The 72,089-nt window shown below is 38.3% G+C and overlaps 2 protein-coding genes and 4 non-coding genes across 6 annotated transcripts; all 6 read right to left on the bottom strand.

The window, feature by feature from the left end:
• Positions 1-30,404: 30,404 nt before the first annotated feature.
• Positions 30,405-47,441, bottom strand: ahcy (adenosylhomocysteinase). Its single transcript, XM_053316029.1, has 11 exons — positions 47,288-47,441; positions 41,772-41,962; positions 38,848-38,923; positions 37,220-37,372; positions 35,837-35,949; positions 35,256-35,463; positions 34,469-34,556; positions 34,216-34,333; positions 33,518-33,640; positions 32,979-33,050; positions 30,405-31,875 (listed from the first exon to the last, which is right to left on the bottom strand). The coding sequence occupies exons 1-11, from the start codon at positions 47,313-47,315 to the stop codon at positions 31,744-31,746; spliced, it is 1,302 nt and encodes a 433-aa protein (XP_053172004.1). The 5' UTR covers positions 47,316-47,441; the 3' UTR covers positions 30,405-31,743.
• LOC128356327 (small nucleolar RNA SNORA17) lies at positions 36,225-36,360 on the bottom strand. Its single transcript, XR_008321176.1, has one exon. It is a non-coding gene; the product is annotated as a small nucleolar RNA SNORA17 (small nucleolar RNA).
• Positions 37,468-37,603, bottom strand: LOC128356329 (small nucleolar RNA SNORA17). Its single transcript, XR_008321178.1, has one exon. It is a non-coding gene; the product is annotated as a small nucleolar RNA SNORA17 (small nucleolar RNA).
• LOC128356328 (small nucleolar RNA SNORA17) lies at positions 39,340-39,475 on the bottom strand. The gene has a single exon (XR_008321177.1). It is a non-coding gene; the product is annotated as a small nucleolar RNA SNORA17 (small nucleolar RNA).
• LOC128356330 (small nucleolar RNA SNORA17) lies at positions 42,788-42,921 on the bottom strand. Its single transcript, XR_008321179.1, has one exon. It is a non-coding gene; the product is annotated as a small nucleolar RNA SNORA17 (small nucleolar RNA).
• Positions 47,442-57,485: 10,044 nt separating the features above from the next.
• LOC128355709 (charged multivesicular body protein 4b-like) lies at positions 57,486-72,068 on the bottom strand. The gene is made up of 5 exons (XM_053316037.1): positions 71,742-72,068; positions 60,432-60,609; positions 58,794-58,908; positions 57,717-57,843; positions 57,486-57,624 (listed from the first exon to the last, which is right to left on the bottom strand). The coding sequence occupies exons 1-5, from the start codon at positions 71,923-71,925 to the stop codon at positions 57,560-57,562; spliced, it is 669 nt and encodes a 222-aa protein (XP_053172012.1). The 5' UTR covers positions 71,926-72,068; the 3' UTR covers positions 57,486-57,559.
• Between the last annotated feature and the right edge of the window lie 21 nt (positions 72,069-72,089).

Genomic DNA, 72,089 nt, shown 5'->3' with positions numbered 1-72,089 from the left:
TTGAGATAATATTGCAGTCTGGACCCAAGAGGTGGACTCATCTAGAGAGCCAAATCACGAGCATACTGTAGCTAAAATGTTTATGAGTATTAGTCGGTTTTACTACTGTTATTATTATTATTTCCTCTTTGTAGTAGTAGCAGTAATAGCAGTGGTGGAAATTGTACTTTTTAAAGCTTCATCTCGCAGCCAGAATAAACAGACACAAGAGATGACCACATATGTTGAGACACTCTGGTTACCTTAAAGCACCCAGCAGGGCTGTAATGTGAGGGGTAAGTGGGGTTGTCCTCTGCTGTGAGGGCACAGTGGGGAATGTGAACCATTACGGCACACAGCATCGGCCTCTAAATGTGCGTTATACTGCGGCGGTGGAAAGAGGACACGGCAGAGCTGACATATGGGTCTGTTTATTTAAACAGCAGGTCAGACTGTGAGTTTTCATGGGGATACTCTTCAGCTCGTTTACTACGTATTCCTTCAAATGTTGCGAACCCATTTTTTTTTTTTTTTTTCAAAATAAAGCGCTTTAGATTTTTTGTTTTCTTCCCTCCAAAAGCAGATGTTGGCTTTTATCTATTTCATCACAGTGTATAAATTTGTCTGCAGGGACTTTGACTTTAAACTGATAAATGATGTGAAAAGAGACAAAACTGTCCAGTCATGTTCTCAGCACTGTTTTCTGATGCTTTCCACACCAGCAGATCCACGTCATACTACCGTCCCCTGTCGCTCATATACAGTATTTCATATTGGGAGACGAAGGCCAACATTAAATGTACATAAAAATCATTTCTAGGTAACAGAAGCTGCACCTAAAAACACACAAGCCCTCCAAATTAAACAACTAAAATACAGTTTCTCCAGAATGACACACACGAGCATTTTCTGAACTGTGCTTTCCAAAAATATTACAAATCATTGTTGGAAAATAAATCAGTTTTACGATGTGACATATACGGTTCAAGTTTGGTTATGTTTGGAGGAAATTCATGGTTTGGCTTAAAAATAAGTACTCTACTGGCAGTTTTTCTATATTTTTCTTACTGTCAGCGAAGCATCCGCAGAGCCAAACCAACAATGAACTGATCTACTAACAAGTGTATGTATCCAAAACTTGATATGTCTTATTCTTGTGTGCCGTAGACCTCCGTAGTTGTCCAAACACTATTTAAAAACATCTCAGTGGACCGCACCGCTGCACTGGGTCACATGTTCTTTCTCCCTGAAGGCAACGGCTGCAGTAGTTTGTTTGGAAACGGCTGCTAAGACTAATAATTAATAGAAAATTGCCGGGCCAAATCCTTTAAGCTTTTTCAAACATCATAGTTTGTGTTAAAGTAATTGTTCCGTTAAGGTTAAGCGACCTTTGTGATGTGTTAAAATAACAACCATGTTAGAAAGGATTGTGGGTCATGGTTTAAAAAATAAAAATAAAACAATGTTGAGTCGCAGTTGGAAAGAGGAAATGAACAGTGATGTGTTGTTGATCCATCCACCCAGACCTCCCTCCGCACACTTTGATGCCCTATAATAACCTCACTTGACTTCCTGCTTTGTACCAGTGACAAATAAGGGTTGGCAAAATGAGCAAGTCAAAAATATCTTTAAAAATAGTTTTAAAAGCAGCATCGGGTTTGTTAAAATATACATTTTGTATTTTTGTTGGTTTTACGCATAGACTGTATAAAAGAAATGGACGTAACATCCGTGACGTCACCCATTGGTTTGTGGACTGCTGCTCGGTATTCAATAGTTTTGGATCTGAGCAGCGTCATCTTGAAAATTTCAGGTGCATGCTGGGAAAAATAAAAACACGGATCCTACTTATATGGGCATGAGGAGGGGCCATGAGGTGGAGCGGGGAGGTTGCTATGGTTGCGAGGGCTGGATCTCGAGGACATTGGTCAATCAACCTGTCAATCAGGACGTAGCCACGCCCTAATGCATACCCTGCTTTATCGTCAAATATAAAATCAGGGAGGCCAAAATGTCCCAAATGAACATCATACTGCATTGAAGAAGGCTTTAAACTAGCGATTGAGACCATAAACACATTTTGAAAACGTTTACTGAGGTTAGAAACCAAGTGAGAAGTTGGTGAATTCTCCATTGACTTGTATAGAGACGGTCGCCCCCTGGTGGCCTTTTGATAGAATGCAGTTCTAAGTTACTTCCGCATTGGCCTCATTTCAGAGGACCGGAAATCCCCGCCTGGTTTTATGTCATTTGAAATGACATTTGCACCATTGTTTTTAACCACAAGTGAGACTGAATGCTCCTGAAAATGTCAAATGGTGTAACCACAAAAGAATGATAAATATTACATATTTTATCCACTTAGTGTATTTAAGTGTACGTAAATAAATAATTACCATTACCTTTATTTAATATAAAAGTTATAATGTAAGATCATGCCAAACTAGTTGATATGGTGTTTTATTGCGAATGTAGTGTTTTTAAGCAAGTTGAATTATTTGGTAGAAAGTTTTTATGGTTACACCACTTAGACATTTTTGCCATAATCCTCTAATTTATAATTTTATGCTGGGTCCACACAAAAAAAAAGAAAGTGTACAAGGCATTTATACGCTTATTTTCCCATTTTAACTCCTTTAAATTTGACTAAACCACATGGACACATAAAAAACATCGTTGACCTATTTACCAAATAGCCGGTGGAAGGCTTCTGTCACTCGAGCGTAAAGCACGTCATTTTGGGGGAATTCGCTAAAAACAATTGATTCTGTTGTTGTTGTTGTTCTTTGGAGAGCAGTCTCTGACGCCATCACTACAAAACAGCCGTGTGTGTGTGTGTGTGTGTGTATGTGTGTGTTTAACGGGTAATTAAGTGGTGAGAGCGTGTGTGTGTGTGTGTGTGTGTGTGTGTGTGTGTGTGTTTAACAGAGCACATGAGAGTTATGTTGCTCCATTCTCCAACCAGCAGCTTTCCAATAAAAACAAACTCAATTCACACTAAAACAGTTTTACAGTGTTTTGAGGTTTAAACAAAGATTTAGAGCAATTTACTTATGAAAAACAACACAGTGAGTAAAAAGATCCAACTCTGGTCATTCTCCTCTGATTACAATGAGCAGATGGATAGAAACAAGTCTGATTGACTCCACACACACACACACACACACACACACACACACACACACACACACACACACACACACACACACACACACAGAAAGATTTCAGATGAGAATAGATTAGATACTGGTGTAGTTTCAATTTCACTGTGTGTGTGTGTGTGTGTGTGTGTGTGTGTGTGTGTGTGTGTGTGTGTGTGTGTGTCTTACCTTTAGAGCATGAAGAACCTTTCCAACCTTTATAGCACACACACTTGCCACTTCCTGCCAGTCCGTCCTCACACTTCCCATGGTCACACGCACACTCTACAACACACACACACACACACACACACACACACACACACACACAGGTTAAACCATGAAAAGACTTTTCTAGTTGCAATAGTTTTGAGTTTTTTTGGCATGGTAAGTTTATTTGCCTTGCAGATTTTGCTGGTTAGTTTAGAGTCAGGATTTTAAGTCTGATTGACTCCACACACACACACACACACACACACACACTCCTTTTATAAATATTTTTATTTTTTTTATATAGTAATTAAAGGTTTAGTTTGTAGTTGTTTATCTTTAATAGAAAACAATAACAGCTCGTAGGCCCCATAACAAATTGATTATGATGACACAGCTAGTTTCCACAGTTAATTTTGTTGTCCTTTAGGGGGAAATGATCTGGCTTATTTTTTTTTGGGGGGGGGGGGTTGTAAATGTTTATTTAAAATGACAAAACACAGATTTCACACACTGATAAAAAACAAAAAAACAATTGAAGTACGAATAAAAGAAACAAAGGATTGAACTTTTTTTCTCTATACAGCTGGTGATGGTTCTGCTGAGTGTGTTCAAATGAAACACTCACACGCACACTGTTCGTTATTTATGTGTCAAGTATTGATCGCGTCCATCTGCTCGGTACACTGTCATGACTGCAGGTAAGCTGCCTTTCACCTGGTCTGCATTACTCTCACTGGTACGCTGCTTTTATAGAGTAGCAGCAGCAGCAGCAGCAGCAGCACAGTGACATAAAACCAAATGCAAATGTTCTGTCTTTAGTTTTAATGACAATATGAATGAATGATAGTTATTTGGTCAAAATTCAAATGAGCAGCATCAATCTGATTTACTGTAGAGCCAAAGAGCTTCCTGAGCATCTTTTTTTTTTAATTATTATTATCATTATTATTATTATCACACAAGATAGAGGAACACAACATAATACCAGATTAGAAAAGAGAGGAAAAAAAAGGAAAAAATAAGAGTTGCTATTTTAACAGTGCAGTGTAAGACCAAAGGTAGGTTTATATCCATATGCATACAACTGAACCCATACACATACACATTAGGGCTGCTCGATTATGGAAAAAATCACGATATTTGGGTCAAAATTGAAATCACGATTATTAAAAAGATTTTTTTAAACTTTAGAAACATGCTGCATTTCTTGTCCATTCGGTTTAATTAATTGTCTCTCCCAGCAGCAGCCTTTTATCTGCCGCTTAACACAACACGCAGCAGAAAATGTGCAGCGATATTAGAGCTGAGCGAGCGGGTTACCATGACGATAGTTCACACATCACTTCCTGGTTTTTAATGATAAGTCAGTAAACTCACCATTGTCTGATGCAGGCTGGAAACTCTACGGCGGCTTCCTGTCTGAGCTTTCAAAATAAAACCTTTGTTATTGTGCGCTTCTCATTATTATTAACAAACAAAGTTGGGGCTGTAAATTCCGGGAGATTGCGGGGAGAAAATAGAAAACGGGAGAGCAGAGGTAGATGGGTCTAAAAATACGTGAGAAACCCGGGGAAAACGAGAGTGAGTTGTAAACTGAGATCTTGTTTTTAACTTGAATCCAATTAATAATCATTTAATTAATAATGCAACTTCCATTTAATACCAAAATAAATTCAAATCTGAGTCTTTCTCCTCATAAGTCACCTTGTTGCATGCCCCATTTTTTTTGTTTTTTCCTTCTTTTTTTGGCATTTTCTTTGTAGCAAAGTATCTGTATATTGCTTCTAGTTGACTCTAATGGAGACATCAGAAGTAATTGTATAAATGCATGTGGAAACTTTGCCCCAGGGAATACATTTGTTTAATAAATCCTCCCGTTTTGACTGGTGCAGCAGATATTATTGATATAATTCCTTGTTTATTTTGCTGTAGTTCATTAATGTTTCATCCTTAATGTAGCAGCAACATGTCATATGGTTTATACATATTGATAGTTTCCATTTCCAGGTCTGCAGTGCAGCTGCCCAGAGTTGATTATATGTAAGAAAAGGTCATAAACATTAGCGTATAACTATTATAAGATCATCATAAGACTTTAATCCCACTGTTCAAATCCATATTTCCTTTCAAACACTGATTCCATAAACAAAAGCTGATCCTTAATCAAAATATTTCTATTGGCTTTGGGTTTCATAACAGGAGTCTGGTTGATGTTCGTATTGAAACCAGCTGACTGCGAAGTATGGAAACGACTTACTCTTCAATATAATGAACTGAGACGTGGTTAACTGAAGGTAAGGATGGAAGAGGATGAACAGATATTAATAACTTTGCTGATTTTAAGTAAATTTAAGTAAAAGGGAAACTTTTCATGCAAAGATAAAGCAATCAAATCATGCCAATCAGAGTCACACAGGTCATCGCTTCCCCCATTGACTCCTTTTCAATTATTTTAGGCCTTATGTTCCAATTCTGCTCATCAAAGTTATGTCATTTGAAATAAATGCAATACACATTTAGATCCTCTTGCATGGCGGCACAACGTTCAGATACCTGCTTCTGTGTGCAGCTGAGTGAGTTCAGTGTTAATATGTTGGTTCTTCTTAAGAGGAATAGAAAATCACAAAAGGGACAAGTCACTTCAGAGGCCTGTCAGTAGAGCGGGACAGACAGAAGACAAAAGGCCTTTTATTATTTAGCTATTGTCTTTTTATTCAGGCAGTTGCTGCATCGAACGTGCAAAAAAAAAAAAACTTTCTTAACTTTGCAATGTGAAGAAGTGACTAAACTCAGTTAAAAGCTGTTTATTCCATGTATATAGCAGCTAAAAGTGAGCGCTAATTAAATTCATTACACCTTTAATTATTTCATCATTGTTTTTTTTTAAACAAGTGGCCTTTATTCAAGAAAGTGCAACAAGTGTGGATTTTAATTTATTTCTTAACTTTGCAGTGTAAAGCTTTAATAAATGTGTAATTGCCTATCGACTGTTCCTGTTGTTATTTGCATGTTTAGTTTCAACAATTTGTTCCTTTTTCTTACAAGCGTGTTACTATTGTTTGTGTTTAACGAATGCATGCCTGCTGAATGCCGACAAATAGTCCTGCTGCAGAGTCACTGCACTGATAATAGACATTTAGACTTCTAGAGGAATAAACGCATTGGAAAAGTTTATTCAGGAAACTGTTAGATAACATCTGAGGTTTCATTTATTTTTATTTTTTAAATAGCGGTTGCTGTGACAGTTTGAATGGCTTCACTAATTTGTGCAGTAAGGGGGAAAAATCAATACCACAGCAGCAGCTCTAAAGCTGAGTGCAACAATTTAAGTCCACCATGTTTGTGATCGTTATATAAAGAAGCTCATTTAATCGTATCCATAAAAAACTCAACACATTTAGTTCAGACTTTTTCCTTTAGTTTCTGAGTCTTACAGAGAGACATCGATGGTAACAGAAAGACTGAGAAAATTAGAAAGTTAGAAAATCAACAAGGGAATTAGTTTTTGTGTCTTATTAGCAAAAAAAATCACAGAAGTAATGAATGAAAAATGTTTCTTATGTTGAGAAGGAAACCTGACATTAACCCTCCTGTCGTCCTCCTGTCGTCAAACTGATCCCATCTGTTCTGACTGTTCCTTCTTTCCTCCCCCCTACCTTCCTTATTTCCTTGTTTCCTTTCCTCCTTCCTTCTTCCCTCCTTCCATCATTCCTTCCTTCCATCTTTCCTTCCTTCCTTCTTTCCATCCTTCCATCTTTCCGTCTTTCTGTCCTCCTTTCCTTCTTTCTTCCTCCCTTTATCATTCCATCCTTCCATCTTTCCGTCTTTCTGTCCTCCTTTCCTTCTTTCTTCCTCCCTTTATCATTCCTTCCTTCCTTCCTTCTTTCCTTCCTTCCTTCCTTCTTTCCTTCTTCCCTTCCTTCCATCCTTCCTTCCGTCGTTCCTTCCTTCTTCCTTTCCTTCTTTTGTCCTCCCTTCCATCATTCCTTCCCTCCTTCCTTCTTCCTCCCTTCCATCCTTGACTCGAGGACAACAGGAGGGTTAAGGAAAGATAGCTCACACTGTCACTCTGTGTTTAAGGCTGTTAAACAAAGACTCAGACCAACTATACATCAGAGACCCATCTAACTTTGTATTTTATTACAGGGCTCTATTGATGCTAATACTGATCTTTTAGTTGGTCTACCAAGAGACTGAAATATATCTCAACAACTATTAACCCTCACATACTGTTCATATTCAAATCACAACAAATCATTCATGAATACATCATCAGTCACAGATGATAAGTGAGATTATTCCTTAATGAAGCTTTCAGAGAGCTGAGAGAGTTTAATATTCAGTTTTGACATGTCTTGATTATGGAGTAAAAACATGAATTGTATTAAAGGTGAAGAATGAAACTGTTTTTTTTTTAAATTTTTGAATAAATATCAAAAACTCTATCAGTTGCACTCAGTCGTCAAATTTCAGGCTCAAAGTAAGAAGTATTTAGAGTTTATTTATTGCTTTGTAAAAATAACTATGTGAGGGTTAAATTTGATTTTGTACAGATATTAATGTTGCCTTTTCACCATGCAACTCAAAGTTTTCACCTTTGCTATGAAATCTCTCAACATGTACTACAGGAATGTGCCATATGGTATAATGTTTTAATATGAAAGGTTTGACATCATGATAACGGCAATATACTGACTTCTTGATATAATGACGTCATTCTGTTACGCACAGCAGCAACAAGCATGGCTGAAAGCGAAAGTAACATTGCTGCCGGCTCCACGGTGGTGTGTGGAAGTGGTTTGATTACAGAAAGATCAGATGTATAACAAACCACGGTAAAAAAAAAAAAAAAGGGTAAGAACCCCAGTACAACCAAACGGAGGGCAGAAAACGTACAGGGGTCATTTGATGTAAAGTTCAACACTCAGCTCATCATATAGAAAGTTCTGAGTTTCTCACTTTTTTTTTTTTTTTTTTTTAAACACAACTCACTGGATTTGAACCCGTATCATAATTACACCCATGCGCCTGAGCTTGTTCCAAAGTCTGCCTTCAATTTTCATTTAGAAAGACTGTTTTTGTGTGTGTGTGTGTGTGTGTGTGTGTGTGTGCCGATAACCAGATATAAGACATGGACTCTGCTCACTGACAGTTGTACTTGGGCGGGGAGGGAAGTAGGACAGCCAAGACGTGAGGAAGAGCGCCAGTTTGGCTGCAGATGTAGATCTGGTAGGAAGCCAGACACAGAGGAGAGAATAATGAGCTGTCTAAGAACACTGTCCAGACCTGAAGGGCTCGTTAAAGCTCCGTCTGAGGCCGGCGGTGGCATTGCGTGACACTTTACAGGCGAGATTTTTTTCCACCCTCTTGCTGTGTCCCCCGATACGAGAGCCGGATGCATTGAGGGACTTGGACCGTGAAGGTGTGTCCAGGTCAGACTGAACCTCCTCCACCTTTCCAAAGAGGCCGATGTTAATTGCTCACTCAGGCACGACGGGGTTACAGAGCTGTAAACTTGTAAATGAAACGTTTCTGGCTTTACTCTCAGGATGTGCCATTTCATTTCACATCACATGATGGACGGCTGGCAAACAGAGCGGCAAGTTAAAGAGGAAATCCGTCCGTTAACCCTTTACATGCTGTTCATGTTCTGACTCGTAATTAACCTCCGCACCTATTCACATTCATAAATAACCCACCAGTTATTAATTAATGCTTTATTAATCCTTAACCCTCCTGTCGTCCTCCCGGGTCAAATTGACCCCCATCTCTCTTTTTGACTGTTCCTTCCTTCCTTCCTTCCTTCCTTCGTCCCTCTTTCTTTAATTTTTCTTTCGTTATTCCCATCATTCTATACTTCTTTCCCCACTTCCTTCCATCCTTCCTTCCTTCCTCCCTCCTTTCCTATCCTTCCTTCCATCCTTCCTTCCTTCCTCCCTCCTTTCCTTCCTTCCTTCCTCCTCCCTTCTTCCTCCTTTCCTTCCTTCCTCCTTTCCTCCCTCCCTCCCTCCTTTCCTCCCTCCCTCCTTACTCCTATCCTTCCTTCCTTCCTACTCCTATCTTTCCTTCCTTCCTCCCTCCCTCCCTCCCTCCCTCCTTACTCCTTTCCTTCCTTACTCCCTCCCTCCCTCCTTACTCTTTTCCTTCCTTCCTTCCTTCCTTCCTTCCTTCCTCCCTCGACCTGAGGACAACAGGAGTGTATTCTGTTCATTCATGGGAAAAGACATTCACAATCACTATTTTATGGTCCAAGAGAACATTTATAGAATCTAAATAATACAGTAAAATGTTTTGAATGGTGATTTTTTAATTCTTTATAAATACAGGTCAGATTTGGACATGTGCTTATATAAAAATGCTGCATTTTATTTAAGTTTTTGTATATTCGGGGTCAAATTAGACAAAGTCCACCTAGCAGAAATGTGTATAAAGAGTCTTTGCAGCTCAAATTTGACCCTGAACACTATGTAAGGGTTAAAAGTTGAATTTATGTGTAAACCCCATTGTGAACATGTCAGAGCTGTAAGTGCTTTTAATCGTTTACATCTTTTTTCATTGTTTTTCGCTCACCTGAACACAAACATCTGGTCAATAAAATGTGGTTAGATGCTGCTTCCTGAGTTTATGTGTTAATTAGAGTCATCTGAATGCTCTATTAGGCACAAAGCTAGCGCACAGTGAATTATAGGATGCTGAAGGCAACAAATAGTTTCTTTAGCCTCATCTAAAAAAAAAAAAAAAAAAAAAAAGAAAAGAGTCCTTGAATTTAGACAGACCTCCTGCCTGTTGTGTCCTCATTGTCTTCTGTGGAGGTTTTTCTGGGAAATGTAGAAACCAATATGGACTAATCCAACACAGTCACACCAGTTGCCTTTCAACTATATGACTTTAGTCCTTGTGATTTTGATTATGTTGACAAATCCCATTTTCAGAAACGGGACCAGGCGCCTCGGTTTTTTCGGGCTTCGTTTAGTGCCCTTTCCTTGGTGTCGAAATGAGTGAAGCTAGCCAAATTCCAACATCCGCAGACCGCTGAATGTGAAGTACATTGTGCAGATTATTTTCCATCCTGACGGGCTTTACTCTTTCATTCATGGTACACATGTTGGGTTTGTGCAGCCACTCAGAGAACATTTCGCTGCGATCGGCTGGTTAGGTTTATTAATTTGGCGTTCACAAAGTCGACCCTCCATTATAGTCATCGTCACATCTTCCATATAATATCCTCCTGATGCTCTAATATCCAGCACTGATGAAACCACCTCACATCTCAAAACTCAAAAGAAAATGACTCATAAAACAATATGTTATCAGTATAATTCATATACAGCCTTCAAACTCCAAATTACTATAACTATTAGTTATCCCTAAGAGCCAGATTAGCCAAATATCAGTTAATGTGTATTTAAAGTAGAGATAACAGTCATTTGCAGCTACTTTAAAATGCATGATTCAGTTTTCACCTGCAACTTAAAACCGGTTTCTAAACTAACATGAATACAACAGTAACACACAGTTTGTTCTGCATCTGCAGCCACTCAGAGAACATTTCACATTGATCGCTTGGTTAGGTTTGTAAATTTGCCGTTCACAGACTCGACCCTCCATTATAGTCATCCTCACATCTTCCATATAATATCCTCCTGATGCTCTAATATCCAGCTCTGATGAAACCACCTCACATCTCGAAACTCTGTAACTCAGAAAATGACTCATCAAACAATATGTTATCAGTATAATTCATATACAGTCTTCAAACTCCATATTAATATAACTGATATTTGGCTGGTGTGGCTCTTATGGATAATTAATTCATCAGTCATTTGCAGCTACTTTAAAATGCATGATTCAGTTTTCACCTGTAACTTAAAACCAGTTTATAAACTAACATGAAGACAACAGTAACACACAGTTTGTTCTGCATCATGGAGCTTCCATAGGTAAGTATGGGCTGTGTGTTTGTTCCTAAACTCAGCATCTGGTATTTTATTACTAAAAGCTGAAAGACAAGGATTGGTGAAATGCTGAAAAAAAAGAGTCCATTTTCCAATCAAACTCATACTAGTGCATGACGGAAAGGGTTGAAATGCATTGCAAAACATTATTGGTAAATTATTTCTGCTAAAGCAATTCTTTATTTAAGGGAAGATAAATTAAATTAAACTGTTGCTGATGTTTCCAACAAGGAACCGCACAAATGTTGCACAAATCTATAAAAAAATTAAGTTATTAATTTTGCAAAAAGTAATCTCGCCACAACAAAGACAAGAACGCTCATCTCCTTTCTCATCCACAGATACTGCCAGCTGGTTTTGGATCGCTCTGTTCCTTCTTTCTTTCTAATATTGCAATCTCGTCGATTTTTCACCGACTCTATAAAACACAATGTCAGATATAAGAAAATGAGTCCAAAGCTTTTATTGATGCCAGTCTGCGGAGTGATGTACCAAACAGACAGCTGATTGTTCTTTTTTAATCAGTGTAAACATATTAAAAAATGTATTTGGCTCTCTCTCTCAGGTGGACAGTGTGCATCCAAACCTTGTTGGGTGCAGGTGGAGGTCAAAAAGCAACAACAGAAGAAAAGGAGAAGCTGTCTGCACAATGAAATTTGCAAGTTCCCATCTATTTATTGCAATGTTTCAAACTCAAAGCTCCTATAATATAATCAGACCAAAAGAACAAACAAATAACAGGTTGAAACATTGCATTAACCCTCATATCGTCCTCCCGGGTCATATTGATCCTTTCTTCCTTCCTTCTGTCCTTCCTTCCTCCCTCTTTTCCTTCCTTCCCTCCCTCCTTCCTTTGCTTCTTCCTTTCCTTCCTTCCTTCTTCCTTCCTTCCCCCTTTCTTTCCTTCCTCCCTCCCTCCTTTCCTTCCTTCTTTCTTTCCTTCCTCCCTTCTTTCCTTCCTTCATTCCTTAATTCCCCCCTCCTTTCCTTCCTTCTTCCTCCCTTCCTTTCCTTTCTTCCTCCCCCCTTTCTTCCTTCCTCCCTCCTTTCCTTCCTTCCTTGACTCTAGGACAACAGGAGGGTTAAATACACATTTCAGTGTGCAGACAGTGTTTCCTTTTTTTCCCCCTTTCACTCTTAATTGCTGTATTGGTTTGTTTTAAATACACAGTACCAGTCAAAAGTTTGGACACACCTTCCCCTTCCCATTCACATCAATGAGAAAGTGTGTCGAAACGGAGCTAAAGTTAAAACCCTGTACTGATAATGAAGCACATAACATACAGTAGGCTAATTAGTGTGAACATGTTTTATTTAATGGGAAATGGTAACTTAAAGGTAAGATAAGCAGGCTTGTGAGCAGGAAGTGGTCATCAGGTCAGACTGTGCTTGTATACTAGGCAGCTTCCATGTGTGTAAGTGTGAATGTGGCTGTTCATCTTTTTTTACTCATAATTAGTCTTTATACTAAAACTTCTGAAGCACAAATCGAACAAATCATTCATAAATCCCTCATCAGTCACAGATAAACATGATTTATCCTTAATGATGCTTTCAGAGAGCAGAGATTTAGTTTTTATGGTAAAATGCATTTTTTAAAAACACTATAAAGTTGAAATATTCTGGGTCATAGTAGGGGAATCATCAAATTTCAGGCTAAAAGAAAAAGTATTTTTTATATCTCTCATATGCAAAAATGGGTCAAATTTGACCCTGAACGGTAAATAAGGGCTAAAAAATCTCTCATGAATACATGCTAAACCTGCCCTAATAATAAAATATATTTGTCTCACTCTGCATATTAGTACATTTATTGGTCTTAAATCATAGACTCTATATAAAGATGGATGTAGAAAAGGTGTGATTCAACTACTGGTTTGCATCGGAGCCAGTTTGAAGCTCAGAGTTGCTGCTACCTGCACTTTAAGATCATTGCACTAAGCTTTAGTCTCATGCTGGTAGTTACCTCTTGCCTTGAATATGGGGTCGGACTCGGACTGCCTGATTTAAGGTGGACTCCTCTCTAATCATGTGATGCTGCTGTTGTGACAGTCACTGTAAAAGATGAGCATACTATAAGTGGAAGTGTGAGTTCATTGATGCCATGTGGAGCATTTATAGTCTGCAGGTAGATGCAGCAGAGGGTCTTATGTGTGAGAAATATTAGATTATATTATCATGTATACACAGATCCATACAGAAGACCTTATTTGTGTCTGGTGAAGATAACGAGATAAATCAGTTTCAATCTATAGACTACACAAAAATAAAAGCTTTCACTAACATGGTATGTAGAGAGGAGGTCTCATCAGAATAAGTGAAAACACCTGTGTTTGTGAGAAGCGTAAAGCCTTTACGTAATGGATTTCAGTGCTTCTTCCAGCTCTGGTCCTGTGTAGCACATACCATCCAGTTTAACCACCTGTCCTGCAGATGTTTTTAGGGCTTTTTCTCTCAACCTTAAACACCAATTTCAGAGTTGAGATGTACAGAGAAACTATGGCTGGAATGATAATTTATGAAACTACTGTGTGTATGAGGGGGGAGGGGAGGGGAGGGGGGGGTAATTGAAATCTTATGTCATCATCAGTTGGTTGCAGCCTGAAATGTGTGTGTGGACTATATGATGAAGACTTATATGGAAAGATTCAGAAGAAACAGCAGCATGAGGACAGAAGTTTGATCTAGTGGAAAAGCTAATTAAAATGTAATGCATCCTTATTATGTTGGGCAACTTCCTTCACTATTTTAATGTTTGTGTGTGTGGTAATGTTAAGTTGGTGGGGGAGAGGGGGGGGTTGATTTGACATCTCATTTCATTTTCTAGCTGTCAGAGCTTCAATTATAGTCGACACACTCACCCCTGTGTCCTTCAGGTTAACTAACATTTACACATGAACGTCTCACTTTTCTTGCTTTTTAAACTTTAAACTGTCCCTCTGCGGGGGAGGGGAGGTGAGGTGAGGGGAGGGGAGGAGGGGGGGAGGGAGGGAAGGGAAGGGAAGGGAAGGGGCAAGAAACTGCAGCCATAAATTAAATACTTTGAGCCCCAGAGGCTTCTGTCAGCGAGCTTGAGCCAGAATTTCTTGGCGCATGGGATTTCAAAGCAAACACGCCTGAGATATTGACTGTGGTTAACACACGACTCCGAGGCAGAACAGATTTACAAAAAAAAAGCTCTGGAAGAAGCCGTATTTATACAAAGGCCGTAGTTTATTGACCAACTGTTTAATGTCTTGTGTTTTATTGGTCTTGATGCGCTTGCAGCACTCCATTATAGAGAGAATCCTTTTTGTTAAAGCTGTTTAACAAAAGAAGCTTTTCTTTTGTTTAGCTCCTAAATTCAACCCAGAACTCAATATCAACAAACATGGTTTAAACCCAATTGGAAACTGATCTCTTAGCTTTAGATTTTAGCTTTAGAAGAAATCAAATCACCTCATTTCTAAACAAAACACATTGGTTTTAGGCCTTATAATCTGTTTTTCCTGTTTTTATTTTACACTTTATTTCACTCTTCTTCTCTCTTTTATCAAATATGAAAAAGACCAGACTCAAACCTGAAATGTTTCTATTCGATGCTCACCAGTTATTACATTAAAGATTTCTAATCATCTAATTTATTTAAAGTTCTCTAGTCTTGCAAATAAAAGAAGGGCTGAGGCATCAAACCATATTAGCAATCATAAAAGAAATTATTTTGAGCACTTAATCAACTTCTGCTTCATTATTTAGTTTCAGGCCTGCAGCCATATGCAGACTAAACGGATAAAAAGATTTGTTTTCTTTTTTAAAAACATTTATCTTAAGAAATACAGAATGCACACAAATCTGAGTTTTTTTAAGAGTCAAAAAATAAGATAACGCCTAATGGTTTTGGGAAGTTTTGTGCATTTATACACATATGATATGCACTTAAAAACTATTCCAATCAGACTTTAAAACCCACTACATGTTATCATCAAAACTCCTCATACCCAGAAACCAAAACTGAGGACATGATCAGTGTCCCATGGCTCTAGATTTGTCATTCATAAAAAATGAAGACGCCTTGTTTTTGAAAGCTGTGGCTTCAGAAGTTAAATGTCAAGCATTTTGATGAATATCACTATTTTTTTAATCCACATCTGTGTGTCATTTCTGCTTTCAAATCCATTGTGATGACTGTATTTCTCGTCATGACTTTTGCACGTCGTTGACCTGGCAGCAGCCTTTCTCTCGCTTGCTGCTCTACAGACTGTTTTTCAATGTTTTGACTCATCCATTCCTGTGTGTGGAGAAGATTTCACCACCAGCGGTTGTACGGACGCTGGAATTCAATTTTGGACAAACAGGCAGAATCCACATCCTTCTCAGCGGGGCCGGGACCCGCTCACACTTCCTGATGAGGGCTGATAGAAAACTGGACGGCGGTTCAGCTGCTGGTCCCGTCTGTGTAAAGGACTTGTTGAAAGTTCAGGATGCCTTGCGGTTGCATAAGTGTAGCTCCGGGAGGTAACGGAAGATCAGAACCAAAGACGAGCCTCCAGAGAGTGTCACACCATCAAAAAGTGTTGATATAATACTCACACTCACACGTCCAAATTTAAAACTAGCTGCTAAATGAAAACAATGTGTGAGGCGGCCGGTTTGACTGGTGCGACGGTTGAAAACTGGTCCAGTTAATGAGCTGCCAGCGCCTTCCTCGAGCTGCTCATCACGCGATATATAAAGTGCCTGTTTTGTTAGGGATTTTGCTGTGTGTTCAAATCTGAAGTTGGACCAACTCGGTGTTATTTCTGGACGGCCTCGAGTAAATCTGAAACTCAGCATGTCAAACAAAGCATCAGATGTTATGTCTTTGTTTAACCTTGAAGTGAAATCAAACCAGATTGTTGGGCTGTGGACTTCATTCACACTGCAGCCGACCAGTTTAGCTTTGCTGATCTATCTTTTCGCCTCTCTCATGTGCAGACCTGATCGTTTCTTTTCAGAATGAAGAACAGAAGCCTGCACGGAGGCACGACTTTTACCACCTTGACTGCAATGTGCTGCATTTGTGGTACAAATGAAGGAAGCAGAAGAAGACCTACATGTGACTTGTACTCAAATGCAACACAACAAGTCAATTAATCAATATCTTATCATTCTTTTTTTTTAAATGTTATGTACATTTTTACGTCATTAGACAAAATTAGATATTTGAAGTCTTCCCAGTATGATCTCAGTAGGGTTTTCTGAGTAAATGATTAATCTATTCATCAAAATAATTGACAAATTAATTGATTTTTAAAACTACCTGCAGATGGACTTTTTCCAACACTAGTAACACTATGGAAAAATGCTTTTTTTTGTTGTTGTCTTATACCCTTCTATATCAGGTCTGTCTTCATCAAACCACATACTTCCTCATGATGCTGAGGAGAATCAACTTCTCAAAAATATCTAGAGTCTTTCTACCACTGCACTGTAAGAGTGTATTGACATACTGAATCACAGTCTGGTATGGGAACCGTGCAGAGGACGGTCAACAGAGCACAAATAATAATTGGACTCCTCCTGCCCCTCCCTGGAAAACACCCACATGTCCCACTGCCACACTAGAGCCTGCAGAATTGTTAAAGACAGTGTTAACACCTTTTCACCATATGTTTACACCACTGCCTTCTGAAATTTACCTGCCACTCTGGTAAATTTCCATTCATCCTACCTCTGCTCCACTCCTGCCAGTCAGCCACACCCACCTCATTAATTAACCCCCGTTCACCTGGACTCTCAGCTGCACCTCATCAATAATCAAACCATGTATGGACAGGTTTTGACTCCACTTGCCTCTGACCGCCTCTCCTCATCTCTGCCACGGTAAACGCAAAAACCTATCTCTGACCATGAGTATCGCGAGTATGTGGCTGTATGGCGTTCTCTGGCTTTGGCTTTATCAGGAGAGCCCAGACACTCCTGCCTGGTGAAACACCTCATCTCCATGAGTGCTACTGGCTTCACTTTACTTGTTGGTTTCCACGACCTTTGGTCTGTCTGCTCCGATGTTGCCGACTCAGCTTCATCTTCAACCCTGAGCCCAGCCTGCACCCCAATGAAATCTACCAAGTACCTGCTCAGTAACCTTGCTGAGATTATCAATAAAGATCATTATGAACTGCTTCCCTGATGTTATTTGTGCTGTAATTGGGTCCGACCACCTCCACCCGTTACAACATGGCCCTGAACTGCTACACCTCCATACTGAGTGAGGAAGAGTTTTTATCCTTCAGCCATGAACTGAACTTTCACCCCCCTGCACACCCCCCTCCAGTCCCAACTACCTAAGCAAGAAGCTTAATTGCATCACCATGGACTGATGTGCTATTACTGCATATGCACTTTAATCCATGCTTTTCTTTATAGCACTTATCATATTTTACCCTATTTAACAGTTATTCTATTTTATGTGAGTTTGAGCAGAGTGAATGGAAACTGTTGTCTTTTATGAGAGACAACAAATGTCATTGTGTGTGAACATGCAATGACAATAAAAGCATTCATTCATTTAGTTTGGTACCATGCATGTGCAGGAGCATGCAGGTAAAGCAATTCACATTCACATTATTCCACTAATCTACTGCTGGCATTAAGTCAGTGAGAACTAACAGCTTTTTTTTGGCCAGCTGGCAACAGTAGCACTCCACAACAAGCTCAGTAACACATCTTTTGACACATTATCACCTTATAAATGTGTTAGAGCTAACATATTGGAAAAGTGTTACCTATTTATACACTGAGCAACATCGCCATTGTGTTTGAGTCCAGCTGATGAATTAAAGTCCAACATTTTCTCTCCTTTCACATCTGTTTTGGTCTGCAAACCTAAAGTAATCAGAAGGAGTGTGTGGCGTCGGTGAGTCCCCCAGAATGAGTCTACAAAACTGTTCCCCAATTATTTAGCTCATTATTTTTTTGACAGTCAGGAAACGAGAGAGTGGTGGTGTGGTTTCATGGCATTCACATTAATCATTATGCTTTGTTTAGACTCTGCAGACGGTAGCAGACAAACTTCATGCTTGCACAGAGACATTTATGTTCAGCGCATTGTTCGTTGCAATTTTCTCCAGTAACAACACAGTGCATACGAACTAATTATTATGTGAATAATCAGGAAGTCATCTAATGTCACCAGAGGAACAATCTCTCAGGTTTTTGTACACTTTCCATTAAAAGCTCATCTTTTTCCAGTTTGGTGGTGATCTCTCTCCTCGAATTGAGTCATTTGGCTGTCCCTCCCTGTGGTCTCTTATGAAAAAAAAAATCACGATTAATTGAACTTTTAACCCCGATTACGATTAATGAACGATTATCTCCAGCCTTGATGAACAATGATGTATTTTCACAGTTTCTTTAGTTTAGTATTTTCCACTGCTGCCCTCACACATGAGGATCTTTAGGGAGTGAAGATAAAGATGTTTTAAGGTGTGACGCTGTGGTTAATGTCTAGTTGACTTGATTAGAACTATGTAAAGATCATGGTTTGGGTTAAAATGATCACTGGAGACAAGTTTTCAAATCCCTTAAAGATATGCAACCTTTGCTGTCATGGCAACAGTGAACACCACGATTAATCTAAATGTCGGTTTCGATTATTTTTCTATTAATTGCCCAGCCCTAAGATACAGGCTATTCTGTTAAAGTCAATAAAGCATTGAAAGAATTGGCGTAAGATATGAGGTGTGACAGAAGAAAGATAAACAAAGTGGACGATCATAGAAGAAATATTTATTTTTATAGGCCGCGCTGATAGACAGGAGGCAGGATGAGATGATATCTTGGATCTTAAAAAAACCAGACTGCACTGCAGTGGTAGGCGCCAACCGGGAACTAGCAGGACAAAAAAAAAAAAGTCCAGTAGAAGAAATTCATCCAACACCACAGCAGAGATCAAATGGTAGCGTGTGGAATATGATTTTAGGATGAGCAGTGTGAACTGCTGTTTTGTGTCAGGACAATTGTCACCATTGATAAAGTGAAATAAACCCATGACAACACATAAAAGCCAGTCAAAAAAATATTGTTTAAATGAAGGTTACCGCAAAGACTTTAGTTAACAGGAATCAGCCCTCCTCTTTTGTATTTCTCTCTAAGTGTGGGAGTCTATTGTCTAATACAGTAAAATGAGAAAAAGCCCCTCACACTGAACAAACGGAGGTCAGTGTAAACTAGATTTCAGGTCAAACTTGCTTTAGTCTGTTTACCCCGTTGTTCACTAAATGTGAGATGAACATATGTGCAGCGTCTACGTAATGTATCCTCACACCCCTTTATTCAGGAGGCGGCAGAGCAGGATGATTAATATATCAACTTCTTCATTAGCTCTGTTCACTCAGCACATTCAAGACAGTTTACAATGAGCCAAAAATTGGTCCTTGCTTGTCAAAAATCACCAAATTTGAAGTTGACGTCATTCAGGAATTACTTACTTACTGATTGATGTGGTTTTATGTTATTCGTCTTTTGCGTTGGAGTCCACCTAATCCAAACTTCACTCTCCTTTTTGCTCAGATTTAGCCTCCACCAACTCCAGAGATAAATGTCTATTTGCTCGATGTTTCATCTGCTTTACCTGCTAGTCTCTAACTTGTACGGCAGGTTTTTCAGAGCTTCTTTAATGAAATAAGCTGCAGAAACAAGATTAGATCAGATCACTAAGGCTGTACTAAAACGTGAATGTGTCATGAAACCAAAACTATGAGCTAAAAGAGGCTAAAAACTGCTTTTATTTTGATAGTATGATGACTTTTTTCACATTATATAGTGGTTTGTTTCAGCCTCGACATCAAAAATATTGATTAATATCTATTAATGCATTTTTTTGGTTTGTTTTTTGTCTTGTTGAGAAGTATTTACATGAACAGTTACTTATTTCCTTTTTTTTCCTGACACACAGACCACCAAAATGTCTGTTTTGTTCATAAATATTTCTGCAGCTCTTCAGCTTTTGGTTTTCTTCCTTTTCTTTTCTCTTTTTTTTTGTAATGTTGTGTTGTGTTGTCTCTGGGGAGGAAAGATGATGATTTTATTAAAGCCAGCGGTGAACACAAACAGATCATCCAGTTGTTGGTTCTGGCAAAAGAAACCAGAACCTCAAACCAAGTCATGCCATATTTTTTTTTTCTTGCATCAGGTTCTGAGTAACTGTGTTTGTGTGTGCTTTTAGAGGAAATATTTCTTTCTGACTGCAGCTCTTTTAAACTTAGAATAATATTTTCTGGGAAGGAAAAAAAACAGACTGAATGAGTAAAGCTACAAACTGTACAAGTCAGGAAACTGTTTTTTTAATCATCTTGTTACACAACATTTGCAATCCCTTAGCAGCTTTTTATTTGTTAAATAAAATCTGCGGTATCATGACAGTATTTCTTAAATATGTGTTGTGTTGTGGCGTAGTGTCTCTGCCGTGTTAACACTACATCGTCTGGTTAAAACTTTTATTTCTTCTCTGAAAGGTGTCTCTAAGTTAAAAACTGGGACGGTTACAACAACAGTAATGTCAAGATGATGAACGACCCTGAAGAGTGTCATCACATCTCCAGCTTTGTACTTTATGGTGAGAGCCAGAGACGTTGACTTTATTGCACTTTGTATTTAGGGCTGATACAAGCCAAACAGGGCTTGTAAAATAAAGTCACAAGTTCATTCACTTGACAGGCTTTTGATAAAATATTGGGTTGAAGAATGAGGCAGTAGGGTCGTCTCTCCCACATCGCACTTCTCCTGCCAGGGTTATGGTTTGACATTGGGTTTTGGGTCTTTTTGTTCTTGTGATGACCAATTAGCTGCCGGTTTTTCAGCGAGGGGCACACAAGGCTACTATCGAAGGTGGATAATGGGGGATGACGTGGCAGTTCCAGGTAAAAACAAATTAAGCCCACAGACTAGAGAACAAACTCAAGTCCAAACAGATGGGAGCAGCAGATAAAGATGATGACACTTTTGCTGCAACTCAACTCAAAATCACGTCTGTCTTCATCAAACCACTGCAGCATTAAAGTGAGACTGTCACTTTTTAAAGAGGCAATAACACTTCAAGCTCCAAATAAAACATTGAATACTTTAGCAATAAAAAAAAGGTATTCCTGCTCAGTTTTATACATGAAGGGGTTTTTCTGTTGCAGTGTTATTTAGTCCAGTTTGAACACAAGCTTATGGTGGCTAATGTTAGTTAATGTTATCATAGGTGCTGATTCTGTGAACCGCTGCCATCCCTGTATACATAACGTTGCACAATAACTTTCAAACCAGGGTCGTTGCAGCTAGTAATATAAATCCAATCCATGACCATCTAGACCTTTTTTAAAAAAAAGATAAAGTGGGGTAATATATAAGTATTATATTGATAATGTGTTATGAGACTAGATATTGTCACAAGTGTTGTCTTTTCCTGTTTTAAAGGCTGCATTACAGTAAAATTATATAATTTTCTGAACCTACTAAACTGTTCAACCTTTTCTATTATTTGCCTTTACCCATTTAATCATAAAATCCACTTTACTGATGATCACTTATCAAAAATATCATTGTGGAAATAATTTGTGGAAGCACCAATAGTCATTTTCACAATATCTATAGAGCTATTTGAGGTCAAAATTGTGGTAATATTTGATTGTGTCGATATTGTCCTGCCCTTACTACAAGGCAGAGTTCCCCTATGGCTCCTAAAGCTGGCAGACAATGACTGGACACCCGCCTGTCTTTATACCCAACCACGATCAATCAGTAACGATATTGCTTCATTTTAATTTAACTGTTGCCATCAGTGCAAGGTTTACCAGTTATTTCCTGTTATGTGTTGTGCAAGAAATTTGAGAAAGATCTTAATACTAAATAAACACATTCAAATTCAGTTTTCAAAGTCTGTTTTGACTGTTCCTTCTTTCCTCCCTTCCTTCTTCTATCCCCCTTTTCATCCTCCCTTCTGTCCTCCTTTCCTCTGTCCTTCCTTCCTTCCTTCCCTCCTTTCCTTCTTTCCTTCCTCCCTCCTACCTACCTTCCGTCTTTCCTCCATCCTTCCTTCCTTTCCTCCCTCCCTTCCTTCCTTGACTCGAGGACAACGGGAGGTTTAATGTCATATTGTGTTATTTTTTCCTTATGTTGTGTGTGTGTGTGTGTGTGTGTGTGTGTGTGTGTGTGTGTGTGTGTGTTCAACCCGTAGTTTAGTGTTTGATTAACGTAATTTTCTGTCATCTGCGTCGTCAAAAGTTGATAGTGGAACTGACACATTTACCTTACTAAGACTTAGCTTACAACATTTCTAGTCGAGTGTTAAAGCGTCTGTTCAAACCAGGAACGTCACACCGGATGTTTTTGCCATCTGTTATAAAACATTTCACATACAAATCAACACTAAATTGCACTATGAGTATCGGGATATGACTCTCCTTCGACCAGAGGAAGCAACTGGCTGAAGGAGGATGTTGCTAATACTGTAGCTAATGAAAATATCTGTTGCCATCTGTTTTGATAAATGACTCAAACTTAGCTGACTGCAACTGTTGTGTAAAGCTTTCTGTTTGCTGTGCGGTCGTTATCACGCTTAGCTGTGATTAGCACAGCTGTTTCATGGCTATGAGAACAGTGATGTGACTGGCTGAGAAGGTATTCATTAATCACCACACCTGCTGATCTATATCATCCACCTTCACTCAGCAGCAATGCAAAGTTATGTGCAGAGGAATGGCAGTGGTTCACAATGTGGTGCAAATTGATGCACTTTTTTTGTGGTGAAAAACTCCCCAGGACCCCGAGAATCATTGCCAATGACAACATAAACTAACATAAGCTTGTGATCACGCTGGACCAAATAACACTGTAGCAGTAAAACAAGAGAATTGAGACGCCTCCGCAGTATGTTCACCCAAGACCAACCGCACTGCGATCATCTTGCTCAAAATAGGCTCCAAAGACAATTTCATTTCAATGGATCCCCCACCTGTGGACTCTGCACCTTTTTATATTGCATATTGCTCTCTATTGCCCTTATAGATTACAGATTTATTTATTTATAAAATAGTTTTTAATTGTCTGAGTGCTATCTAAATTCTGACTCTCAATAAAATGGACAATAAAGCTGCTGCTACTAATAAAAGGTCTAAATACCAACTTTTTGGCACATGCTACTGTGTATTGATATTGCCAGTATTTAATTGATTGAACTTATTACTTTAAAATAAATGATTTTACTTACTTTTGCTATTATATTGTTTTAATTCACTATATTTTATTCACTTCTTCTTTTTTAAAGTGTTTTAATTCATGATGGTTCAACGCTGGGGTATTTTACTATTCACTGTATTTGTTCAAGTTCCCATTAGTTACAGTGTGGTGGATGATTGCAGGAAATTTTGCAATAATAATAGAAAAGAATGGATAATTAAGATAATTGAAGTATCTGCTTTCCTAAATCGCAAAAATACAGATTTTCCTCTGTCTGCATACCACTGGCACTGAGAATTAGTTTTATTTGCCCAGTTTTTGAGATAACTCTCAGCGCGGCCGGCTGGAATTTTGTTCAGAGGGGACGAAAAGCATTTTAAAACAATTACAATTGAAACTTAACACCGACATGTTTTCTTTAGAAACAACCTCCTGCTTACTTTGGATAATCCACAGACCGCACCGTGAGCAGCTTTCTTTGGAATTAACTGCAGGAAACTGCTCGTATGAAAACTCTTGTGTGAACAAAGTCATATTCAATTCGCTTCATTGGGAGCAGCTGCAGGACGTCTTGAGTCTGTTAACTAACTGTAATCCCTGCACTGGCACACGCTGTCCGACACCTGTCTCCGACGCTTCTGCTGCAACATTTTTATTCCATGTTTTTATATTTCAGGCAGTCTTATGTCTAAAGTAGATAAACCAGACTGTGAAACGAGGTTATATAAAAATCAGATGGTGCTATAATATGACAGCTTTCTCCATTTTGGACACTTTGGCTCCCTTTTCCCTCAAAGACAAAATATTTAGCCTCTGTGTCAAAGTTCAAAGTTAAATTTGACGTCAAAATCTCCACGTGGATTAAAAGACAGGGTTCGAATTTTTCCAGCCTGTGTCAGGTGCCCAAATAAACACTGCAATGTTTTTCTTTCTCTAATCATTCCTCCTGTTCATACAGACCATCAGTAAATCTCGTCATAATATGCTTACAATTTAAAATGATGGGAGCCAAAACCCACAGTCCTCCTCCTGTGCAAAAATGTATTTAAAGGTTAATCTGAAGCTAATATGAAGCTTCAACCATCCAAATGAGTCAAATCAAGAAGATATCTTTTGACATTACAGTCTTTTTAGTGCCAAAGTTCCTCTTTTTGTTACTATATTTCCACCACAGCTCAACAAGGAAAAACAAAGAGGGAATTTGATGCTAAATGAGAGTAAATGTGGCATTGATATGACTAACTCAGATTGCCAAAGCCTCATATACGCTCCGGATAAACTTTCAAATGTATATTTGTATAAAATGACTGACACCTACACTGTGGATTTTGGCCCCCATCACTTCCACTGAGACAGTATGAACAGGAGGAATAATTACAGTGAGGAAAAATCTCTTTTAGTGTTCATATGGACACCTGACTGTCGTTTTCAGACAGGCATGAAAAGTAGTGAACTTGTCCTTTAATTCACCTCTGCAATTCAATCCACTGATCACAATGTTGCCGTCAAAAATGACAGATCTGAGACCATCATGTCAGCACCTAATGGTAAATGGACTGTACTTATGTTGCGCTTTTCTAGTCATTTTGACCACTCAGAGCACTTTTACACTACATGTCACATTCTCACACACACACACACACACACGGCTCATCAAGGGGGAGCTAACAGTCACTCACACATTCATACATCATTGACAGAGCCATCGAGAGCAATTTGGGGGTTAAGTATGTTGCCCAAGGACACATCGACATGTGGACTGGAGGAGCAGGGAATCAAACCTCCGATCTTCCTCCTAAGCCAAAGCTGCCCAAATAATGTTTACTCCTATGGACGTTTCTAACAGTACATTCCTCCAAACACAAGTTTGATTCTCATACAACCTGTCATATAATCATCTTAAATTGGTTTCTTTTATAATAATTTATAAGTATTAACATATTAAAACCCAGCCTACAGTGGAGAAAAGACAGAACAACACAGGAAGTTCTTTTGAAGCCTAAATGAAGGTTTTTGACTGTAAGAACACCCAAACCTCATAGGTGGACTTTTCCTAATATGACCCTGAATATACAAATATGGAGATAAAATGCATCATTTTTTAATTTTTTGTGCTGCTGATACACATTATCGTGTATGAAAATGTCCAAATTTGACTTGTTTTTAATGCAAAATTTAAAAAATCACCATTCACACATGTTGCTGTATTCTATATATTCTATGAAACATTCTTCTGCATCATAAAATTGTGATTTCAAATGTATTTTTTTCCCAATAAATAAATAAATAGAATACACTCTTTATTAATGACTGATGGGTAATTTAATGTAGAGACTGATTGAGTCAGAATATGAACAGTATATAAGGTCATGAGTCATATTTGAAAACACACTGCCATCTGCTGGTGAAATGAAAGCATTGCAATAAAGCTGGTGATTAAGATACACACACACACACACACACACACACACACACACACACACACACACACACACTATGTTCATGATTTCAGTCTGAAACCTTGAGCGTGTTGTGATGACGAGCATGACAACCATTGGTCAACTTTTGTCCGACTTTTAACGCTTTTTATGCGAGTCAAGTCAAGATCAAACATCAACTGTGGACCAAATCCATCGTACAAATGAATTCTGAGCAGGTTCTGGGTATATAGTGTGTTCTCATTGGAAACGTGACAAAATACAGTGCTGTGCAAAAGTTTTAGACTCTAAAGGTAAAGCAAGGATGCTTCTAAAATACTGCCATTAACAGTATTTGTCAATTAACTTCATACAAAGCTCAGTCAACAGAAGAAAAAGCAGCTTTGCCTTTAAACAAATCCATTAAATATAAGCAGGCTCTTTGAGTATATATTGTGTTCTCATTGTGACAAAATACAGCAGCAGTGTGCAAAACTTTTAGGCACTAAAAGTAGACCGAGGATGCTTCAGAAATACTGGCATGAATAGTTTTTATTTATCAACTAACTTCTAAAATCTAAATTAAATCACTATTTTCTGTGAGCAGCTTTGCCTTTAAACAAGCAGCAGCTCTCCTCTGTACACCTGCACACAGTTTTTCAAGGTACTTGGCAGTTAGCTCTTTCCAAACATCTTTGAGAGCATGCCACAGCTCTTCTTCTATGGATTTAGTCATCTCAGCTGCTTGTGTGTCTTTATGTAATCCCAGACTGACTCCATGATGTTTAGATCAGGGCTATGTGGAGGCCAAACCATCTGTTTCGGGCCTCTTCGTTCTTCTTGTCACTGAGGATAGTTGTTTACGACTCCGGCTGGATATTTGGGGTCATTATCATGCTGCAGAATAAATTTGGGACGTATCAGACGCCCTGATGGTGCTGCATTATGGAAAAAAATATGAACATGTGACACGCCCTTAAACTTTTGCACAGTACTGTATTTAAAAAGAAAAGGTCAGTAAGCATAGTAAAAAAAGGGTGTTGACGAACACTGTTCTCCCAGCTGCAGGAACATCTCAGAAAACAAAATACCGTTATTTAACTTTGCTGTTGTGTAATTGGCCGTGGCATTTTTCTAAGTCTGCAAGTATTTTATCATTCCCTGATAGGATCAAATGTTAGGAAGATGATAGGAAGGTTCCACATGTTTTCATTTTATGTTGTTGTGGAAATAACTACAATGCTTAATGGTGTGTTGTAGGAAAGGATCTTTTGGCAGGAATTAAATATATTTATAGCTGTGTTTTCATTAGTGTGTAACTTCATCACCTGAAGCTAAGGTTGTGTTAGCTTGAGCTCAGTTCTGCTTACCAAACTGTGGGCCTCAGACTATTCTTCCAAGCAACAACAGAAATAATAAATTAAGATATATCAACATATGTCTAATAAATATTATGCGTAAAATGTTCAAACATGTCTATAAAGAAGTTTGATAGAGTTGGACAATGTCTTTATACACTGGTTCAAACATATTATAAACTGGTTCGAATTGGATAATATTGTTATTCACATCCTAAAGTAATTGGGGTTTTATTTGTGAGCAGAAATCAGAGCTCCAGGATTATTTTGACATCATATATTGGCATTACATTGTCACTTGCAAACGAATACTTGAACACTTGCAGGGTACTGTATGTCAAAATCTCATTAGGAGCTGAGCCTCCCTGAAGGTCTGATCCTAGAATCACCCCTGGTTCATCCATAAATTCTTCTTTATTACAAACAATCTGCATGTATAAACCTGAGTCTGTGTGTATGAGCTGATCTGTGTAGATGTGCAGCAGGACACAGAGCATTAATTACTGTCAGATCCTGATGATCCACGGTTAATGAAGTTACTGTTGCTGTACTGCATGTGTAAATGCACACAGCCCTTTTCTATGTTTGGAGACTTACTTATCGTTTCAGCTGCTGTATGACGCTGCAGCTAGCTGTAACATAAAGCCAGCTGTGTGATGCTCTCAGCTGCAAATTAGCGCAAAATCTTTAGTGTGTTGGCCCATAAAACAGTGCTGATACTGCCTATCAGTTTTGTTGTATGATGTGGTCTGAGGCACTTCACTTCAGCTGTTCATTTTATCTCAATGACATTTTAAAAAAAGGTTCCCTCTTACCCCACCTCTGACTTTTAGTCCAATTATCAGACTGTTAGAGTGCCTCTGAAAGTGATTTAATGTGCTTAAATCTGTATCAGATCTGCTGCTCTGACATCTGGTTTGCGTTTTGTCCGCTAACTTGATTTTTATAATGAAATTGAAGGTCTGATTGATGCCTGAGAGGATTTGTCCATAGACAATCTTATCACTGTGTCTAGCTGGTGGAGGATCTTGTCCGGTTCACAGACCAGGAGCCCTACATCACAAAGCAAGTTCAAGTAAGTCTGGCTTCATCGGAGTCAGACTAACACTGGTCATATTGGTAAAGAAGCAGGTTGTTAATTACAAGCAATTGACCATGAGTAAAGAGTTTAAGGTAATATGAGATTAAATAGTGACACCTGCTGGGTAGAAAATAAAACACTAATATTCAAATATTAAAAGTAAAGTAAAGCTATAAATGCCCATTCTCTCTTTATCTGTTTAGAGTAATAAAGTTATATTCAGGACACAGACAGAAGACCCTGAAGTCTGTTTCTGTCCACTCTCAACGTGGCTGAGAGCCATGATGTAAGCAAACACACAACATGCAGGTTTTCCAAAATTATGTTTTAGTATTGAGCTATTGTTTTCTTTAGACATACTTTTCTACATTTTAGTGTTGATTTACTGTATATTTTCTTTCCTTATGCAATGCCTGATGCTATAAGTCAAGATTTTCCAAGTGTTTATAGGTCTTCATGTTTGTAAACACTTGAAAGCAGTGAACAAACACCAGATACACAGAGCATCTGCATAGCACAGCAATAATGTCGTTGTGCTTGTTCAATGACAATAAAGTCTTCTATGTTATGCAGCTAACATCGGCTAATGTTTGGTTGTACGTTAACACGGCAGCTAACGTTAGCACACTGCTAACGTTAGCTGCCGTGTTAACGTACAGAGTCAGACAGCTGTAGTAACAACTCTGCTGCTACATTACAGCTAACATCACAATAACAGCATATCTTAATAAACTAGACAGTGAGCTGAATGTCCAGACAGGTAACATTACTGTTTATGTGAAGCACAGCAGAGCTCATGTTACTCACCTGTCCGATTTCACTGTCCGGTCTGTCTGTCCCTCCGCCGGTTAGAAAACCACCGATGTGTCCGCAGGTCCTTGTCTGGTCGAAGTTCTTATATTTCATTTTTTCTCCTCTCTGGAAGTTTCTCGGTCACTTAATCTTCCTTCTCCACTTTAAATGTCCGTACCACATTCGTCGTTTCCCGCTCTGGCCTCCTCCTAACGACCAGTGCACGCACATGAACGCTACCTGTCTGACTGGTTACCTGGATACCTGGACACAGCTGAGAAGTCACGTGATATTGTTACGGAAGACCCGCCTTGATGAGAGAACTGACAGATTGCATTGAATTTTGTTGCAGATAACGCGTGTGGAAATGCAACCCAGTAAACGGGGGCGCTGTTGTATTTCATTGTGTTGTTTAACCTAAGAAAATACAAAGTGATGCGAGGATTGAATTGTCAAATATATTTTCAAATTGCATCACAAAATTGAAGATTGAATTGCCAATTTGCAAATTGAATTTCCATTTCGAATAAAGGTGCAAGAATACCATGTTGATATGTAATTCACATAATTTAATTTTAATTCCTAAATTTCATTGAGAGAATTAAAACTGTATTGAAGATTGCATTATCACTTAGCATATTGAATTGTGAATTGCCAAATGCATTTTCAAATTGCATTACAAAATTGAACATTGAATTGCCAATTTGCAAAATGCATTGCCATTTGAATAACGGTGCAGATACGCTTCCATACATTTTTGTTGTAACACACCATAAAACCTCTCTACCTCCCAAAGAAAGAAAGGTTGAATCTCACTAAATTGTCCCTCCTGATTCACTTTAGTCAAAATGGCAGCAAAGCTAAAAGCAGGGATTTATTGATCTTGTATTGGCATAAATGTAGTGGATTATAATCTATCAGGGTTGGAATTATTCTGCAAAATGAAATTAAACTTCTCAATGATTAAAATGTGGCATACAAGATTAAATAAGAATTGTTTTTAGCCTGAATGATTGCCAGAAATGACTTTTCCTGCCGTTGTTGATCATTTGTGTCTCCTACTGGCAGGTTAGGAGTCAATGACGGTATGAAACACATTATAAAATAATTATAAAATCACTACAACCACACCTTCAGTATATAACGTGCATAAAAATGATTAGCCTGATGGGTTCATGAGAGACAGACACCTGGAGGAGACAGAAACCCCAATTATCCTTTCAGAGTGCTGGTGTGCTTTTCTAAAAAAGAAACAATCATAAAAATCACAACCATATGAGAAACAAACACAGAGCCAACATGTTTATTTTTTCATCGTCACACTTGACAGCTTCATCAATCCATCGTTTACAGTCAGCTGAACTTTTTTTGTACTTGGAGCTGTAACCGTTGACAACTGTGGCTTCAACTTTTAAACATCACCTTAAATCCTGTAACAGAAACATCTGATTGGCTTTAAATGGAGAGAAGGCAGGTACTGGGGGAGGAAGGAGAGGGGCAGGGGGCACTGGACTTTGTTTTTGGCCCTTCAAGTCAAATTAAATAATTACAATAAAAAGGAAGAAAATGAGGCAACAGAGAGTAAGACTTTTGTTTTGTGTTTTTTTTTTCTCTACTTATAAATCAGGCATAAAACATGATGCTCTGTGGTGATTCCTTTGGCAGCGTTGCTTCTTTCTACTCTCCAGCGATCAACCTGGATACATAATGAACACACGCAGTAACGCCAAGCACTGAAAAACAGGCGTCTCCACAGTCTTATCGCACAGTTCAAGTACAGTTTTTTTTTAGTATTTCTTTCATTAAGTGCTAACACAGGGCGGCATTATGTAAAAATAACACTGGAATAAGGCCACTGTACACTTAACTGTTTTAGCCTCGATTCATTCATTCATTCATTTCAAGATACTGAAGAAAAACCGGTTCCTTCTTCTACCTCGAAAGCTGCTACGAGACGGGAGAGAGAGAAGCGCTCAGACGGAAAAGCATCGGGGTTTATTTTATTCCATAAATGGAGAGAGGGAATGACATAAACAACAAGAGACTTTCTTTTTTCTCTTTAGCCACTGCAGAGCTCGATGTTGTTTCAGAGGAGTAGTGATGAGAAAGAAAGAGAGAGAAGGGGGGGAAAAGATGGAGGGTGATTAAAAAGGTATGGGCGGTATCAAAAATACAGGGTGAGATGTTGCTTTGACAAACGTCTGAACAAAGAGAACTTAAACATTTTGCGACGTCCCACATAAAGCTGTTGGTGGATGCAGTTATCAACCAGAATCGAGTCACTCAGCAGCAACCGATCGGTAGATTACATTTCAACTCACCTTAATAAAGCAGAATAAAAAAAAGGAAAGGTGTTCCTTCCAAATGTCAGTCATGCTAAATCACTTTGATCGACATGATAAGATTTGTTGTATTTGATATGGAAGCTATTAAAAGAAGAAGACACCACCCATCTCCCAGTATCCCTGAAAAGTTGACATTTGGCAGCCTAAAACCAATACGACGCCCAGAGTGCAACCTGGCTAAAGTGTCCCCATCTACTACAAAAACAGCCTTCTAGCCACACATCCTCCTCTTCTTTCTTCTTCTTCTGTTCTTCTCCTCTTCCACAACTGCGGCAGGGGTGGCTCAGTAGCGATAGTGGTCCGGTTTGAAGGGCCCCTCGCTGGGCAGACCCAGGTACTTGGCCTGCTTGTCTGTCAGCTTGGTCAGCTTCACTCCCAGTTTGTCCAGGTGGGCGGCTGCCACCTGCTCATCCAGCTGATGGGACAGAAGACAAGAGACAGGGGGGTTAGGTGATGGTCATGTTTGGCTGCAAACTGCTCTTCAATAATGGAAGCAGTTATTTCTATGTAGATTAACTGTATATGAGTTTTAACCCTTACAGTTTAACATTATTTGTTGAAATGTTTACTTCAGGTACAAAGGAGACAACGAGTAACATCAAGGTAAATGGTGTCATGTGGATTATTAAACAGGATATTATTAAGAGTAAAATGTTCTGCCATTGATGACCTCTTACTGTGTTTGAGTCTGCTAAAACTGCAAAAAACACATCTTAAAGAGTAAAAGACATTTTTCATTGATCTAGAGGTTTTAATGTAACCCTCAAATATCAGTTATTTGGAGATGATGTTTCAATTTGCTAACTATAACTATACAGAGTTAAAAGTTGCAAAGTGTGCTATGATTAAGACTCCAAAAGTTGCATTAGGCTGGTCTTCCATTCATGATCAACACTATTATAACTGTCTTTGAATATGCTCATTGTTGCTCTTTACGCAAACCCATAGAGGATAAATCAAAATAAGGCAAAAAAATATTTTAGAGGGAAATTAGCTCCACATCATCACTTCACTTTTTACTCTTATTCTCTTGAGTTGGTTAAGCATCAAATAAACCCTTGCTGTGTTGGAGTCACCAGTCTCTTCACCGTCCTCTTCCTGTTTGTTTTTGCCTCTTTTACCAAATTTAAAAAGACCTGTAGTGCACACTGTATGAACCCAGCTCACACTCATGTAATTATTCTCTATAATGCTCACTGTAAAAACATCTAACATTAAAAAAAAAAAGTTAAAAAGGACATTTGATTTTCTTTCTCAGTCTCTTCTAAATCCTTCTGTAACACCCAGCTTGATCCTCAGCTTAAATGTATTATGACCTCACATGCAAACACCGAGAGATGTAGCCGCTCCATTATTAAAAATCACTGAAGCCCAAAAGTGTAATTTGATCTACTATAAAATTACATTCAGGAAGACTGTTGTTTAAGAAGTTATTAAGTTTAAATGCTGTATGTGATGCATTAAATATATCATCATCATCATCATCATCATCATCATCATCATCATCATGCTTCTCACCTTCTTGGGCAAGAAGTAGACTCCCAGGGGGTATTTGGCGGTGTTCTGCCACAACTCGATCTGAGCCAGCACCTACAGGAAAGGAAAAGGGGAACAGATGACGTCATAAATAAGACACACAATGTTTAATAAAGCAGATGTCAGATGGGATTTTTGTTTTTATCCAGGAAATGGTCACGCCAACAATGTAAAAAAAAAAAAAAAAAAAAAGTTAATTTGTCTGAGTTAAGATGCTGATCATGAACAGCAACATCTCTGGTTTGCATCCAGCCAGAGATCTTTGTTGCAGGCAATTCCTCTCTCATTTCCTGTCATCTCTCTACTTGGCTATCCAATAATTAAAAAAAAAAAAAGGCATAAAATGGATCTAAAGGCATAAACAGGATCCTGACATGGACAAAAACGCCCCGAGTTTACAGTAAAGTATCAAGTAAAATAAATGTATTATATTAAAGGCAGCCATTATTGAAAGGGCCACACACACACACACACACACACACACACACACACACACACACACACACTCTCTCTCTCAGTACCTGATTGGTGAAGGAGTTGCTCATGACGAAGGAGGGGTGTCCCATGGCACAGCCAAGGTTGACCAGTCTGCCTTCTGCCAGGACGATGATGTGACGACCGTTCTTCATCCTGAAGCGATCCACCTGAGGAGGAAGAGACGGAGGATACAGATTATTGCTTCAGCTTCAGTTTGTAAAGCTTTAAAATCTGTATAACACTGATTCAAATAAAAAGAAATCAGAAAAACTCCCTTAAAAAAAAAACCTCAGGAAGAGCAGCAGAGGATGGATGCATCTCTCAGGACAGACTGACATGTAAATTAAATTAAAGAGTACAGTCTAGACCTGCTCTGTGAGAAAAGTGCCTTGAGATTACTTTTGCTCTAATTTAAATTAAGATGATTGATTGAAGTGTGTACAGAATAAAAACCAAGCTAAATTACAGAAATACAGCACAGGCATTCAGTGGAATAAATACAGAAAAGAATCAGACACATTTATTTAATTACTAATATTTTTCATCACAAGATAAAAAAGAAAAAGCTTTAAAAAAAAAAAAGAAGTATATTTATATTGTCATTTTTGGCTGAGCAGACTATAAACAAATAAACATTTTCCAGCTGGAGCCCGACTACTTTAACATGACTGATATCAAAAAGGTTTAACATACTTCCTGTTCATAAATGTTCAGTTTCAGTTCATGATTTAGTTTGTCGTACCTGAGGCTTGATGTTGACTTTCTCTGCAGCGTTCTTGGTGAGCCAGGCCATGTCGATCTCACAGTCGAAGTGACCGATGTTACAGACGATGGAGTCGTCCTTCATTTTCTCAAAGTGACTGAAGAGGGAACACGTGAAAAAAGTAAGATTTAAATCATAACTGGTGGCATTTAATGTAATAATGATACTGAATTTAGCTCCGACTGTGTGAAACTGATTTAAACTAATTAAAGTACTAGTTGTTGTAACTTACTGTCCCTGGATGATGTCCTCACAGCCAGTGGTGGTGACGAAAATGTTTCCTTCCTTACAGGCTTCATCCATGGTGGTGACCTCATAACCTACAGAGCCACAACAGAGGAGGACAGGATTTATATCATTCACTGTTTGTTACTTATCATTGCCGTTACAAAACTGTCAACTTGTCAGGAAGGTTTAAAAAAAAAAACTAATGCATCAAATTGAGTAATGAGATTTATCAAGATAAAGAACTTTATTTGCCTTTTGTGTGGTTGTTTGTTCAGAGAGTAAAGTCAAGTTAAAAAGACAAATCTATAAAATATACCTCTAGAAATAAAAAGAAAGTGCATAAAACCCTATATAAAAAAGGGAAAGTGAGCATTATAAATTGCAGAAAACCCTATATAGAAGAGTAGTTTGCAAAAAAAAGCAATCTATTTTAAATACTTCATGAATCTTATTTTAAATACTTTCCATTGGTTAAATATTTGTAAACTCCCACAGACAGAAGTAAAAAGGTGACCAGTAGCACTGATTTATGAAAAAAATTAATTCAAAATGTGAAGATAAAAAGATCTCTGCTTGACAATGACGTAATGCAAATACTTTTTCCATCACTTTCCAAGCTGTATGTGCACCATAAGCCCTTCATTATCTGACAGGGTTTATTATGAAACACATGTAGTAAGTGGATTGTAACATCCTTAATTTAAAAATCCCTCATCATATCTGAATGGGGCGGCTACAGTTGACTTTTTCCTTCATGTTGAGTGAATTCATGTCTCCATCACATCACTCACCCTCCATGGCGGCCTGCAGGGCGTTGATGGGGTCGATCTCTGTGACGATGACGCGAGCTCCGAATCCACGCAGAGCCTGGACGCAGCCTTTACCCACATCACCGTAACCTGCGACGACGGCCACTTTACCGGCGATCATCACGTCGGTGGCTCTCTTGATACCGTCGATCAGGCTCTCCCTGCAACCGTACAGGTTGTCAAACTTACTCTGCAAGAAGAAGAAGAGGAGAGGGAGAGAGAGACATGAGGGCCGTGTTATTCAACAGGATGATAAACGAGTTCCCGCTGTGGGCCTGGTGTCACATTTAAAGATTTCCACAAATTTCCATACATTTCCATAAGTCAGTGCATTCACATGACCTCAAAATGTAGCAGCAGAACCCGATAGCTGTATAAAATGACTAATTATAGATTATATGGAAATGTGATTAATTCAACAAACATGTTTATGGTACCTAACAAATGACTCCTTCACTGATGAACGGTTTTATTAATGAGGATTATTATAACTCTTTTCACCTTTGTCTAATTAGTGTTACAGGATACAGCTAAATAGGGATAAAAAGGTCAATGCTGGTTACCTTGGTGACAGAGTCGTTGACGTTGATGGCGGGGATCTTCAGCTCGCCCTTCTTCATCATCTTGTACAGGTTGTGGACGCCTGTGGTGGTTTCCTCGGACACACCACGGATACCTGAAAATACACGGACACGTAAATATGGAACATTTCTATAAGTCTCAAAAATATGATGCTGTACTTTAACGCAGTATAAGCCAAGAAACTACCTCATGTTCTTGCAATATAAAAGTCTGCTTACAAGACTTCACTTCAAGTCTCCATGCAAAAAGTTGAGTAGAGTAAGATGCATTATTGTAGTGCACCATCATACCCTCGTCTCTCAGTCTCACGGAGTCATTTAGTAATTTAATATACTATACTAGTGCATACAGCTACAGGTTGTTTGTTATATTGTTGGTGGTGAGTATCACTCCGAGTCCTCCGGGTGTTGTAGAGTCTCAGTGCAGACTACCACCGTTCCCTCTCTGCCACCTTATGACACAGCTGCAACACTCACAGTTGAGCTGCAACGCCTCAAGGGGCATAAAATCAATCATATCATGAAATAATAAAAAAGATCTGGTGAGAAATATCTTGTAATTTTGCTACTGACTGAAGACACAAATCTATCAGTCAGACTAACATGAGCCATATTTACTCTCACATTACTGTGCTGGTAGTTAAACAGATGTAATTCTGCTCCAAAACTGACTTCACTGTACTTCCTGTGGACAACCTATGGACTGTGATGGTCACTGAAAATACTGACTATAGCACTTTATATGATTTTATGTTGTTGATATTCTGTTTGTCCTCTTTTTAAATGATGCTGCTGCTTCCTCATGTCTTTTAAATTAAATAATAAAATAAAGTCTTTTGAATTGAATCAGACATCAGTGTCAACATTTAAAAAACAATTAAAAACCTCTTGTAATATATTAATGTTGAGGTCATGTGTGTATACTTTTACACATGTTTATGTTAACTCTGTGCACATCAGGTTTTTCTTTCTTTAACCAGTTTTTTTAAAAAAGGATTTACTTATTTGATCTCTATAATATGCTCTGTAATTTGTTTAATAGTCATTCATGCCGTCTCTTCTCTCATGTAATCTGTTCTGTTTTACTTCCCTGTGAAGCACTTTATAAGATTAGCTTTAAAAAGTGCTACATAAATAACAAAAACCTAAATTGAGCTAAAATACTGTGACATCAGAGATTAAAAGTCACCGTCATTTTTTGAGCCACACTGAGTAGTGACTAAAAGCTCCAGGTCAGACATCACTAATCCTTTAAATAACATGTAAGTGATATAATACAGAAAAACAGCCAAGTATTAATGTTATCAATGAGATCTTAACCCGATTTAAACAGCTGTGTGTGTGTGTGTGTATAAACAAACCCACCTGACAGAAGTTTGGGGTACTTTGTGTGGACCAGGTTGGTGAGATCTCCACCATCGTCCAGGATCATGTTGAGGGGCTGACCGTCCCTGAAGTACAGAGTCTGCTCGATGCACCACATGTACTCCTCATCGGTCTCACCTTTCCATGCGTACACTACACAGAGAGAGAAAGAAAGAGAGAGATAGATCTTAGCTTTTTACCCCCTTCAAGAGACAAGTGAGAGTTTTTCCTTTGACTTTAAAAATCAAAGTGTTGGTGGTGAGTATCACGCCGAGTCCTCCGGGTGTTGTAGAGTCTCAGTGCAGACTACCACCGTTCCCTCTCTGCCACCTTATGACACAGCTGCAACACTCACAGTTGAGCTGCAACGCCTCAAGGGGCATACAATCAAATTGACATGATAAAGAAAGACACTAAGAAAGATCAAGAGATGGAGAAAGAGCAATCTAAAAAAAAAAAAAGGACCAGTGTGCAGAATTTTGTGGCATTTAACAGAATGGACTTTGCAGATATCCATAAATATGTTTTAAATATGTTTTAACTACGAGATCTGTTGCAACGGCTCAAAGATAGTGCAGAATATTTTTTTAAAAGTGCTAAATATTATAAAATAATAAAAAACAGGGAAATTTTTTTTTAAAAACTACGTATGAGAAAAAAAATGCATTTGCATAAATATATTGCACATCAATCACCTGAAAATAAGAATCATTATCTCTCTGTTACCTTTATCTATTTACGTATATCTACATTGGGATATACCACCACTTTTCTACGGTAACCCAGAATGGACAAACCAAACATTGGCTCTAGAGACGGCCTTTTGATTTTTTGTTGCAATCTGCACCCTCACCACTAGATGGCGCTCAATCCTACACACTGGTCCTTTAAATGAGTAAGTTCCCTCAGGAGACGTTCGGTCTGCTGCTGACAATATATATATATAAGTTTTCTGCAGCTCGTTCCACCACCGAGGGAACACAGAAGAGATGAATCTGATTGTTTGCAGATCATAGAGAACTATAAAAAGGTACATAAACCTGAATGAGGTAGATCAGGCTAGCTGTGGAACTGTAGACTACATCCACACTAACAATTTTCTACATCTCTCAGATCTCCACCTAAACTGAAGCACCAGAATATATCTGTTTTAGCAGTAAACAACAGTGTGTGTGTGTGTGTATATCACAGCAAACATCTAAAATCAGGAGGAAGTCAGACGCAGATGGTTAAACTGCACTTGTGTGAAACTCCCCTTCTGCTCCGTTTTAATGGAGCCAAACTCACAATTTGGTCACTTTGATGGAGTCCTAAATGCTCCAAACTGCAGGTTTAGGTTTTCCAAAAGCACAGTTTCTCGTTGAAAAAAAGAAAAAGAAAACGAGGCTACCAATTTAGATTTATCGACTCTGGAAGCTGTTTCTGAAACATCTGCACAAAAAAGGCCAGAAGAGCGAAATATGAGATTTTCATTTTAGATTCAGCTGGCTTCATCCAGTAGTTAAATGGAGAGATTGTTTTTTGCTGAGGCAGCTAGAGAGTTATAAAAACAAGTTGTTTACATGTCGAAAGCTGGCCGGGTCATTTCATAGTTTACATACAGTAAACACAGAGGCATTGTGGGTTACCTGGGATACCAGCCTTAGCGATGGCGGCAGCAGCATGATCCTGGGTGGAGAAGATGTTGCAGCTCGACCACTGAACCTGAACAGAAAGAGAAAGAGAGCGAGTTAGAAAGAGGAGAAAGACAATAAAAGCTACACTGACCTTTATATAATTTACCAAACTAAAATATACAACTTTTTGTGAGGTAGTAAATTTTAACGAAGGTCTGCTACAATCAAACCCCACCTGAAAACATCCACATCATTCAGTGCATTATGTTAACATTAAACTTGGTGATGGTAAAAATCCATCAATAACTCAAGTTTCTGAGAGAGTTTTCATATATTAACACATTCAGGATCACAAGTTCAGACAGGAAGTATCACTATGTGCATCTTTATATCCAGTATAACTGAATTCAACTAAATAAAAACCATCATTTCATTTCAATAAAAAGAAGAAAATTGCTGTGTAATCTAACAACTTCTTGGCTACAGGGTTTATATATGAGTTTAATTGTTGGTGGTGAGTATCACGCCGAGTCCTCCGGGTGTTGTAGAGTCTCAGTGCAGACTACCACCGTTCCCTCTCTGCCACCTTATGACACAGCTGCAACACTCACAGTTGAGCTGCAACGCCTCAAGGGGCATAACATTAAAAACAGTAATATGAACAATATAAAAAGGTTGATTTAGATATGTTTTACTAAATAACTGTATACATTTAGTGTACTTTGGTCATTTTGGTCCCACTGTGCTTTACATGAATTAAGTCAGCACACACTACTGCCATCTAGTGGTCAAAATGTGTTACTGCAGTGTAAAAGCTGACCATCTGCATGTAAAAGTGGATTTTACAATAACAGCTGGGTGTCTGCATGTATCAGCAAGTTAAATGTAAGACCTTAAGATCTTTTAATGCCACGGTTCAATTAAATTTAAAGTCAATTTTGGATTTAAAAAAATCAAATGTGAAAATAAAAAGGGCAAACTCCTACAATAACTCAACTCTAGTGAGACTTCTGAGTGAGACTTCTCCTTCTGCAAGACTTTTTCAGACACATTGGATCATGCAAAAAGTAAAGAAGAAGCTTCTATTTCTCTGTCAGACACTTGAGCATGTCATTGGGGGGGGGGGGGGGGGGGGGGGGAAGCACTTTTGGTGGACCAATTTCAAAAATAGCTGTCCCCATTACTCACAAACACAAACAGGATCCAGGTCAAAAAATACCAACGCTTTTAAACAATGGCACTTTTAATGGACGTACATAAACCAGATGAGTATATGTGGTTTGTCCGAGTGCTGTTGCCGTAGCTAGTTGACTCAGATCCTGCAGTGATGGGCGAAGTATGTTTCTCAGGCTGATTTTGTCTCCTTACAGATCTTAGACCACAGTGGAGGTCTGTTCTGGGCTGGATGTGGCCCGCAGGCTGCCAACTGAATAGGCCGGCTTTACAATATAAAGACCACCAACTTTGGTCGTAGGGAAAGTGGATTTGCAAGCACCACAGAATCACAGGATTATTCCCCTTGCTGCGGTGAGAAGAGAAAAAAAACTGAGGGTCAGAGGAGTTCAGTATTTTTTTCTCTGCTGGTTCCCAGGATGCAGGTTCCTGCAGGACCAGACCAGTCCTGGTCAGAAAGATAAAAGCTAACATGATAACAGAACACAGCGGCCTTGAAACCCACCGAGGGGGACAGGGAGAGAAAAAACCTCTCTCTTTCTCACCAACAGCAGCTGAAGATGACCGTTTCTGCCGCTCAGCGTGACTTAACTCCACACAGTCACACAGCAGCATAAAGAAGCTGCCACATGTTATCAGTAAACTAAAGTGCTCTGATAAAAGACTGTTTGACTATTTTAAGTAGAGCAGTATCTTAATATTTGACTATCTGCTGCACCACACCTCTCCACAAACTGATTCCTCACATGAATCAAGAGGAAGCAAAAAGGAGGGTAGAGATTTAAAAACACATATTTGGCAGCAGGTCTTTCGTTTCCTAGAAAAGTTTGACCAGAGTCCAAAATGTACCACGATTGATTCTTTTTTTGCCCCATTCTTAAAAATACTCAATGACTGATGTGTTTGTATCTGGAATTATTAATAATACTTGGAGCCCGGGTCAAATTTGGCCCATTTTAACATTTGAAAAGCAGTAAATATTCTCTAAATACTTTTTTTGAATTTGATTACTTCTTAAAACATTTGACTGCAGCTGATACATATTATGTTTTAGAGTTTTTGACCCATATTTATTCAAAAAGCTACTGTTGCATTCTTCATATTTAATATTAGTTCATGGTTTGTTGTGTCTCCATAAACAAGAAGTGTAAAAACTGAATAATAAACTATCCAAACTCTTTGAAAGCTTCATTAAGGATAAATCTCTCTTATTATATGTGACTGACGATGACGACTCATGAATGATTTATTACTCAGAGACTAATTATGAGGTGATAGAGTCTGGATATGGACAGTGTGTGAGGGTTAAGACAAAGGCTCAAACACACAGAAAATGCTGCTTACATAACTGATATTGGTTGGGCTCTAGTAGTACTATATCATTCATTAGCTCTGCTCCAGTAAACTATTTAGTGTCTGTATAAGTGGACGTGTCTTCATGTGCAGACAGCATGGTTAAATAAACTCTGGGCTGCAAACAGACATCCACACAGAGGTTTATGTGGAGCCTCAAAGGCATGAGATGATGAAAGTTACATAATGCGTAACCCCTCGCAGCTTTGTGGATACAGAGAGTATTGACTGAGCTTATTACTGCAGTACAGTCGGATATTAAAGTGCTACAGCGTTATGGAAAATAAACCTTGTTATCCATGTGAGACAAAGAAAGAGAAAACGCTACAGTAAGTCATGTGTGATCAGTATAAACCTTTTCCCTGGGTAACAAAATGTAAAAAGTTAAAAAAGCAGCTGGTAAATGTCACCTCAGCTCCGAGGGCGGTGAGGGTCTCGATGAGCACGGCGGTCTGCAGGGTCATGTGGAGGCAGCCGGCGATACGGGAGCCCTTAAGAGGTTTGGTCTGACCGTACATTTCCCTCATCTTCATCAGACCGGGCATCTCGTTCTCCGCGATCTCGACGGCCTTGCGCCCCCATTCGGCCAGGCTGATGTCAGCTGGAGGGAAAGAGAGAGGGAGGAGACGTTAAGTTAAGATGCCGTGTCACTTTAAATCATCATGGAAATTTAATAAAAGATGGATTCACAAAGACTTAGTTCCTCTCTCAGAGTTTTAATCCGGACTCACACACCTAAATGTGGATCAGACTGAGACTAAAAGGCAAAATCAAACACTTATAGGTCACAGCTACGCCTGCCACAGAGAGTCTAGACAGCAAACGTCACATGAGCATCACGTCATCTGTGTGTCTCTATACTGGGAGGCGTTCAGGTGCAGTGTTAAGCGTAGGTCACCTGTGTGTTGGAAGCACTCAGAGCCTAATATACAACACTAGTGACAGATGTACTAATGGAGGGAAAAACTGTAAATGTGAGCTTCATGTTGAAGCACCTGTGAGCTGCAGCTGAGCCGTTACAGACAGCTGCGTTAAGACTCAGACGAGAGTGCATCTGTCACGAGTGTCGGACGCACTCAGTTGGATATTTGTTCAGCAGTTATCAATGTTTTCTTCATCGAGGAGTTCTCCCTCCGCGTCAGTCTGCTGGGAACTGAGAGCTGCAGGTCGGATCTCACCGTTCGCTGCTGATAACGTTTCTGCACTTTCTCACATGATTTATAAAAGTTTTTAAAAGTTTCATGTGGATTATTAAACAATGTAAAAACTTCTTCCATTAATGGTGAACTCCTTAATTGTGTTTGAGTATGCTAAAACTGCAAAAACATCATGAAACTAGAGAGTTAAGGCATTTTGCATTGAGCTAAAAGTTAAATTTAACCCTCAAATATCAGCAAGTTGCAATGTGTGCTACAGGATGAATCAAAGTGTTGGTGGTGAGTATCACGCCAAGTCCTCCGGGTGTTGCAGAGTCTCAGTGCAGACTACCACCGTTCCCTCTCTGCCACCTTATGACACAGCTGCAACACTCAGTTGAGCTGCAACGCATCAAGGGGCATAAAAATAAATACAAATCCATCAACATGAGAGAGAGAGACACACTCAGACAGATCGAGAGATGGAGAAAGACCATATTAAAAAAGGACCAGTCTGCAGAATTTTGTAGCATTTAGCAGAATATCCATAAGTATGTTTTAATTAGATAGTTAGATATTAGTTATATAATCATCAGAACGAGATTTGATGTAATGGCTCAAAAAATAGTGCAGAATATTTTTTAAAGAAGGTCTAAATGTCATAAAATAATAAAAAGTTAAGTGTGCTACAGGATGTCCAGATGTCTTCTGCAGCTGTTAAACCTCTTCTTCTGTGGTCTTTGTAGAAAGTCAAATTTACTGCACTTTAGATGAGATGATAAATATAATCAGATCTGCTCTCTCTTTTTTTTTAAATGCATGTAAAATACTGTGTCATGTCATTCTCTACTATGTGGATAACCTCGACTCTGCTGACTATGTTCTTGCTTTACTGGGAAAAAGTGAGAGAAAGGCAGCTGTTAAACAGTTCAGGTTTTTGTACTGAGGACGTCTGTAGTTTGTACAGTTGCTACTTTCACTTCCTGACAGCTGCTCCTCCTCCTCCTGCTACACATGTGACCTTTTCTTTTTTACTTGCACAGTGAAGAACAAGCTCCTGTTAAATCCATTTAATATAAAAGTCATAAGATGCATTTGATACCTGCTGGCACTAAGAGGGAGCAACTTATCTTGTCCATAATCAATACTTTGACTAATTTTGAGTTGATTAACTAGCTTAGTGGTTGATGTACATGTATAAAAAGTGAATAATGAAAATAAAGCTTTCATTCATTTATACGTCTAAAGTCAGGCGACTCAACTTCTAAAAGAATTAAAACTTTTACTAAACCTCAGTGACTGATTTCTTTATTTCAAATCCTACAATAAAAGCCTGAAATGATCAAAGCTGTAGGAGTTTGGGAGGGTTAAAAAGGAGGCAGGGGGGTTTGACTGATATCCTTGATCCTTGTTATTTTACAGCAGCACTTTGTTCTCATGATGCTGTGAACAAAAGTGAGAAAAGTTTGTTCTTTCCACCCAAAAATAAAAAGCTGCTGTTTGGTCCTTCTCTGCTAAAAACACTTCTTACAAACTTATAACAAGAGCAGAGGCTCAAAAGCACATCATGTTTTTATTATATCTAATTGTTTTTTTAACTCTAACTTTTAATAAACTCTTATTTTCTCTTTTTTACATCACTGATTTGCATGTGTGTCCTGTGTTGCATTAATCTGTTCTGTTCTTTCCCCCCTTTCATTTCTCCCTTCATCATTTTTATTGCTAGTCTCAATCTCATTTTTTTAAGCTTTAATTAAATTTTATTTTTAACTTATTTTTTTCCCCTCTAACAAACTCCCCTACTGTCTTTTTTATTTCACTTTAAATCTAAAACACATTTATCATTCTTATTTTCTCCTCTTGTTCATTGAGCTCTTATTCTCTATTTTTTATTTTTTACATTTTTAAAAATCACTTTTCTCTTGTGTGCATTGTTCTCAATACTTTCTTTTCATACTTTCATTCTCCCTCTTATCACTTCTGTCTTATTATCAGCTCGTTAATTAACCTTGAAGCCCTTTGAACTACATGAACCTGAATGAAAGCTGCTTTATAAAGTAAGTTTGATTGATGATCACATTTTCATGTTTAGATGAGCATGACACAGTTTTTACAAGTTAGAATAGGATTGTTTCCTTATTTATGTTTTAACCCAAATAGTAATAATTGCTGAAAATACACAGATACTGGAAATAATAATCCTGCTGTAACATGAAGTGAAGCTGCAGGTAAACCACACAGAGCTGCAGGATGTGAGTCACAAAGTACAACCAACTCTCTCTGAAACCTGAACAAACACTGACTCTGGGCTGAGATAACTGCACTGAACCGGCATCGGGCTGAATAACCGGCCGCAGAGAGGATGAGGAGTCTGCACAGAGGTCAAAGTTCATGGGATTAAACTAAAAAATCCGGTTAAAGTCAGTTAGTGGAGTTTTATGTCAGATGAGACTCAGGATTTCATTTCTTTGGAGGCTGTGAAGCTTTGTGTTAAACCTGCAACTAACCATGAGTCTCATTATCCATTCATCTCAATCTTTTTATCAATTAATCAATTTGGCAGATGAATGTTGGTGTTTTTATGTGTTATCATCAACAGGGACACACAGTTGAGTTGTACTGCTGTGCAATGACAAGGAGTTTCATTTAATTACTTGGTCCATAAAATGTCAAAACTTCCCTCCAGCCCAAGGCAACGTCCCCAAATGTCTTTCTTTGTTCACAATTCAACCACAAAATATTCACATTTGAGAAGGTGAAGTCAGAATTTGGACATTTCTTCTTTAAAAATGACTAAAATTGGTATCTAATCAATTAAAATCAATTAGCAGCTCTAGTTTAGGGTTTATGGATTTAATATGGAGGAGTTGTGTTTGCCTGCTGCAGCTGGTCAGAAACCAAATAAGCTGCAATCAGATAGTTTACTTATTTTCGAAACGTAAAAGTTGCCGACTAATCAATTAATAGACTTATCACTGCAGCATTCAAACATGTTGTATTCTTTATATTGTATAAAATGTTCACCTGGATCATAAAACAGTGATTGTGAATGTCTTAATGATTTATGAGGGGAATTTATGAATGTGAATTGGTGTAAAGATTAACTCAGAGTCAGAATATGAAGAGTATGTGAAAGTTAAAGGCGTCACTATACTCATCAGAACTGGTTTTTTGGGAAGCCGCTGCTCCCACACCTGAGGCGGAGCAACATTCACACCTCATGCAGCAATTGTCTGGACTTGAACGTTTAAAACTTCTTCCCCCCCCCGCCCCTCAGTCGAGCTTTTCTTGTTACATTTGTCGAAAAATGACCAAAAACCGTGGCACTGATTGACCGCTTGGAGTAAATGAGTGATCACTGCATCGATCAAGATCCGCTGGACACATTCACGGAGTTGAACTCTTGATGTATGCAAGGGGGGGGATGGGAGACGAGGAGAGGTAACGGAGACTTTGACCTGTAGTTATCTGTTAGCAGGACAGACATTGTGCAACATGTTTGGTTCTTGACCAGCTGCAACAGGAAAATACAACTCATTTTAAATACATAACACCTGACTACAGCTGCAAGAATTCATTGATTATTTGCCAATCATTAAATTCTTTTCCAACTATTTTGATAAACAATTAATGGTTTTGAATTAGTTTGTAGTCATATTTTCTGGTTTCTTTCATCCTCTATGATAATAAATCAATAACTTCGGGCTGTGTGCAGTTGGATGAGATAAAACAAGACATTTGAGGACATCACCTTAAGCTGGGGGGAAACTATTCTCACCATTCTGACATTTTATGGACTAAACTCAACAATTAATGAAGAAAATAAACAAATACAGAAAATCTTGTTTTCTTGCTCTTTGTTTTGTTTATAAATATTCTGCACTACTTTCAACCCATTGCACCAGAATCTCCAATAAAGTATATCCATCCATGTTATTCATACTGTAGGACTTTGAGTTACACAATGAATGAAAAGTGTGGTACAAATTAAATGTATTATTATTATTATAATTATTATTATCATCATCATCATCGTCAATACATTTTCACTAGAATGCAATTTGTTGTTTAAGTGCATTTATATTCTTAATGCAAAGTAACATCCTGTCCCTTTGTATTGTTTTTCTCATCTTTTTCCAGCTGTGCTTCTTATTTCCTGTAATAAAAAAAGGCCTCGAAAATCAATAAAACCATATTTTTTAATCTAATCCACAAAGCTTTTGCAACAAACACTTTAAATCAAAAGCATTTAGCTCTCAAAAGCTGCCTCACAAGGAATAAACCACGTGTAGTCCGTGGGCAGTATTACTACGGCATGCAACACACACACAGTCTCACACACACACTGCAGCTCTGCCTGCTCCTGTCACTCATGCTAGAAGCTGGCGGTATTTGCGGCGCGCAAAGCATCACGGGAAGTGTAGTTTACAAACACAAACAAAGCCATTGAGCCTAACGTACACAGATTTCGTAATAAACTACAACTCCCAGACTCTTATGTAGCCGCTTCTGCACACAGAGAAAAGAAGCTAATACCACTGTTACATGTCGACTCATTCGCAGCTTTTTTGGATTAACTCTGCAAACTACAAACATCGGATGGCGAAATTGAATTACGCTTATGCTTAAAAGTGACAATAACGAACGATAAACATGCTAAGACAACCATAACAAAGCCGTTACATTTTTTTAAACCACATGCTAGCAAGTTAATCAGGAAAAAGACAGAGCTGTTAAAAATTACAATTACAAAATAAATCGCAAAGAATACAATTAAACTCGACACTGACCAACTTTGTAGGGGAGTTTCTCAGACATGGTGGTTTTCTGGTGTTTTTTTGTTGCGTGCAGGTTGAACAGAGCGGCAGCCTGGCCGACAGACAGAAGCAGAGAGGGAGGGACGGGAACATGACCGCTCGGTTTTTATCGGCGGAGCAACACACAGGCCGAGTTTACCCGAAGGGGGCGGTTACCAACGCGACCCCGCTCTGGGCTCCTATTGGCTGGAGCAGCTCCCGCCCCGCGCCTGAGCGTTCTAGTTGGCCAGCATTTGATGTGCGCCTGTCAGCCAATAGCAGCGAGTGTTTTGGGGATAGTTAAAACAAGTTTTGTCTGGACCCCGTCGGTGTTTACCCGGCTAGTCATTAAATAACACTGGAACTAGTCTATAATACTGATTTCTGGGGTCCATCAGGTTATTGTAGGTCAATTAAGATAGATAGATAGATAGATAGATAGATAGATAGATAGATAGATAGATAGAAAATACAAAACAGTGTAAAGGCTACAATGCAATTACCTAAATGAACTAACTCAAATATAACAATATGCTACATAAAAATGGGAGGGATATAGAGATATAACCATACCAATAACTACATATATACTACATATAATAGGAGAAATATAGAGATACAGAGATATAACCATAACAATAACTAGAGCAGTAAGTCAGGTGGATATTGCTAGTGATAATAAGGTGCATGATGGATGGATGGATGGATGGATGGATGGATAGATAAATGAGATGAGATAAGATGTATATTTAATTCAAATTGACACAACAGTGCAGTGGAAAAAAAGCTGCAGCATAAGGATGAAAGTGTACTAAAATTGAATCAACAATAAATAAGGCAAAAAAGGATACAAATGAATAAATAAAGTACAACATAAAGTAAACTGGATCTTTGTGTAAATAAACTGCAATAAATGTACAATTATGCATAACTGATTACTGCATTTTCTAACATTTTACAGAATTTTATTTGCAGCTCTGCATGTTTTGCAGTAGGCTGAATTACCAATCAAGGAAAACGGACACCGACCCCTGGTCTTTACAATCCTAAATTAGTAATCAGGGTTCATGAAATACAATTTTAGGCAATTTGCATCACCAAAATAACATATAAACTAAAGCAGCAGGCTGTATACTGTACATAACCACCATATACAAAGTCTAATCCATATTTATTCCAGCGCTCCTTGCACTCCTTCACATATTTGCACTATTAGTATCTATGTATTTGTATTTTTTATCCACTGCTGTGTCTATACTTTCTATTTTTCACCCACTTGTTGCACATAATTAGTTTATCTTAAATTATGTTTGTGCAGCTTGTTGACTATGTGTGTCTATCTGAAGGTTTTTAAGTGTGTAAGCACATTTAAAGCCACTAAAAACAGGAGTCAGATTCATTTGTATGTGTTAAAAACACTTGTCCAATAAAGCTGAATTACCAAATGTTGTGGCCCAGTTTTATACTGAGGCACTTTGTCAATATCTAGATGAAAACATCTTAATTATTTTAGTTATGTGCTCACATGGTGCATATTCCTAAATAAAGCCAAGTTTAATTAAATTACCGCAGACAAAATACCACAAAGATCTGAGGTCAGGTAGGACTTGTTTGTGAGTCTGTGCTGTGTGTATTGTATTTTATGAGAACTTGCTACACACAGGATTCAAAGACAGCGGGCGGTGGCGATAACGTGATGAATCATAAGCAAATAAAGTAAAACCAGCCAAGCTACATCTGGCAGATACCAGTCTGGCCCAGTGCCTTTAAACTACTCTACAATCTAGTTTGAACTGCTTCAAAATGTGACAATGCAATCAAATTACATTTTGTGCATCAAGGTATATCCTGTACCATTAAAATGTGATATGTATATATAATAATAATAATAAAGCATAAGTGTTAACAATGTAATAGTATTATGGAGAAACTTTATTTACAAAGCACTTTTCATACACATAATGCTGCTTAAAGTGCAAACAATAAAAAAACCCAGCTAAAACTAATTAACAGTATAGAAGAATGTACCATGAAGAAGATATACTGTCTTAAACATGTGTGTGTATATGTGTACGTACTAAGAATAGCATTTGCGCAACCTAAACTCCATCTCTGGTCTTGGCCTGTGCTCCAGTAGTTCCTCTGTAGTGAACCTTGTCTCAGTCTTGCAGGAGAGAGGAGGGGGGGGGGGGGGGGGGGGGGGGGGGGGGTAAAGGTCTGTACTTCATTTCATTTCGATACATTTATAACTGGATGTGATATATCAATGGGAGGAGATAATGAAGTAGTGTTTTATGAGATGATCAGCTGATTAAAATGAGGATCAATTGATTCATTCATTTGAGAACTTGGATGTAAAAGTAATGCACAGTAGGGGTTTGAGAGATTAACGTTCAGAAGGAAACACTGTACTGTATTCACTGTGACACATTGGAAAAGTACACAGAAAATGATGAATCATGCTGCATCATTAAGATTTCAAACCAACCAACTGTATTTTGTTGTATGAACCATTTTAAAATATACTGCACACAAGTTAACTCTTCACTAAAGGTTCACTATGAAAAAGATTTGATGCTTTTTACACTTTTTAACATTACTTAAGTAAACATTTGAAGGTATAAGATTTGTACTTTTAATTATTTGTCCACTGTGAATTTGCTACACACATGATCACATGAGCAAAACAGTCATACATCCTGTCATTGTGTAACTTATTACAACAGGAATTATTACGGAAGTGTATTGCATTCACTTGAATAAAAAAAGTTTCTGAGCAATTTTTTTTTTGGTCTGTTTTTTCGAGGTAATTATTTCTGTTTTTAAATATCAGAAGTCATTTTTTTCTCTCCTGTTTTTCTGGCTATTTTTTCCCCTGATTTTTGGAGTGTTTTTTTTATTTTTCCTGTTTTTCGGGTAATTATTTTTCTTTTTTTCGTGGTAATTATTTTCTCTGAATTATCGAGATACTTCGAAATCTCGCGAGAACATCCAACCATTGCTATGTCAAGGAGATCTGAATGGGCTTTCCTTCTGAACAACCACAAAGTCTTCAGGTGCCTGCGCAAGGTCGACAAACTCATAGTAATAGCATCTCTATGACTTAAAGACAGGATAATCTCTCAGTGTCTTAAACCCAGATCAAAGTCAAACTTGATTAAACTAAACAAGCAGGTCATGTTTAGCTTCCATTACATCGAGCTCTCAATAAAGAGTGAATGTGTCCAATGTTTTGAATGCCCTCTAAACTCAGAAAAAAATTTAGCCCGAAAAACAGAAAAGAAAAAAATGACTCAGAAAATCAGAAAAAAATTACCCCGAAAAACCAAGCATAAAATAAATTACTCTGGAAAACAGAAAAAAAGAAATACTAAGAAAAAAAGAAATAATTACCTCGAAAAACCAATAAAAAAATAAATTACTCAGAAAAAACAGATTTAAAAATACATTTAAAGAAAATACATTTGCTTGCAACCAAAGACCCGTATACTCAGCTTAGACAACCACTGCTGTTATGTATCTAGACATGAACATTAACTTTTTCAGTTTCTGGTTATGTGAGTTATGCTGGATGTTGGTATGTTAGAGTAGATGAACCTGTCCTGAAAATAACAACATACATCTGAGACATGTGGTGACGCTACCGTAAACCAAGAAGTACGTTGAGTGACAGAAGACGGTGTTGAAGTCGAAGGGGCTAAACTCAGCTCACCCCCGTAGAAACATTACACTACGGCTAATTTAAGAGCATTTTTTCGAGTGGTTCGATCAGGATCACATGACCAAAGTGATCTTAAGGCTTGTGGGTTTGAGTCTACATTTAAGTGAAACACTCTTAGAACATTTAAAGAGATTTACTCGTCTGTACTCATCAGTTAATCATCTTTATTAAATTGATGTTTTTAATAAGTGGTTCTGGATATGATGAGTGTAAAATAATAGGAAGGGAGGAAGAAGGAAGGAAGGAAGGGAGGAAGGAAGGAAGGAAAGAAGCACAGGAAGGAAGGAAGAAAGGAAGGAAAGGAAGGAAGGAAGGAAGGAAGAGGGAAGGAAAGGTGGGAGGAAGGAAGGAGGGAGGAAGGAAGGAAGGAAGGGAGGAAGGAAGAGAGGAAGAAGGAAGGAAGGAAGGGAGGAGGAATGAAGGGAGGAATGAAGGAAGGAAGGGAGGGAGGAAGAAGCAAAGGAATGAAGGGAGGAAGGAACAGAGGAAGAAGGAAGGAAGGAAGGAAGGGAGGAAGAAGGAAGGAAGGAAGGGAGGAATGAAGGAAGGAAGGAAGGAAGGGAGGAAGAAGGAAAGGAATGAAGGAAGGAAGGAAGGAAGGAAAGAAGGAGGAAGGAAGGAAGGGAGGGAGGAAGGGAGAAAGGAAGGAAGAAAAGGAGGAAGGAAAGGAGGAAGGAAGGAAGGAAGGAAAGAAGGAAGGAGGAAGGAAGGAAGGAAAGGAATGAAGGAAGGAAGGAAGGAAGGGAGGGAGGAAACAAGGAAGGAAGGAAGGAAGGAAGGAAGGAAGGAAGGAAGGACAGACGGGATCAATTTGACCTGGGAGGACAACACAAAGGTTAAAAAGACTTCTGTTTCAAAATGACACACAAACTTAACAATGTTTGACTCTGAAATATATTTAGATCTTCATTATTATATTTACACTGAGCACCACGGAGGGTTAAACCTCACCAGCTCACCAGCTCACCTCGCTCACCTCGCTCACCTCGCTCCAGGTCAAAGCTCGGAGCAGCAGCAGCCGTATATGAAACAGAGCCAGAAGGTTTTTTTCAGTTGACTTTGTGTAAACATGGCAACCAGTTAATGGATCTTTTTGGTGTAAAAGGTCACGACATCTTCGACTGTGTAATCCTATAAAGCTCTAACGTCCTGGGTGGAATCTGAATCATCTCAATGTGTTAGGAAACTGTTTAGTCAGTCACCATGAATTAATGATTCGTTTGAGGCCTTTCTGATCTCAAAGAAACTAAAGATATCATTTTAAAGATGTCATTTTAACTGTTGTGCTTTGAGCTCAACTTTAAAAGATAGACTCACAATTGTCTGTCAGTATTAAATCAGCAGTCAGGTGCCCAAATGAACACTGAATGAGGTTTTCCTCGCTGTAATCATTCCTCCTGTTCATATTGGCTATTAAAGGACCAGCTCGTAAGATTTTGGTGGCATCTGGCGGTAAGGTTGTAGATTGCAATAAACTGAATATCTGTTCTCCCTTTCCAAGTATGTAGGGGAACGAATGGTGGCTGCAAAACCTGTGAAAAATGCTAAAGGCCTTCTATAGAGCCAGTGAAGGAAGGAAGGAAGGAAGGAAGGAAGGAAGGAAGGAAGGAAGGAAGGAAGGAAGGAAAGAAGGAAGGAAGGAAGGGAGGAAGAATTAAGGCAAGGAGGACGGAAAGAAGGAAGGAAAGGAGGGAGGCAGGAAGAGAGGAAGGAAGGTAGGAGGGAGGGAAGGAAGGAAGGAAGGAAGGAGGGAGGGAAGGAAAGAAGGGAGTATGGTAGGAAGGAGAGAAGGAGGGCGGGAAGAAATAAGGACAGAAGGAAGGAAGGAAGGAAGGAAGGAAGGAAGAATTAAGGCAAGGAGGACGGAAAGAAGGAAGGAAAGGAGGGAGGCAGGAAGAGAGGAAGAAAGGTAGGAGGGAGGGAAGGAAGGAAGGAAGGAAGGAGGGAGGGAAGGAAAGAAGGGAGTATGGTAGGAAGGAGAGAAGGAGGGCGGGAAGAAATAAGGACAGAAGGAAGGAAGGAAGGAAGGAAGGAACAGTCAAAAGATCCCTTATAGAAGGGAAATATATATGCAGGGGAATAAAAAGTTAATTTTTTCACTCTGAAATGTAGTGAAGTGTTTGGTAGCATAGAATTTAAACACTCAAGTACAAATACCTTAAATTTGTACTGAAGCAGATACTCATGTAAATGTGGTTTAATGAGGTTTTCTATATAATTGCTGTACTCTGAGGAACTTCTTCAGGCTCGTCATCAGCATGTTTGGTTCAGCATCAGTAAACTGAGACGAACATTCAGACTCTAGGTGATCCAACAAAAGACAAGAGGCTTAAAATACCAGCTGCCAGCAAACACAGAACCAAGCTCCAGATGTTCACTGACTGCAGAAAGGCATTAAGTCAAGGAAGGAAAGGAGGGAGGAAGAAGGAAGGAAAGGAGGGAGGAAGGAAGGAGGGAGGGAGGAAGGAAGAAGGATGGAAAGGGGGGAGGAAGGAAGGAAGGAAGGAGGGAGGGAGGATGGGAGGGAAGAAGAAGGAAGGAACGAGGGAGGAAGGAAGGAGGGAGGGAGGACGGAAGAAGGATGGAAAGGGGGGAGGAAGGAAGGAAGGAAGGAGGGAGGAAGGAAGGAAGGAGGGAGGGAGGGAGGGAGGGAGGGAGGGAGGAAGAAGGAAGGAACGAGGGAGGAAGGAAGGAAAGAGAGAAGGAGGTAAGGAAGGAAAGAAGGAAGGAAGGGAGGAAAGAAGGAACAAGTCAAAACAGATGGGGTCAATTTGACCCGGGAGGATGACACAAGGGTTAAAGGAAAACATATTCTTCTATTTACAAATGCAACAGCACTGCAAGGAAAGGAAGGAAAGGAGGGAGGAAGGAAGAAGGAAGGAAAGGAGGGAGGAAGGAAGGAAAGGAGGAAGGAAGGAGGGAGGGAGGAAGAAGGAAGGAAGGAGGTAGGAAGGAGGGAGGGAGGAAGAAGGAAGGAAGGAGGTAGGAAGGAAAGGAGGGAGGAAGGAAAGGAAGGAAGGAAGGAAAGAAAGAGAGAAGGAGGTAAGGAAGGAAATCTTCTATTTACAGATACAACAGCTCCGCAAACTTGCATTAAATCCCAACTTTATTTAGATAAACTGTATACAACCCCACATTAACAATGATAACAGAGCAACATGGCCGCCACACGGATAAACCTCCAATGTCCAACCATTTTTTTTTGTACAGCTCTGAGGAGAACTGGCTACAGGTTACACTGTTTCTGCACAGCCAGGTAGAGAGAACATGAATGATATTGGAGGTAAACAGAAAAGGAAAAAAAAAATAATAATAATAATAATAAAAAGGAAAAAACTCTAAACTTTATTGGCATATGTTTCGTTTCAATAGTCTGTCTTTAAGTATCAGGACTAGGGGTCAAGGGTCAAGCAAGTGATTTCTGTTGTTTTTTTAATTTGCTGTGTCAGCTTCCTGTTTGAATTACATTGACCCCAGTCCATCCATGCATATATGTGTGTGTGCTGATAGAGGAAAAGGAAGTGCAGCTACAGCCGAAAAAGTGGTGGAGTAGTATAAGCAGAAGTTGGACGTTCCTCATAAAATAATGAAGGACCGACATTTTCCAACTTTTCAGCTTTTTATGTACTATTTTTTTTTTTTTGCACTACAGGTGAGTCATGAGCAAAAAAAGAAAGAAAAAAAACCCTATAATAATAATAATCGGCTCACCATTTCTAAACATTCGCAAGAGGTCACTGTGTCGAAGGCTGGGGGAAAGAAAACATCACACACACACACACACACTCGCTCACTCACACACACACACACACACACACACACAGTCTTTAAACTCAAATGATGTATGATTTTCTCAGAGTGGATCGCTGTTTGAACCGGGCAGGCAAGGCGTGGGAGGTGTCAGGCACGTGCAGTTTTAAGATTTGAGTAACAGAGAGGTGTTGTAATGTTCCCTCTGGCAGCCATGTTGGATTCATCAACATCAATCCTGAGAGAGTGCATTGGGTGGGATCAGCTGATTGTATCTCTAAAATGTTTGAAGCATCATTGGAAGAGAAGCTTTGATTGATTTCGTACCTATTCATGTTTTTGCATGTAGACTGTTTAGTTCTGCTGCATACCAACAGAGATTAGTGTCATTTAGGTGAATAAGTACCATCTAAGGCTGCAACTAATTATTATTTTTCATTATAAATCATTATTTTCTTAATTAATCAATTAGTTGTTTGACCTAAAATGTGTCAAAAAATAGTGAAAATGTTGATTACTGTTTCCCAAAAGCCCAAAATGCAACCTAAGATGTTTTATTTTGTACTATCCAACATCCAACAGTCCACCCCCCAAAATATATGGTTTTCTATCACAGAGGACTAACAACCCCGGGGAATATTCACATTTAAGAAGCTGGATCCAGAAAGTTTTGGCATTTTTTTCTAGAAAATTATTCGAATTACTTTATCTAATATCAAAATAATTCATGGTTAATATTTCTAGTATTATCCAACCGATGTCTGGCCTCTGTCTCGCATATTGCTCATTGAAAGGGTTCTCCATAAATTTGGTGAACATACAGATAAACGGCCTTTACCCCAGCACACATTCTGCCTTGTCATAGTAGAAAAGGGCAATAGTGTAACTCCTTTACATTAACGATGGCTCTGTTATGTTCTAATGTCCCAATGAGCCGTGACAGTGAGCCAGCATGCACAGTAGCAGGATTATGATCGCCTTTAGTTTTTCTTGCTGTGACAAGTGAACATATCTTATGTGAAAAAGGCTTTTTGTCCGAGCCGAAGTAACGGAGGCCGAGATACCCTGATTTTTAGTCCCTCGAATGAATCAAACTCAGTTGTGTCTCCTAAAAATGTGTATTCTCTAAACTCAGACCTGCATAACAGCCTGAGTAGTTAACACTTTATTAAACTAATGACCTAACTACTCACAGAGCTAACCTGGTTCATCTTTGTAAATCTTGGCTGAAACTGCCCCAGATAACAGAAGCTCTCATTTTTGACTAAACTAATCATAAGAGAGTTTTAAATAAAGCTAAGTTAATAAGTGCTGATGATAACAGTGCTGCTTCATGGCCCGAGGCAGCAGCAGCAGCAGCAACACCAGCAGCTCTATACTGCAGCTGCACAGCAGAAGTTAAAGCTCGAGGAATGTGCCTAAAAATATCCGAGCTATGAAATGAAACCCTGTCAACGAGTCTGACGAGTGGCAGATTCAAAGCACACTTTACAGTAACCCACGTTATCTCTCTGCTGTACATGTGGTGATACTTGCAGGTGCAGGTAGTTATAATCTATCTAAAAGGTGTCTAACCCTTTATATTGGGATAATGCTGAGCTGCACTTGTTATTCAACTTAAACACTGCTGTGAGAAAAGGAGGAGCAGCACGTTCATAACTGCATTGAATCAACATTCTTTAAATCCTTATTTGCAGGTTTGAACTTGTTACCCCACTAAAAGAGAGGTGTGTTTGGTGAGAGGTATTTAACACTATCAGCCATTAATATTCACTAAGAAAGGTGACTGAATTGATCTTTTACATGTTATCTATGAGTTTGCTTGAGGATCTGAGATATCCAACTGCTAATTATTTCATTATTAGACTCATCTTTAAAGACTAAAAGCAATGAAGTTTGGCACCGGAGCCGTCGTGGTGTACAGTGATTCTGAAAAGCCTCTTCTACTTCAAAATGTGTTTTTTTTTTTTACCAGCAGGTTTTTATTTTAAGGTAACCGGTTAGACAGCATCAGTGGGCAATAAGAGCATATGGCTGACAGAGGGATCAAACTGTGGATCCTTCTATTACAAGATGACTTCACTGCAAAGTTTAACACTTTAACACGTCTTATACAGTAATTTCGACAGTGATGTTTCAATGAGAAAATCCTACATTTGTACACTTAAATTTTTTTCTTTTGCCGCCGTTGAGATTTAGCAAAGATGGCATGGAAGAAGATGGGTTGTCGTCGTCACCTTAGAAGAGACAGTTCAAAGCAAGAAGCAGAAAAATGGCTGAGTTGTGTTTGTCTTTCGGTTTTTGCTTTTTTTTTTTCTTCAACTTCTGTCCTTTTTTCCCCCCACAAATGTGTTGATTCTTCACATTCTTCCCAGAAACAAGCCACACTTTGTTCCTCCACACACCCTTCTCTCTAAGTATGCACTTGTGCACTCCTGGCTGGCTTAAGTGCGCAGTGATGCACTCTCTTTCCCTAAAAAAAGAGAAATTAGATAGACATAACCACACACTGATAGTGCTGATAGGGCGTTTGCTTTCTATACTCTGCCCTTATAGAAAGAGAAGAGAAAAGAGCCTGGGGGTTCATTTCATTTTAAATCAGTGAACATGTGCACAAGTGCATACTTTAGGGTTGGGGTATGGTTAGATACTGAGATGTCGGCTTTAAGACAGAGCAGCGTGCCAGTAGCCAGCTCAGCAGCCCAGAGTCCCTAACTCTCCTCCAGATGTCTGGGACCAGTCTGGCATCAGAGAGACAGACAGGGGAGGGGCACTAGCTAGCCGGGCAAGCTAGCTTACTGGGCTGCCCAGGCCTCCAGTTCTGCCATGTCGTCCTCGTCTTCTTCCGCCTTCTTCTTGTCTATAAGAAAAACAAAGAAAAAACACAGAGATAAAACATGATATCTAATCATCTGGTGATGTGGGGGGTGTTGTGTGTGAGTTGAAGCGTACCTGGTCTAGATGGTAGTGATGTAGATGGTACGCTGGGTAGAGGGACGTCCTCTGTTCCTTCGATTCCCAGGAGATTTTTGTCCAGCTCTTCCTGTTCCAGCTCTTCCAGCTCGGCCATGAGCTCATCCTGAAAAACACACACACAAGATATTCATGTTTTTGAACTGAGCTGAAACCATAATTAAACTAAATGAATTAAATAAACACACACTGAACAATCTAACTGACACCTTCACACAAAGAGTTGAAATCATTAATCGATTAGTCAACTGACAGAAAATTAATCAACAGCTGTTTTACTCATTGATTAATCGTCACTTAGCAGTAAAGTAAAAATGTTCAATTTTAAAGTGATGCTTTCCAAAGTGAAGATCTGATGCTTTTATGTCATATATGATAGTAAATTAAATGTTTTTAGGTTGAACAGTTGAAGCATCATTTTTAGATATTTTTAAATGTTTGATGAATCGAGTATCCTTCAGTCTTAGTGCAATATTCAACCAACTGAAGTGCAATACTACTTATTTTAGTTTTTACACCATTTAAAAAAAAGTATTTATTCCCCCTTGTGTGATTGTTTATGTTGTCTGTCCTATTGGTTTATTGTTTGTTTTCTTGTGCAATGACAATAAAGGCTTTTTATTGTATTCTTTTCTATATAATTGGCCGATTTATCAATAATATACTAATCATAGGTGCAGCTTTACTTGATACACATAAATAATACAGCACATGTAGTGTAGAAAGTGTCTTCTCCAAACACCTCGTTGATGAGTTACCAAATAACTGCATAAAACTAATGAAAGGAAAGACAAGAAACTTACATTAGTCATTATTATTATTATTATTATTATTATCAAAACTGATGATTGAATGCAGCTGCACACAGACTGTAGCAGCTGTGAGGTTTGTGTTTTCCAGGACTGTCAGAAAGCCTCACCCACAGACAACAGAGCACAGAAGTTTTTGGGGTCAGGAAATTTAGCAGATGAACTAAATTTCGACCGTGGTTCCTCTGGTTGAAATACAGGAGTGACTCCTTAATTTCCTAACATGCTTCCTGGTTTGTGTTCTCACCTCGTCGTAGTCTTGTCCAAAACCAATCGGTCTGGAAATGACATCTGAGATTTCCTGAGCCACTTCTTGTTGTTCGTTGATTTCTGCCATCAGGTCGTCTACTTTGTCGATGTCCCTGCAAAAAGAGAGAAAGAAAAGATAGAGAGAGAAAATTACTGTGAGTGCATAGATTAATATAAACAAGTCTGTTTATTATTATATATACACATCTTGATGGAAAAGCTGAACTACATTCTGAATATTCTCTCAATTGTGTAATTCTTAAATTGTTCAGAGTTTACTTTATGAGCATTAAAGTTCACTTTCTACATTTTAAGCAGTAATTTCTATTTCCAGAGCTCTCAGTTGTATCACATAGCCTTCATCTGTGGATGTAGTTTGACGAGTTGTCATGAAAAGCTCCAGAAAAATCTAGTTAGTGGACCTTTAAGTTTCTTTTGTCAAGGTGAATGATGGACTTTAATGCTTCACTTTAAACCAACAGGACAATGAGAAGAGGAAAAAGTACTGTGGATTAAATGAAATCAGATTCATCTTAATGATGACTGATGAAGACCATGCCATATGGGTTGAAAGCTCTGCAAATGGCCTCATGGATAAATGAGAGTTTAAGTATAAAGTGTTATTGCTGTTAACCTGCAGCGTACATTACGTATTGATTATGATTAAACTACTTTAACAGATAACAGTGTAACTGGATCAGAGAGCATGAAAAAGCAAGAGAAGATTAGAGGAACAGAAAATGAGTTCAGGAGAATAAAGGAAGACATTAAAGAGAAAAAAACAGGTAAGAGATACAGAGCAAGGTAATTGGAACATCCTGTTGTCCTCAAGTCAAGGAAGGAAAGGAGGGAAGGAAGGAAGGAGGGAGGACAGGAGGGAAGGAAGGAAGGAGGAAGGAAAGAAGGAGGGAAGGAAGAAGGGAAGGAGGAAGGAAAGGAGGAAGGAAAGGAGGGAGGAAGGAAGGAAGAAGGAAGGAAAGGAGGGAGGAAGGAGGGAGGGAAGGAAGAAGGAAGAAGGAAGGAAAGGAGGGAGGAAGGAGGGAGGAAGGAAGGAAGAAGGAAGGAAAGGAGGGAGGAAGGAGGGAGGGAAGGAAGAAGGAAGAAGGAAGGAAAGGAGGGAGGAAGGAGGGAGGAAAGAAAGAGAGAAGGAGGTAAGGAAGGAAAGGAGGGACGGAGGAAGGTAGGAAGGTAGGAAGGAAGGAAGGAAGGTAGGAAGGAAGGAAGGAAGGAAGAAGTCAAAACAGCCGGGGTCAATTTGACCCGGGAGGACGACACCGGGGTTAAGACAGTATTAAAATAAAATGTATAGACGATAAAAATTGAAACAGAGGAGCCAGTGGAAAAGAAAATGATTAAGAGTTGAGCTGTTCAGAGGAAAGATTGAAAAAGAAAAGATGCAGGGAGACAAGAAAGAAGATGAAAAGAAAACAGGAGTCAACAGAAAAGAGATGAGAATCAAGAAGAGAGACGATAAGTAAAGAGATTACTCAGCCAGTAGAGATTTAAAGTTCACAGCTGAAGATAAAGCCTTAGTTATTTGGGTTGGTTTTTTTTGCTTAATCTGCTTCAAATAACTTGTAATGACTGCAACAAAACAATCTTTCCTCTTTAACTTGTTTCTAAAAGTGTGTCTTACATGTTTTCGTGTGCAGCCTTCATTGCTTTAGCAGCCATGCCCATGTTCTTGAGCACTTCTGTGTTGGTGTTGGCGTTCTCTAGCGCCTCCCGCTGGAACTCGATGGTGGACAGCGTCCCGTCAATCTGAGTCAGCTGCTGCTCGTAACGCTTTTTCCTCTTCAAGGCCTGAAGAGCCGCTGGAGGGACAGAGAGAGAGAGGGGGGGGGGGGGTTAGATCAGGAAGACACCTACAACTCTGAATTATTGGTGACGTCCACTGAGACTAACAATTTGACTGCCAATCAAATCAATTAAAAACAGCCCTTTATTAAACAAACAGACTTCTGCCATAGCATCTAAACTTTGACTTATCTCTATGTTAACTTTTCATTTATTATTTTAGTCAGTAAATATTTATCTTCTACCAGCAGAGGTGAAAGTAAAGGGTTGACATTAGTTATGCTGGTACCAAGATTATATCAATATTTGACTGATATCCTCCTACTGCACAGGGTGACGCCTTTATTAATATAGGCAGTACAAACAATCATTATACATCATCTAAAAGGTGTCAGGTAGAGCATCTCAGTTGTGGCTCATTTCTGGTGCCATCTATACACACCAAGTCTATTCTCGGTGATGGATTGAATTCACTTGTAAAGGAATATAAATACTTAGGGAAGACCTCCTGTTCATGTTTTCTCATTATAAACACAAACACAGAAGGTGAAGATGAGGTGTTATTTTATTTTGGTGCATATTAATGTTTAAATGTGATGTTTCCAGTTAGAATAAGAAAGGAAGTGCCTAATAATGTAGGATGCAACCAGGCGAGGAGTTCCTGTCCTCTGAAATGAGGCCAATGCGGAAGTAACTTAGAGCTGCATTCTATCAAAAGGCCACCGGGGGCGACCGTCTCTATACAAGTCAATGGAGAATTCACCAACTTCTCACTTGATTTCTAACCTCAGTAAACGTTTTCAAAATGTGTTTATGGTCTCAATCGCTAGTTTAAAGCCTTCTTCAATGCAGTATGATGTTCATTTGGGACATTTTGGCCTCCCTGATTTTATATTTGACGATAAAGCAACCTCCCCGCTCCGGCCATGGCTGTGCCTCATGCCCATATAAGTAGAATCTTAATAAGTAGAAATTTTTTATTTTTCCCAGCATGCACCTGAAATTTTCAAGATGGCGCTGCCTAGATTCAAAACTATTGGCTTCCAAGCAGCAGTCCACAAACCAATGGGTGACGTCACGGATGTTACGTCCATTTCTTTTATACAGTCTATGGATGCAATGCTGCTCATCGAAGCCCAAAAGACAACTTCTGTCTGCTTGAGGATGCAGTGCTGCTGAAATCCTTGCAGTCTACGATCCTAAACGCATCAGCACTAGGGCTTTGTATGATTTTATGTTTTTAAAAAGGTGTTAAATTAGTTTTCATGTGTACCCTAATCCGTGGAGAATGGCATTTCACTCCCACGGAAGGCAAGATATTCCTTTATTAGTACCACAATGGGGAAATTTGCATCATAACAGCAGCAAAGTGGACAGTAATAACAGAACAGTGTCAATAAAAAGGATATAAATAATAAATAATAAGTATAAAAGCAATAAAAAAACAATAGTATTAGTGTATGTATTAAACTGATTCTGATGCTGAGGGAACATTAAAACAGAGCAGAAGAAGAAGCTGCCTCCACTGGACTTTTCTTTGTGTGCGTGTTGGAGGACAGATTGTGAGCAGCAGGATGAGCAGCGCTGCCAAAGAGATGAGCTGCAGTCAAACTGTTTGCATGTTGAACCAGAAGAGCACATTAAGTAGAGTGCAGGTGTTTGCCATGTGTGTGTCTGTGGGCACGTGGGTGGTGAAGCACCTTCTGCAACGCCACCGCAAACGCCACATGCAAAGTTATGATTCAAGTTTACTATAGTGTAAGTTTTCTTATATAGATGTATGCAAAGTGTGTCTGTACAGTATAGTCTCAGTTTTCTTTAACCTCCAGAGACCTGAGCTTTTGCTTGGTATGCATTTTTAATTTCTCCTTGATATTTGGGATTAGTAGGACCTAATAATACAAAAACTATAAGCATCGCCTTTAAACAGGAAGTAATTTTAAAAAAAACAACAATTTCCTCATACCTTCTGCAACGCCACCACAAACGCCACATGCAAAGTTTTGATTAAAGTTTTTTTTTTGACATACTTTACAAGTGTTAGTTTTCTTATATAGATGTATGCCAAGCGTTTCTGTATAGTATAGTCTCAGTTTTCTTTAACCTCCAGAGACCTGACCTTTTGCTTGGTATGCATTTTTAATTTCTCCTCCCTTTTAGTAGAACCTAATAATACAAAAACTATAAGCATCGTCTTTGAACAGGAAGTAGTTTTAAACAAAAACAATGTCCTCTTATGGGGACAATGGGTTCATTTGACTGTATAACACAATTAATTCACCAGTGTATAAAACTATTTATTTCCTTTACATCTACGCCTTCACTTCGCACCAACAATAATAAAATACAAATGTGGTCAAACGAGTACTTCTTGATGAGCAGTGTCGTAGCTTGTTTAGTGAAATTTGTAAAGCGTATAAAACTAAAAATGCTATTAAGCTTCAGCCATAAAATTTGATCAGGTTTTGTACCTGCTCCACTTTTGTCTGGGGATCAGCTGTTTGAGTCACTTGGCTGAGATGCACAACAGCTGGTTTCTATATTGATTTTTATATTATAATGTGCTTTTGTTACCTCTAGGTGGCACAAAAAAGCATATATGAATGAGGATAACAGGTCAGAGTTAAGCAGTATGAAGTATAAGGTCCAGCAAACCCAAAATGTAACGTCCCTATATACGGACACAGGGTCACAGGAGGTTAAGATACATAGATCAAACCAAACCAAAGAAGAATTGAACCTCACTAAATTGTCCCTCCCAGCTTCCTTACAGATAAAGATGGCAGCCAAATTAAGAATCAGGCATTTATTAATCTTTATTTTATGCTTAACTTCAGTGGATCCTAACATGTCTGGTATGAGATTAATCTGCAGACGCTCGGCTTCAAGATGAGACCAATTATTTATATGGATGTCAGTTTCTGAGAAAGACAAAAGGTCAAAATGTATGGAATAGTTATATATAATATAGAAATGTGCATTTACCTACTGATTCTCTGTTTTTGCCCTGATACAAAATAATAATCTGCATTTTTTTTTCAGTGTTTTGTATGTATTAATTAATTATTATTTTTTTGTATTTAACTTATAATTCTTTGCTGTTTTCCTTTATTTTATGTTGCATTCACTTGCACGTAATATTATTTAGGTAAATCTTGTTTATTTTGTTTATTTTGTTATAGTGTATTATCTCTTATAGGTGAGGTTTTAAGATAAGCCCAGACTAGGTTTCTACCTTTCTACCCATAATGTGTTTTTATTTTTATTTTACTATTTTTCTCTTTCTCTGACTTTTATTTTACAAATGCGTAACTAAACCAACAAACCTACTAGATGAGGTAAGGCTTTCTTTTTTTTTTGCCTAGCCGATTGTCTGAAATACCTTTTTGGTAACGCACATTGTAAAATGACGACAAGAAAATACAAAAATATAAGTTTTATAATAAGTTTATAAGGAATTGTGTTATTAAATAATTTTTTTTTTTAAAGATTGGTAATCACTGTAACAATGAAAAGGTCCTTGAGTGTCATAAATGTGCACAAAAAAGATTAAACCAATGGGTCCAGTAGTGTGTGAGATTAGCTGAGGACAGATACACACACGATCAAACACACGACCCCCTCCAGGCGTACACCTGGTGCAGATAATTAGGGTTTGTCCTAATGAATCAGGACTCGGTTAATCTGATAAAATCCCGTCTGAGCCAAATCTCTACCTGCAGCTTTTAGGTATGTCACCTTAATTTATTAGTTTTACACCTGAGCAAGACCTGAATCTCATCAAGCTCACAGAGATCTGGTTTCATCTACGATACATTGGGACAGAAAGGAGAGGAATGTTCTCCACTAGAAACAATAACTCAGGCTGGTTTAGTGTCTTTAGACTTTAAGCTACTTGCTCCGCTGTGTGTTTTGGCTCCTCTCCTCCTCCATGTGGTTTTAAATTCAAGGAATTCCCCCTTAGGTGCTGACGTGGGAAATCACCTCATGGAGCGCCAGCCAGACCAAAAGCTGCTGAGTCATGTGTGAGGGAAGGAGGGATGGAGGGATGGAGGGATGGAGGTGGGCGATGAAGTAACAAGAGATAATATAGTGTGTATGTGTGTGTGTATGTGTGTGTGTGTGTGTGTGTGTGTGTGTGTGTGTGTGTGTGTATGTGTGTGTGTGTGTCTGGATTATAGCTTCAATTTAGAGTTAAGATTAGAAGATGTTTGTTGTAGGTTGTAGGTTTAGTACGCAGGATTTGCTGGTTGGCGAGAGGGAGAGAGAGAGAGAGAGTGAGTTTCTCTACTAAAAGTTTGTCTCAAAACTGTAAATGTCTCCTGCTGAAATGTAAAAAAACAAAAAGATTCATTCGGTTTCAGGATTACATTTTCAGTTATGTTTCATATTTATCATCATATTTATCTTCACTAAATATTTTTAAGAGAAAGCTAAAAACGTATCTCTTCATAATTGGGTTTTTCTTGTTTTTAAATTGTATGTTAATTTGTATGTTTACAGTATGACGTGGGAAATCACCTCATGGAGCGCCGGCCAGACTTAAAATTGACCCAAAGCTGCTGAGTCATGTGTGAGGGAAGGAGGGATGGAGGGAAGGAGGTGGGCGATGAAGTAATAAGAGATAATATAGTGTGTATGTGTGTGTGTGTGTGTGTGTGTGTGTGTGTGTGTGTGTGTTTAAAGTTGAGAGGGAGAGAGAGAGAGAGTGAGTTTCTCTACTAAAAGTTTATCTCAAAACTGTAAATTTCTCCTGCTGAAATGTAAAAAAACAAAGATTGGTTCAGTTTCAGGATTACATTTTCATTTATGTTTTATATTTATCATCATATTTATTTTCACTAAATATTTTTAAGGGAAAGCTAAAACTTGCCTCTTCATAATTAGGGGTTTTCTTGTTTTTAATTGTATGTTAATTTGTATGTTTACAGTATGATACCTGAGATTGAGTGCTGATAAGAACCAGACTGATATATCGATCAGCTGCTATCACTGGCCGATATTGACCTATCACAGATATCGGTATCAGCGAAAATGTCTGATATGTGCCAACATTTTTATTTTTTTAGTCAAGTTTTTAGTTTTAAGTTATATAGGCAGCATTTTATGTATATTTGATCCTTTTTATTAACTCAAGTTATATACTATATACCTACATTTAGACAAGTTAATATATATGCACAGATGTTTTTTGGTTTCCTTTTATTCATACTTCATACATATCAAATTCCCAGTAATGTTTAATGTATAAATTTATATTTATTGAAAATGTATTTATTAATTAATGTATTATTGTTATGGGATAGTATTAGGGTTAAGGTTAGGATTAGGGTTAATGGTTAGGGTTAGTTATGGTCAGTGATGTTTACTGTTCAAGAGCACTGATGTCATTTTTTACAGTACAGTTAATTGTCAAACTTTAAAATATGTGCGTGTGTGTGTGTGTGTAGCTCTGTGTGTGTCTCTGTAGCTCTATGTGTGTGTGTGTGTGTGTGTGTGTGTGTGTGTGCGCGTAGCTCTATGTGTGTGTGTGTGTGTGTATCAATAACAACATTTGAGGGATCACTACAAAAAAATGTGTGTTTATGTATTTATTCTCTACGTTATCGGCCAATATATATATTAATATCAGGGGTTTTTTGGGGGGGGGGGTTTTGCTCCTTAATATCCTTATAATCCAGTATCGGTCGGGCTCTAGTATTGATATCACAATAATACTTCTTTGGGGAAAAAAATTAAGCCTGCAGCTCTATGAGATCTTTAAATAAAATAATAAAAAACTAGAAGATTTAAAGTGAAGACAAACATGAATCTTGTTCACAGCTTTCCGTGCTTGACAGTTTTAGTTTCCTTCCATGTAACAAAAATATGATAACGAGTTTAAATACATAACCGGGCTTCAGTTTTTATCAGTCTTATTGTATGTGGTTTTTCTGGTCCGGTACACCAGGAGCCAGACAGCAGCTGACAGTTCCAGTTTCATCTGATTATATCAGCGCCCGGCCCTATTTCTGGACTGATAACATCGTTACCAAACATCATCTCACAGATCTTTATCAGATTATCAAGGTTGCAGAGCTGCATTTACACCGCGCCCTTTAATTCACAAGGACATCGATTTTCTTTTACCCTTTGTTTTTAGTACTTCTCTTTTCTGCTGGTGACCCTTTTCTAACCTCCGTGGCATTTTCCAATAGTTCCTATCTCTATATGGAAAGTAGAGTTAAAGTACAGTCCTCCTTTATCTGCTTCCTTTCTGCTTCCTGAACCGTGAGGCATCAACAGCATGACACAGTTACGGACACTGATAAAAATTGACATATTTCTTTGTGTCCATGAGGTTTAGTCAAATTTAAAAAGGGGTTAAAATTAGAAAATTAACATATTAATAACTTGCACTCATTCTTCAAATTTCTGCTTTTAATCCATTTTGAGGGAATATATTAGAGGATTATGGCAAAAATGTCTAAGTGGTGTAACCATAAAAACTTTGTATCAAATACTTAAACTTGCTTAAAAACAGTAAATTCTCAATAAAACACCATATCAACTAGTTTGGCATGATCTTACATTATAAGCTTTTATATTAAATAAAGGTAATGGAATATAATTGTTCTAAATATTACATTTAATCTGGAGAATCATGGAGATCAGGAAACATTTACATTGTTTTTAAATGAAGTAATTATTTATATAAGTCCACTTAAATACACTGTAGGTGGATAAAATATTTAATATTTATCATTATTTTGTGGTTACACCATTTGACATTTTTAGGAGCATTCAGTCTTACTTTTGGTTAAAAAAAAATGGTGCAAATGTCATTTCAAAATATACATTTAAAACAAACCTGATGCTACTTTTAAGACTATTTGTTAAGATATTTTTGAACTGCTCGTCTTGCCGACCCTTATTTGTCACTGACCGTCCTATAAATCAGAAGGTTAATGACATTTCCTCCGCAGGATTTACTTAAGAAAACACTGCTCTTGTTAAATGGTCATTATCTCACTTTGATGTCATTCATCAGTCCCCTTCCTTCCCTGATTGCTTCAGAGCTCTATACAACAATGAGCTATATGAGTCAAGCATGGAGAAAAACCTCAAGTGGAGTACGATAAACAAAAGCTGGCATGGCTCATTAAAATACCTCATGTCAACCAGCGAGAAGACGGCAGAGTCATAAAACCAAGCACCAGGTTGTGAAACTAAACCTACAAGAACAACCATGCAGATCCTGTTACTATGGTATGTTTGCTGTGAGTAAAGGACTAAATACGCCGCTGCTTATTTTTATTTATCTTCTATATTCAACCTCACAAACCGGAAGAGACGTCACTGTCCTATTTCCAGGCTTGCCTCGTACTTCCTTTTGGTTTTAAAGGTGTCATATGTGGAGGAGTGTATTTTTAACACAAGTGGCAGCTCACAGCTCACGGTCAACTCAATGAACTATGTTGAAAATCCAGTTTCATTAACATGGAAGCTATTGTATCACGTAAAGCAGAACAGGACTGTTAAATACCGTGTGTATCTGAGCGTTCAGTGTTAGTGGTTTGAGTGCTGCGCTGTTCTTCCTGGAAAATACCTGTGGTCGTATCAAAGTGATACTGGTAACCACAGCTTATACACTGGCTGCGTGCAATTACAGATGTCACACTATCAGAGTTTGAGCTACTATTATCACAGGAAAGAGTATTATCATGATATTTTCTTAAACACAAATATCAGGGTAGCATTGAAGTGGCCCTGAGTGCAAAACACAATGAAACTAAAGAAATTATGATTTGACGTTGAGTTTTATGAAATATAACAGGGACTTACTGTATTTAATTTACTGTATTTTACTTAATTCTGTTTCTCTGAGGCCTCAAATAGATTTAGCAGAACTATCAGGACCTGGTCTGTCCGTGATCCTCATCTGCCGCTGCACAGAGTCGACCATCAGATGAACAGAAAGCCTATCTAACCAGAGCGACCTGATTCTCATTATCCTCCAATTTAAATAATTGACACTACAGAAAGAGTTGTGTTTGTGTCAGTTTGCCAATAACTAGACAAACATGGAGGCTAATATGGCCCCAAGCAATCTGCCAGTAGATACTGTTGACCAGCTGTGGATTTCCCATCAATGAAGCACTAGATAAGAGTTAGCCCATGTGACATATGTGACGTATTTTTCAGAATGAATGGTGATACGGGCCGTGGTCACACAAACTGTATACTGACCCTAATGCTAAGATGAGCAATTCAAAAATATCTTAAAACTTCTCTTAAAAGCAGCATCAGGTTTGTTAAAATGTACATTTTTTAGTAATGTCAAATAGTGTAACCACAAAAGAATGACTAATATTAAATGTGTTATCCACCTACAGTGTATTTAAGTGTACTTACACAAATACTTACTTCATTTTAAAACATTAAATGAAAAGAAACCATTTTTGGAGTATTTCTACATTTAAATTTTAAAGCATTTTGTTACAATAGTGAGCAGGACATATCCTAAAAACAACCAAGTTTTCTAAATAAGTTTTGACAAATGAAAACATTGTGTTGTATTAAAAAAGTGGATTATATTTATTACACCAATTGACGCTGGATTATGTAAGATAAATACTTGATTACTTAACTTCAGTAACCTTTAAAGTAAGAGACAAGAGTCGAACAGCCAACTGTCTGCCTCTACAGTAACATTACGTCATCGACCCATAAACTGTACACTGATATTTCACTGTAAATCTAATAAAAACTGGTATCATAACCTCACTTAGATGACTGTCTCTTCACACTAAAACAGATCTGATTAAATCATTGGACTACAGTGAAGTCATTTCAGTGCTGACAGGTAATCATCACGAGTCCACGCTGTGTAGCCATTTTAAGTTTACTGTGCATATGCTGCTGTTTTCTATGTTAACTTGTAATGAGTGGCTGTTTCGTGTCTATGTGGTTAATTGGCTGTCGGCTCATTGATTTTTTTGATGTGTCTTGTTGTTTGGTAACTGTGGGTCTTGTTTCACTTAACTGTACTGCTGCTGTCTGTGAAACACGCAACTTTAATTTTAGTGCTCAACATAAAACTAAAAGTAAAGATATATGCAATTTTCCACTATCATCTTTCTTGTAGCAGACTGAATAGTTCTATCCTAATGTCTAAGTGGTGTAACCATAAAAACTTTGTACCAAATAATTCAACTTGCTTAAAAACAGTAAATTCTCAATAAAACACCATATCAACTAGTTTGGCATGATCTTACATTATAACTTTTATATTAAATAAAGCTAATGAATACAGTTGTTCTAAATATTACATTTAATCTGGTAACCATGGAGATCAGGAAACATTTACAGTCATTATTAGTATAAGTCCACTTAAATACACTGTAGGTGGATAAACTATGTAAGATTTATCATTCTTTTGTGGTTACACCATTTGACATTTGGTAAAAAATGGTGAAAATGTCATTTCAACTCACATAAAACCAACAAAAATACTAAATGTACATTTAAAAAAAAACCTTATGCTACTTTTAAGACTATTTGTTAAGATATTTTTGAACTGCTCATCTTGCCAACCTTTATCCCAATAGTTAGCAGTGTGCTCTCGATATACTTTCAAAGCAGCTGAAAATGCTGTTCAACCATTTTAGAGATTTTTGTTATTGTTGTTAGGCGTCTGCGTGTCTTGTTTCACTTTAGTGCCGCTTCAGTTGTGTATGTCTGCCGTCTGTGTGAGTGCATATTATCGTGAGAACCTTCTTTTTGTTTGGCACCAGAAATAAGCAAGTCATAGTATCATGAGTAGCATCATGATTAACTTTCATTTTAGTTCTCAACATAAAACTAAAAGTAAAGAAACAGCAGAGAAATTAGCCAGTTTCCACTATCGTCTTTGTTTGGTTTAGTTTTATCCAGATGCTTTAAAGTGTATTTAAGGATTCAGGAAATACTTTGAAAACAGATGTAAAAGCTGTTGAATGATTTTCGGAGTTTGAAAAACTCATGCTTGACTCTGTTACTGGAATATAATAACATAAATACAGTAAGTATGAAAAGCACAAACTGAGTAGACAACATGGAGGAATAGTGTGACTTATCTAATTAAATATGTAAATATGATAATACTTATATAAATATGAAGTAAAGTACCAGGATAAGTTTGCCTTGAAAACCAGTTATATTACTATAAATACCTGTTTTGTTATGTTTAACCCTCCCTGCCAACCATGCAACCTTCGTCCTCCTGAGTCATAATTGACCTGGTTTAGTTCTGTGTTAGACCTTTTTAACCAACTTCATACCAACTTATTACCACAGGCTTTAAACACATTTTTGGAAATACTATCAATAGGCTTTATTTAAGAGAAACTATAGCTCATTTTTGACTTAACAGCTGCCGTACTCCTGGGTCAAAATTGACCTGAGGACAACAGGAGGGTTAATTCTGGCTTTTATGTCACTTTTGTCTAGAGATATTGACTTTATGACAAATATATGTTAATGAAAGTGTGTTAAACTCAATGTGTGCTTATGTATATACAGGATATATACAAAACTCTATTTTTTTTTGTAATGAACCTTCAAATGTGGGTTCAAGCACTTCAAGCACTCCTTAATATCAGTATCAGCCCCAAAAACCCAGTATAGTTCAGTTTAGTTTGTTCAAGTTAAGATTTACACAAAATAGGCAGATAATATATAGTGTAAGGAAAAGCAGAAAACTCTTATGGGCTTATTTGAAGCTTCAATCGAGTCCTACTTTTGCCACAACTTGTGACTTTGAAACTTAACATTTAAAAGCTTACATAGGAGGACATAAACTCTCTCTTTTATTAATGTCTTTAACTTCTTTTAAGTTTGGTCTGTTTCTGCCTAGTTTATTTGTGACCTTTTCCCCTACTTCGTGTTAACTAACTCTCTCCCCCACCCTCTCTCTCTCTCTTCTTTAAAAAAAGAAAGAGTGATTTAAAAATGGAGTCAGTATTCAGGTGACACCAGCCTGTCATTTGCCAACTTCCCTGTTCCTCCTCCCTCTCTCTCTCTCTCTCTCCAGTTAGCCTCTGAGCTAACAGGTAACTCACTCACTAAACTAACTTAATTAGCACATAAAACACCACTCCAGCAGCATTTCTCTTCCTTTTTCTCTCACCTCGTTTGTTTTTCGTGCCGTTCTTCTTCGCAGTCATTAACTCGTGGTCTATCTTCTTTTCTAGGAAGTCTTGTTTTTTGGCCAACATCTCCTCGGTCTCTCTGAGTCTCTGGATAGCCTCCTGGGGTGTCGGCGATTTCCCACCCTTCCCTCCGCTGCCGAATAACTTACCAAACAACGACATCTTTGACTAAATGTAAACTATACCAAGTGGATTAACAAGTACACAACCAACCTGTACTTTCTGAAACCCAAAATATACTCGTTAAATTCGCTATATTGTCCTTTTTTTTAGCCAACTAGCCGGAGGAGCCGTCGCCTAGCTGCTGCCGTTGCTTCTGCTGCTGT

The sequence above is a fragment of the Scomber japonicus genome, chromosome 3 (genome assembly GCF_027409825.1).
Source record: "Scomber japonicus isolate fScoJap1 chromosome 3, fScoJap1.pri, whole genome shotgun sequence".
Lineage (NCBI taxonomy): Eukaryota > Metazoa > Chordata > Actinopteri > Scombriformes > Scombridae > Scomber > Scomber japonicus.
Note: the sequence above shows the minus strand (reverse complement) of the source record. Positions and strands in the feature narration are given on the sequence as shown.

Excerpts from the sequence above, each read along its gene's own strand:
- LOC128355709 (XM_053316037.1), bottom strand. The coding sequence starts at position 71,925 with ATGTCGTTGTTTGGTAAGTTATTCGGCAGCGGAGGGAAGGGTGGGAAA. Across the intron at positions 57,844-58,793 it reads TTGGACAAGACTACGACGAG|GATGAGCTCATGGCCGAGCT; the intron begins GTGAGAACACAA and ends TGTGTTTTTCAG. Across the intron at positions 57,625-57,716 it reads ATCACTACCATCTAGACCAG|ACAAGAAGAAGGCGGAAGAA; the intron begins GTACGCTTCAAC and ends TTTTTCTTATAG.
- ahcy (XM_053316029.1), bottom strand. The coding sequence starts at position 47,315 with ATGTCTGAGAAACTCCCCTACAAAGTTG. Across the intron at positions 37,373-38,847 it reads CGCTAAGGCTGGTATCCCAG|TGTACGCATGGAAAGGTGAG; the intron begins GTAACCCACAAT and ends CTCTCTGTGTAG. Across the intron at positions 34,334-34,468 it reads GAGGACATCATCCAGGGACA|TCACTTTGAGAAAATGAAGG; the intron begins GTAAGTTACAAC and ends TTCCCTCTTCAG.